This window comes from Maniola jurtina, chromosome 24 (assembly GCF_905333055.1).
Source record: "Maniola jurtina chromosome 24, ilManJurt1.1, whole genome shotgun sequence".
Taxonomy (NCBI): Eukaryota; Metazoa; Arthropoda; class Insecta; order Lepidoptera; family Nymphalidae; genus Maniola; species Maniola jurtina.
In genome coordinates, this window is record NC_060052.1 from 961,033 (window position 1) to 1,021,980 (window position 60,948).

Consider the following 60,948-nt stretch of genomic DNA (forward strand, 5'->3'; position numbering starts at 1 on the left):
GTAAAAACCCTTTCATATGATACCCCCCACCTGCCCGGCTAGCATGGGCAGTAGATAAAAATGATATCCCCGATTATATCCACTGATGTCATAGAAATCAGTGGATATAATCGGGGATATAATTTTTATCTACTGCCCATGCTAGCCGGGCTGGTATATGTAGTTATCTTACTTTGAAAATTGAAACACATTTTAATTTTTCTTATGTGATGTAACCACAAATTCACGGTTTTCGGATTATTTCTTTTACTTGTGCCATAAGACCTGCCTCCCTACCAAATTTCATGATTCTAGGTTTACGGGAAATACCCTTTAAGCTAAAGTATGGTCCTCCCTGCGTCCGTGTACCTACCAAGTACAACTTGAATACCGTTAGGGCAAGAGTGAATAGGCATCTTCTAGGCAAGTTCGCTCCAACCTAGTCTAGGTTCTCTCCATAGAAGTCTTCTCTCCATTGGTTTCTCTATTAGAATTTTTTTCATACCAAAATGCGCGAATAAGTCTGTCTGTCATACCTGTTTATTCAGTAGGTAGTACATCATATAATTTGTTCCAGAAAATCCCAGTGACGTGTGTAAAGACGGGCGTCAAGCATCTACATCACGCGGCGTTATCATACGATATTGGGGTGTACTTCGAAGCGAATGGACATGGTACAGTAGTATATAGCAATGAAGCTAAAAATACTATCAGGAAGATCGCTCAGGATGGGTAAGTGACAAGATAAAGTTGAAAACTAAAACCTGAATGCGATCGAGTAAAATTGTTTTTCTGTCGCTTGGTATATTTTAATGTTGTAGTATATTTATATTTATGAACTCAGAATTTTCTCCTCTTTCATTTGACATCCCACTCGATACAATAGCAAAAAAAAAAAAAATTTTGAGACCCCCACTTTTTTTATGTACTAACATCCGTTTGGTCAATTTTTTCGTATAAAATGTAGCCTATGTCACCCGGACCTTTACGGCGAATCGATTGACACCTCATTCATCAAAATCGGCCCAGTAGTTTAGGTGCTACGGTGGAACACACAGAATCTGTATACAAACATACATACATACATAGACTGCTAAAATCATAACCCTTCATTTTGGCTTTGCCACAGTCGGGTAAAAATATGACAAAAATGTTAATGTATTATTTTGTTTTCAGTGATGCAGAAGAGCGCAAAGCTGCAGACCTGTTACTCAACTTCATTGATATGACAAATGAAACTGTTGGAGATGCTATATCAGACCTATTCCTAGTTGAAACAGTTCTTTGCGCCCGAGGACACAATGCGCAGGAGTGGATGAGTGTTTATACTGACTTGCCGTGTCGACAACTGAAGGTCACTGTGGAGGTAGGTGCTTAGGCTTTTACCCAACCAAAAATCAAAAATTCACGGTTTTCGGATTTTTCCTTTAATTGTGCTATAAGACCTACCTACTTGCCAAATTTTATGATTCTAGGTAACGGAAAATACCCGGTTACACATAGGTTGCCTTGACAGACACACCAGACTAGACAGACGGACAGACAACAAAGTGATCATAAAACTGGCCAAGTGCGAGCCAGACTCGCGCACTGAGGGTTCCGTACTCGGGTATTTTTTCCAACATTTTGCACGATAAAAAATCTGTTTTAGGATGTACAGGTAAAGCCCTTTCATATGATACCCCACTTGATATAGTTATCTTACTTTGAAAATTGAAACACATTTTTTTTTTTAATGATATAACTAAAAATTCACGTTTTCCGATTTATTTCTTTACTTGTGCTATAAGACCTACCTACCTGCCAAATTTCATGATTCTAGGTCAACGGGAAATACCCTATAGGTTTTCTTATTTTTTTTTTTCTTTGAATCTGGCTTTACTCTGATTAGCCAATGTCAAGTTTGTGATATTTTCAAGTTATTGAATTTATACAAGTATGGACTCCGTCTGCGCCGGCGCCCGCCGACATACGCGCGGCGCCCCTTTAGAGCGCTTCCCAGTCAGTTCCACCACCAAAAAACACCAAGTAACACAAAAACCAGCCACTCTTAACAAAAAAAAAACACTCCAAACAAGCACAGCACGCGCGCCAGCAAACGCCATCACAGACGAAGTCCGGTTTTCTTATTAGACATGCCAGACTAGACAGACGGACAGTCAGACAACAAAGTGATTATAATATAAGGGTTCCGTTTTTCCTTTTGAGGTACAGACCCTCAAAAAAGAAACAATCTGCATAGATAGGTCACAATTTTCAAAGCCTTTCCTTATTAATGTATATATTTTCAGGACCGCAACGCGATATCGACCGCTGACGCCGAGCGTCAGTGCACATCCCCAGATGGGTTACAGGACAGAATAAACGAGCTGGTCTCTAAATATACCAGTGGGAGAGCGTTCGTCCGTCCGTCCGGTACCGAAGACGTTGTTAGAGTTTACGCCGAAGCCGCCACACAGCAAGTAAGTATCCCACTGGTGGGCATAACGCACTGCAAGTTAATGACGGACTGCGTCATTACGGGTTACGGGGTTACGGGTGTAACCAGAACGCTAGCAAAAACTTAGCGTCATTACTACACTACCGTAACACAATCCAATCCATTAAACATTTGCCTATCTTGTAGTTTTAGTGATTTAGTATTTTTCAAACCCGCATTGTGTAGTGTGCAAAACTCGGGTCAATGCCCCACCAACGACGCGGCATTGACTTCGAATGACCTATTTACGGAACGTTTGATCTCTAGCGTCAGTCAGATGTTTTATTTGCAATAGATTGTGATTTTAAAAAAATATAGGATTTAAAAAAATCGTAGTTTTTTTTTATGGTATCTTATCAGTGATCATCAGTAACTGTCTTCGTTTTTGTTAGCGTTCTGGTTACACCCTGTATGTGATTTAGTAAATTAATGTTTTCGTGAACACATTTTTTTGTGATGTAACCACAAAATCACGGATTTCGGATTTTTCTCTTTACTTGTGCCTTAAGGCTATCGTTGTCAACGATCCCCCGTCGATTTCCTACGTATGATATTATTGTTCTTATCTCTATCTGCCCTGGTTCGTGCATTCTCGGTTCCTAGATCGGTACATTTGTGATAACCAATTGAAATTGCTGTGATTGGCTGAATTTACCATGTTCTTGCTGCGACAGTGAGTTTGAGCCACTAGCGGAACAATGTTAGCCGGTCAGAAATGATTGCAATTAGTCAACCTGTTTGACGTCCGTGTTCTGTTTTCGATTACAAAAAAGAAAAAATTGTTGTTGCAATCATCAATTTTAGCAAATAGTGAAAGAGAGTCGGCCAATCAGAGGTCACAACTACCGTCACACTTTCTGTCACACTATGGCAGTAGGCATACCGAGTAATGAAAACAATTTTTAAATTCTGTCTAGGAAGTAGTAGGGTTGCCACCTGCCTCTTTTTGATTTACAGGCTACCACCATCAAAAATACGGGGTTTAGATTTGAAGAAATTTGAAAATTTGAAGTATTTAAAGAAATAGGCGGTGGTTCTCTCTGAAATGCATGGAAAGCCTATTTAGATATTTTAGTTTATTTGTAAGTTTTGTATTTTTTCTCCGTATGTTGCCGTGTCTTGATTGGTGAACTGTGTTTGCAATGTGGTTTTAAATAAAAGATTTATTTATTTAAATAGCTTTTAAAAACTCTTAAGTTTTGTAAAGCAAAATGTTATACATTTCATGCATACAATCTTTTCATTTTAACTTAAAATTACATTTAATTTGTAATTTCACCTTCACAGTATCAATACTATGGCCGTAGCCAGGAATCGATTGCGGGAGAGGTTTTATCAGGGCCGGAACTGAATCCTGTCATGAGGAAAAAAACATTCGCTCAACTTTATGGGCTAATTACCTGGTTAGTGGAATTTCGCCTTTCAATTTGTCAGTGAGATAAAATACAACAATAAAAAAGCGCGAGCGCAGTGAGCGTAAGTGTTTTTGGTTCAATACAGAAAAAATTAAAGTGAAAGGGAAACGAGTTTAGCCATAGCAAGATTATATTTTTAAAGCTTCCTATCCATACTAATATTACGAATACGACAGTATATCTATTTGCCTATCTACCCTTTCACGGCCCATCTTCTTTACCAAAATTTTGGTACTTACTATTCAGAGGTAACTTGCATCCCAGACATTTTTTTTTAGGCGGCTTTTTAGCCCGGAAAATCCCCCACGGAATTTTTTAAAATCTAAATTCATGCAAACGAAATTGCGGAGTTTACACCAAGTAATACAAATTCAAAGCGCGAGTGAAGTGAGCGCGAAATGTTTGATATATTTCCAAAAAAAATTGGTAAGCAAATGCAAGAAATAGTGTAAGTATTATTTTAGGCTTAGGTTTTTGACGGATTCCCAGGCGCAGTCGCCATTTCTAAATTTCTGGTCTGATGGGAGGCTTCGGTCATGGCTAGTTATATGGTTACTATGGCCCTAACGGCCAAGAAATTAGACTGCATCATCACTTACCACTAGAAAAGATTAAAGTCACGGGCTAACTTGCATAAAAAAAGGCTTACATCCTCAAACCAAGCCCCGCTGCCTTGGCTACGACCATGATCAATATCGAGTGGGTTTCGGCTACGCATTGCCGCAAAAGGAAAATATTCTTTCTACTGGACATAACGTCAGTGTTTGATTTCGCCAGCCAGGTTTCTGTATCCCGAAATACGGGGTAACCAGTAAAATACGGGGCCTCTGGCAACCCTATTCGGAAAACACTGTCACATTCAAGTTAATGTCAAATATTTTGTTTTCAATTACAGAAAGCTGCATCAATCATTATTACAATATTTTCTTTGTTGTGATTGGCTGAATTTTTGAGTTTGAGCCAATAAACAGACTGTTTGCCAATTAAACGTCATAACAATATAAATGCCAGAAAGTTTAACCAAATAAAACAAACTTAATGAGAACCTAGTGAGAATGCAAACGGCACACAATTTATAATACATATTATGTTAGTCGTATATAATAGATATTATAGTAGTCGTTCACTTTGGTAATAGTCAGATTGTCATCAGTAAAATTGATATTGGTTGATGTATCGTAAATTATTGTTTCGGTGACAAATATTTTTATTATCTATTTATCTTTGAACAGAATGGAATAGAATGAAATGGAATGGAATACAATGATAAATTTTTATTCCTGTAAACTTTTAGGTAAACTTCAAAGTGTTTTTGGATGGTCAGACAAATTTACCACTGGTTCGGAATGCCGTTCCTACGTTTTCTAAGGTTTCGTACCTCAAAATGAAAAACGGAACTCTTATAGGATCACTTTGTTGTCTATCTGTCTGTCTGTCGTGTGTGTCAAGAAAACCTCTAGGGTACCCGTTGACTCAAAACCATGAAATTTGGCAGGTAACCTAACTGCGTAATTTTGGGTAGTTTTTTTAATCGATAAAGAAAGTTTGCGACATTGTTCAATAAAAAATTTGGATTCCAACTCCTCAATCCTGATGTTGCAGGGGACCTGACTACTAAAGCTAATGGGATTTAAAAAGTGTCGATTATTAATTGATATTGAAGGTATAGGATGCTGTAAGAAATTGCATTCCTAAATCCTGGTGATCCCTCGGGATTTGAAAAGGATCATCCGTTTAAATATTCTTACGTGATACAGAAACAAGTTGCATCCCGGGGACGGGCTATTACGGAGAGGCAACTTTTGTTCTGGGAAATGAAAGGATCGGGATTTTTAAAAACCTAAATCCACGCGAGCGAAGCTGTGGGCATTAGCTAGTTGTAAATATATTTAAAAGCTACTATAAGATAATAGATAAGGTACTTATTTCCTTATATTTTTATTGTATGGCAGCGCGCGGTTTTAAATTATAAATTGCACGTCCTGTCCTTTTCTGTAATACATTTTTTTTTCAATATCTACCGCTTTATCTCATAGCAAGAGTCCGTAAGACATAATACAGTGAAAATAGGCAAAATATACAATTTTTGCAGTTTCCACGTCAGTACCTGTCGAATTTTTCTAACAGTGTAAGCAGCAGAGCTGAGTTTACCATCAAGTGTTGATATGTGGGTGTTCCATAGAAGCTTTGCATCTAACATTATACCGAGAAACACGGGGTTCTCCTTTATTTTCAACATATGATTATTTATCAATGAACTTATGTCATTTAAGGTCCTGGTATTGGGCAGTGTGAATTCAACACACTTAGATTTCTTTGCATTTGGAAGTAAATTGTTAGCAATAAATCAGAGAGTGACCTGTGATATGGCATTACATATAGTATACATTGTCAAAAATTATAATATTAAAGCTGTGCGTATTGCGTGAGGAATAGGTTGCAAGAGAGTTGCAACTTGCAGGGTTTGATGCATGCGCTATTGCCAGCAAACATGAGACATATTTTTATCTATAGGCAACGTCTACGCATAACGGTAGGTAACGCATACGTCTAACGCAAGTTGAAATGTACCAGTGTATTTAGTTAGACCTATCGACAAGTTTGGAGTTGGGTGCAGTCTAAATGTGGCCCGTGTGTTTAGACTGTCAGTTTCTGTCAGTTTCACGTGTCGTCCCCCGCACTTCACCACCCCGCTTGCACAAATCGAGACAGCACGAAATTTTCAAGATTTCTGGGTGTAATTTCTGGTTTTCGTAGTTCCCACACAATTATAACAATATAAAATATATAACGATAATTTTTTTACTACATAATATTCATTAAATTTTCTAGGTCTGTGGTTTTTCCAAATTTCATTAAATTGCTCCATTGTCTAGAAAAACGAGCACAAAGTTGGGCCTTTTTTTAAAGAAAAATACAAATCTTTGAGCCCCTGTAATTTTAAAACTACATATTATTAGAAAAATCTAAAACACCACAGACACAGATATTAGTTTCTAGACTATGTCTGCAAAATTTCATGGACTTTGGTTGCTTAATATTCAAATGAAATGGGAACTACGATTGTATGGAGTAAGTGACGGAGAGAGTCCTGTTAAGACCTACCTCCCTACTAAATATAGTTTTTCTTGACAGACAACGACAGACAGACAACAAAGTGATTTATTCCTGTAGTTGTGCTATATAACCTACCTACCTACCAAATTTCATGATTCTAGGTCTACGGGAAGTACCCTTTAAGTTTCTTGACAGACGCGACGGACGGACGCAAGGACGGACAGACAGACAACAAAGTGATCCTGTAAGGGTTCCTTTTTCCTTTTGAGGTACGGAACCTTAAAAATAAACAGTTTTTTTCTCTTTCCTTCTAATTTTAAAACTTTTTTTTCAGTCTGCAGACAAGTTAGCAGCGGAGGTGTCTCAAGCAGTTTTCGACCTGGCGGGAGGCGTTGGCGACAGACCGACATTACCAGAATAAATTATATATTAGTATCATAGTCACATTTATATAGGGAGGCCATATCTAAGGTTCAAAACCTTTACCAAAAATAAGTACGATTTCATTCGAAAAAACCGATTTGATACTTAGCTCGGTTTTTGACGACGGCCTTGGTGCAATGGTAAGCGCTGTGGTCTTATAAGTTGGAGGTCCCGGGTTCGATCCCCGGGAGGGGTAATTTGGGCACTTACGGCCGTATTCACAATCATTACTTAAGGTCTCACAGTGCGCTCGAACGCATAGTGTAGGTTCCACCAATCAGATCATTGTAAAATTACGTGATACAGTCGTCTGATTGGTGGAGCCTACACTATGCGTTCAAGCGCACTGTGAGACCTCATATAGTGCGTTTCATCGAATAGTACCTATGGCGTTATGTTGGCTCCCCTGTCTGTTGGGTGGTCATTGGCACCATATTGGCATGAAAAGACGCAGATTTTGTTTATTTTCATTTGATTTTCATTTCATTCATTCAGGAAAATCAAATGAAAATAAACGAAATCTGCGTCTTCTTATGCAAATATGGTGCCAATGACTTGGACAGACAGGGGAGCCAACATAACGCCATAGGTACTATTCGATGAAACGCACTATAGCGTTACTATACGTTATTTGTGAATACGGGTGTGAATTGTCTCTGGTCTGGTCTGGTGAGAGGCGTCGGTTGATAATATCGGTCGGGTTTTACGACCTCCTTTGGCGGAGTGGTAAGCTCTATGGTCTTATAAGTGAGAGTTCCAGGTTCGATTCTCGTTAGGGAAGGTTTGGGAATTTAAAAACTACCATTATCTGTTTAACTGTCACGATCTTCAGCAATGAGGAATTCGACGCAAAAAGAGCAACCATCTAATCTTACCACACTACCCATTTTATAAATTCGAAAGTGTGTTTGGTTTGTCTTTCAATCACGCCGCAACGGATCGACGTGATTTTTTGTGTTAGTGAGGCTACGTTTTATCCCGGAAAATCGGAGTTCCCTCGGGATTTATATACCCTAAATCCATACAGACGAAGTCGCGCGCTAGTGTGTTATTATGTTACCGTCCAAATTGAATCTATGTATCATAACATACATCTATTATGTAGAGAGCACTATCTAAATACAAAATATAGGTAAATAATAGAAATAATAGTAGTAGTAATTCACAAGAACTCTTAGTACAAGCTTTAGAGGGGAAAATAAAATGTTATACGCTATTTGCGGAAAGGGGTTATTATAGCGCTCTCTGTTACGTAATCCCATACAAATGACAGAGACAAATATATCAGATGTTAGCCTATAATATGGGTACCTTCAAGTCAAGAGTGAATAGGCAACTTCTAGGCAAGCGCGTTCCATCTTAGGCTGCATCATCACTTGCTAGCAGGTCTGATTGCAGCCAAGCGCTAGTCTATATAATTTAAAAAAAAACCATTTTTTTTTTTTTATTTATTTATTATTATTTACATTTAAAATATACAGAGAGTTTTTATTTCAGTCAGATTTTATTATTTTGAGACACCAATCAATCACAGACGAAACTATGTTTTCTGATTGGATTTCACATTTTTGTGATTGGTTGGTATCTCAAAATGGTTAACGCCCACTGAGATTTTTGTCTCTATCATTTGTATATGATTACGTAACAGAGAGAGCACTATACTAACTTCTTTCCGCGAATAAAGTACAGTAAGAGGTAACGCAGAAAACCGATTTTTTGAGGTCGATTTTATTTGAAACCGATTTTTATTTAACTATAAACGATTTTATGCTGACTCAACTTACACTATCGTCTGCATGTATGTTTTTATACGTATTTTTTGTCCTTATATCCGTCAATAGTTGAATCGAATCGGCGACAGTTAGTCATATTCCGATTTTAGTAGTAAAACGTTTGTCGGACCGATTATTCGGGTTTTCGAAAAAAAAAATCATTTTTTAATTGTTTTGTTTTTTAAATATAGAACGAATTATCACGCGAGCTTATTTCTGCACCCTGCTCTCATTTCGAAGATCTAAGGTTATATTTTGAGTTGTGTTAATTTTACTTTTATACTTATTATACTTATTAATAAATTATAACTAGTCTAAAGAGATTAAAACTGTACAACGCTTCGCTAGTCGATTAAATAACGTAATCTTTTATAATTTACTTAGCTCTCTACAAAATTTAGACAAAAACATGTTTTTTTTTCTAAAACTTAAAATTTAATCTAAATATTTTTCATAGCAAAAGGTCTTTATAGAATACTAACATTGTTATTAAAAAGTTATCGAATTTAAATATCTATTTAATGATTTATGTATTTAGTTTTAATAGTGTACCTACCTGTAATAGATTAATTTCCTAGATTTTTGAATTCGTGACTAAACAAAGTAACTTTTTTTATAATAAAAAAAAAGAATAACAAAATGTAGCTCAACCATAATAGTTAAATAATAATTTGTAAACGTTTATTTATGTAACAAAATTAATATAATTTAAAATGCATGTTTTAGGTATTTATAATTATAAGTTTTAAGATTTTAATTTGATCTAGCACTGCCTTAAAAATTACTTTTTATAATTACTTTTTTGAATTATGGACCAATAAATTTTATTCTGATTGAATTAATTTGTCTATGCCATTGTAACTTAATAACTTAAGGGGTTTTTAAGGTAACTTTTTAATGTGTGCAAAAAAAGTTACAAATGACACTACAATTGCATGCAGTAAGTGTACTATATCAGTAGTACACAAAAATTGGAACTGAACTGACGTAACTAAAAATATGGCGTTTTTTTGCAAAGGATAAAAAGATGGCAATATTTATAGTTATGTCGATTTCTCGTTTCAGTGTTGTGTTGTAAACAGCTGAATTAGCACATTATTTTTATGCATTTTAGTCTTTTGAATATTAATTATGTTTTGCAAAAGGAGTCAAAGAAAATGGGCAGCTTAAATCATAAAAAAATATAAATCGCTAATAATATTAGACTAATGTAGAAAGCAATTTTTAGAGATACTTACCCAGTTTTAATATTTTTTCTATAATACCAATTAAGTAGTTAATTTGAATCAAAATTCGTTAAAAATAACAGAAATATATGTAGTTATTTGTAAGAAAAGGATACAAAGTTACACAAAGTGTGATATAATAAGACATTTATCGAAAAGTATTTCCATACCGCACATTTCTAGTAAAAAAACGATTAAGACTAAAGAAAAGACAGAGTCCTTGAAAATAAGTATATTTATGGAAGTGAAGCCTGCTGGCTTGTCTACCACAAAAAGAAATTTCGAATATATGGTTTTTATTTTGTCTATAGTTAGGTCATGGTGTTTTAATTGATTTCTCTGGGGCATTTTTAGGCGCCTTTTTTTAACTTTTCCATTAGTCTATGGGAATGGTTGAATGTGATGATTACACGTGTTTCTCTGTGAAGGTTTCCGCCATTTGCTTATCTTTTAAGCAAACTGAGCAAAAATAAAAAAAATATTTTCTATTTGTGACCGAAATTAAAAATTCTGCCTTGGGTCACTTGTTTTGAAGTATGTACCTTATTCCAAGATCAAACGTTTTTATTAATAAATATTTATCTACTACATAATAATATGTAGGTTAGGTATATATGATACATAATGAATGATCGATTTGAATGTTATTTGATAAACGTATGAATCACACTATCACACTAATATTATAAAGGCGAAAGTTTGTGTGTATGTTTGTTACTACTTCACGCAAAAACTACTGGACGGATTTGCCTGAAATTTAGAATGGAGATAGATTATACCCTGGATTAGCACATAGGCTACTTTTTATCCCGGAAAATCATAGAGTTCCCACGGGATTTTCAAAAAATTTACATCCACGCGAACGAAGTCGCGGGCATGAGCTAGTATAATAATATCTATAATCTATCTGTTGTAGATGTGCTAAAAGTACTTTATCAAATTCGCGATACTTTTGCTATTTGATTGTATTTGACACTTTTATCACTTGTTTTGAATTAGGTGTGTCTAATCTCAAGAATGTAATGCGATAAACATAGTTTTTTCATAAAATAGGTTATTTGCTGTTTTTTTTTGTATCGTTTGTTCCACATAGGTCCCTATGCTATGCATGTCTTGTACTATGCATCTGCCGAAAAAGTAAAGCATAACAAGTGTAAATTAAAAATTTATAACACCCCCGACAAGTGAAGGTTACAGTAACTAGAAAAGAGCTGATAACTTTCAAACGGCTGAACCAATTTTCTTGAATTATAGCTAAGAGCACTCTCGACCAAGTCACCTTTCAAAAAAAAAAACTATATTAAAATCGGTTCATTAGTTTAGGAGCTACGATGCCACAGACAGATACACACATCAAACTTATAACACCCCTCTTTTTGAGTCGGGGGTTAAAAAACAAGACTAATCAATTGCCTATTTTTTCGTTACATATTCTATAGTTTTTGTATCAAAGAAAAATAAGAAAATATAGAATTTTCTGTAATAAAATTACTCTAATCATGCATTTTTAATACAAAAAAAATTGTACCTACGGATTATTTATTATAAGACTATAATATAAAATATCGAAAAATGTCACGCACAGGTGTAAAAGTTGATTTTTATGCCTAAAATATTTATGAAAATTAATATATTTTTGAAGTTATGTATATTTTTCATAATATTATTATAATCTTGTGCAATTGTTACAAATGTGTGTTCAAATCTTTATTTTAATGCTGTAATTATTCATAATTATTATAATTCAATAAATCATTAACATTTACATACAGGCTTTTTATTTAAATCACCCCTTTTTAGGGTTCCATTCTTCAAAAGGAAAAAAGGAACACTTCGTTGTCTGTCAAGAAACCCGTACCGTAACCTAGAATGTTGGGCAGATAATAGTATCTTATAGCTTGATTAAGAAATTAATAATGTAAAGGAGAAAATCCGAATAGGTACCATGAATTTGTGATTCCAGAAAAATAATTAAGATTTATATTTTCGAGAATAGTTTACTAATTCGAAACTCGGTGGTTACGCACTCGTCCGATCCGAATCGGTGAAATACGATAAGTTCCAAAGTAGTCATAGAACTATTTATATCTTAGCTTACGCACTAGTTCCAACTTCCGTCACCCATGAGAACATGATCTCGGATATGATGTGCCCACAGAAATCCAAAAGTATTTTATATCTATGGATGTGCCTCGGATTTCAAACGGACATATGTCCACTGAATAGCTTGGATTTGGTTCAGAGATCGGATTAGTGTGTAAACATATCTGTGTAAGCAATATCCGAATTCGGTACGTGATTTTTATATCCGTATTTTCACGGATTCGGATCGGATGAGTGCGTACCCGCTGTTATGCCAGCGATTTTGTAAAAAAAACCGCTGGGAAGCGCGTTAGGGTTTATTCTCAAAGGGATACACATAGTCCAAATAAAAATCGCATATAGTAACAAATCTTAGGAATTTATTAACAAAAAAACCATCAATACTATATTTTGTAAAACAAATCTTAATTCTACACAAAATATCTTAAGGTACATAATTACAGCATAAAATACTACACATTGGCGCATTTTCGGTTGTGTCTTAACATGGCATGTCATGTAGTGTTATCCTTTTCACACTGTCTTATGGAAAAGGATAGCAAAATAGATATGTTAGAAATGTAGCATGCTATCCTTTTCTACAGGGAATTTAGCGAAAAGGATAGCACTATTTAGTTTATGGGGTTAGAAATCATTATTAAAAAAAAAAAAAAACAATTTTTAACATAGAAATATTTGTTTTTATGGCTTGTGTGACGTCATTGATTGATCAACGTTTTTGAATGAAGTTAAAATTAATTACTTATGTTAAAAATAAATAAAAATCATGATTTTCATTTAATTATTCTCTTCTTGCTTGAATTCTAGCCTCATAAACTACTGCTATACAAAACATCACATAATTTTATTACTACAGTCCAAAATACCCCTATTAGAGGTCATAAAAGTTTTAAATTATATTTTATTGAAAAACTAAAAAATATTATATTTAATAATAATCGAATAGTTTTGCCAACTTTCTGTATTACTGTAAACAAGTGTAAATTAAAAATTTATAACACCCCCGACAAGTGAAGGTTACAGTCACTAGAAAAGAGTTGATAACTTTCAAACGGCTGAACCGATTTTCTTGGATTATAACTAAGAACACTCGCGATCAAGCCACCTTTCAAACAAAAAAAAACTAAATTAAAATCGGTTCATTAGTTTAGGAGCTACGACAGATACACAGATACACACGTCAAACTTATGCACCCCTCTTTTTGGGTTGGGGGTTAATTACCATTGAACATGGAGAAAAAAGGTACATTTCGTACTTTTCTAGCTGATTTCTAGATTAGTTAACTTATAATGTGTACAACCAAACAGCCAGCATTACTCATAATTAAAATACTATTTTAAAGTATCCAACATGACAGTTAACTTTTTATACAGAGATCAGGTTGTAAGTTAAAAAATTTAATTAATTTTTAATAATTAATATTAATTACAAAAATTACAAAATGGAATGTAATCCTAATGTGATGGGGAAATACAAGGTGATTTGTAGATCAATGCCTTACATTATTAAAGTATAGACCGCGACAGATCGAGATGGCAATAGGGGTAGGGACGCCCTGCACCCCCGCGCCAACCCGGTTCCCCTGCCTCATACCCCCCGATTGCAATCTCGACTTGTCGCGTACTATACATAACTTAATACAGTATCATACATTAGTGCAGTTCTTAGTAATAAAAAACCTCTCTACTCTGCCTAAGTGTAAGGACTTGTGCCCATTTAAAAATACACAAAAATTTTAGGTCTTTTATAAATATATAATACTAGCTGACGCCCGCGACTTCATCCGCGTGAATTTAGGTTTTTCGAAATCCCGGGAGAACTCTTTGGTTTTCCGGCATAAAAAGTAAAGCCTATGCGCTAATCCAGGATATTATCTATCTCCATTCCAAATTTCAGCCAAATCCGTCCAGTGGTTTTTGCGTGAAGGAGTAACAAACATACACACACACACACACACATACAAACTTTCGCCTTTATAAAATTAGTGTGAAGTGTGATAGTGTGATTTAGGTAAGACCTAAAACTGTTGTGTATTTTATAACAGATTTTTTTTATATTAGAAGGCTGCCAAATTGTATCTTCCTATATTATTGTTTTGCTTTGTATGTGTTATTTTTGTATTAATTTTGTGGTATACAATACAAGTATATTGATTGATTCATTCATTCAAAAATTGTATATAATTGAAATCTGCTCCTAAAGAAGCTGTGGACTTCGTCTGTTTTGGTGTTAGCTGGCGGGCGTGCTCTACCTTTTTGGAGTGTTTTTTGTTAAAACCATGATTAAAACTGACTGGAAAGCGCTCTAAGGGGGTGCCGTGCGTATGTCGGCGAGCGCCGGCACAGACGGGGTCCATACTTGTATAGTTTAACTAACTTGTTACAAATAACTACAAACTTGACATTGGCTAATCTTTGTAAAGCCAGACGATCTCTCGTCTCGAAAAAAAAAAAAAAAGAAGCTGTGTCAAACAAAGGTATTTACTTACCTACTTAATACTCATTTATTTATTTTATACCTGGCTAAGCACAAATATGTACAAACTACAAATCTTACTTTGTACTAATATTATAAGCTAGATGACGCCCGCTCTCCCTGTACTAAATTTCATTAAAATCGGTTCAGCGGAATTAGCCACAGTGTGTGGTCAGCCTTAGTATTTAATAAGTTTACAAAACTGATTACAATAGCCTTTGAATACTTGAAAAGAGCAACCGCCGAGTTTCTTGCTGGTTCTTCTCGGTAGGAACGGCATTCCGAACCAGTGGTAGATTATTTTGACGATTCAAAAGCACTTGTAAAAGTTTAATTGAATAAAAATATTTTGAGTCAGAAAACAAATATTTTATCTTGGTGCCTTTATCTTATCCTTGGATTAACATTTAAAAGGCACAAAATCATTTGCACTAAATGTTGTATATTTTGAAGAGCAGAGATCAATCTAGTACCTATCTTCCTGGTAACTCCTTACAAATTAATAGTACTTACAATATGTGACTTAAATAATCCATTATTGCACAGAATGACTTAACTAAACGCTGTGCTATAATAGGCTAGGCTGAGATCTATAAGACCATACTTTGTCTTTGCTCATACCTAAGTTTCAATTAGGTAAAACAAGACAGGTTTATGCCAGTGATATAACATTGTCTTGTTTTGACAATGTCGTAAGTTTCAGCAAAGTTAAAATGCACTATAAATGTCAACCTGAAATTTGCTCAAGTCACAAGTATCATAAGTATATTATTTTATAACTTGTGCGAATTATATAACACTTTTCCGTGACTTAAATAATCTATTTATATATGGAGCAAAAATGTTTTATTGCACAACTTAAGTCATGGACAAGCGTTACTTAAGCAAGGCTTATATCACACAATGCTATAATGACTTAAAAGCATACTACACATTGGCCCATCACACTCATGTTAAAATCTATAAAGTGCACTTTGACTTTGGTTAGACTTTCAGAACGAGACAGATTTATGCTAGCAGTATAACTCTGTCTCGTTTTAACAATGTCTTAAGTCTGAGCAAAATCTAAGTGCATTCTATAGATTTCGGCCTCAGTGTATTTACATTGGCAATTGACTATTGCCAGTTATGTTTTGTAGATTATCATACAAATGTCAAAGATCTGGGCGCAATTCCCAGAGTTTATACATCATCATCATCATCATCAGCCTGTGGACGTCCACTGTTGGACATAGGCCTTCCCCATAGAGCGCCACCACAGCCGGTCCTCAGCCATCTTCATCCAGCCACTTCCCGCCAGCCGCTTTTTATCGTCGCGTCGGTCCATCGTCGCTGGAGCGCGTCCCACACTATGCTTGCTTAAACGCGGTCTCCACTCAAGGACTTTCCGACTTAAGAGTTTATACACTAGCCGGCATTCACCAAAAGCAATGGGCCAATATGTACTGGAACCTAAGCAATTCTATGCATTTCAAATAAGTTTTATTAAGTATTAGTAAGTATTATTAAATTTGTTTCCTAATTTTTTTTAATATGTACAAAAAAAACACAGCTTAATCAACTACTTTTATAATTATTTTTACGACAAAACTATTATGAAATGAACTAGGAAAAAAATTAAACAGTAGAAAATCAACTTGGTTTTCTTTATTGAATCCATCTTTGATTGAATGCAATAAGATTTTAAGACACAAAATAGTATTGACTTTTTGGTGTAATATTTCTAAACACTGAATTATGCTGTGCTTCAGCAATAAGCTATATTTATTTTGACAGCAATCAACTTATTTGAAATACATACATTCTGATAAATATCCTAACTAATGCTATACAAGCATGGGCCCTAAGTAAGGTGCTTGATCACAGTAAAAGCAATCTGGTACATTAGTTTCTTGAAGCTCCACTACACTGGTGCTCACTTCATTAGCTACGTAATAATACCGACACCTTCTCGGCCCAATATCTTCTAACAATGTATCATAAGGTGGGGACAAGATATCGAAAAATGCTGCTGGGGAGCTTAAAGCTTCTATTTCATGGTAGTTTGAAATTGTCGGTGTGAGAACACAAGTCTGTGAACTAGCTGTACATACGTGGTCTTGACTAACTTGGGCGAAGAATCTTCGCCTTTTGTGGAAACCTTGGGCGATTCGAGCAGCCTCGTGCTTCGCGCGGGCGGCAAAGTCCATGGAACTCACAGCTTCCTTCAACGGGTACTCAGTGAAACTTCTTATCCTAACTTCACCTGAAATCACTTTTAAAAGTCCGTGCATATGTGGATGATCGTGTAAAGGCATCTTAAACCCAGGTTTCAGCACGAATATACTCATGTTGACTAAACTATTTTGAAAAACTTCAATGTACGTGCAAGGCGCTTTATTCGGTTTGTTCCAAGTCCCCGGGTCATTCAAGCTGTGGTCGAAACCCAGGTCGTCAGCTCTAAGGCGGTCCATCAAACTTTTTAGCTTGATCAAGTTGGTCGAAAATTCGTTTTTGAACTTCTGGTCGAAAGTGTGCAACGCCTGCCGGTACGTCGTAATGATGGGTGGGATGTTGACAATCTCCATGGTTGATTTAGCTTCATCCTTACTATCCATATGAAGTTTTCCTGCACTAGCACACAACAAATTTCTCCTCGTAAAAACTTTAGAAAATAATCGGCACGATAACAATGCGAAACTGTCGGAAAACGTCATTTTTCCATCCATTAATCACATTTAATCTTTTCTTTAGCTGTCAATGTCATTTCCATGTGTCATGCACATGTTCCACGTTCGGAAACTTTTTAAAACCATTTATTACTTTTGAAATACTAAAATTACTAATAACAACAATATTTTAAATCAAAAATTTTCAATATCATCAATGTTTTATTTAAAAAAAAAAATAACTTTTATATATAAAATAACATTTTTCTTTTTGCACCGCCATCTAGGTAACTAGAAACAAAGATGTAGTGTTCAAATGTAATCATAGATGTCAGTGTATGTCCATTCTATCGAGATTTTTTTTAAACTGAGGAATTTTCCCAATTTCCACGATTTCTCGTAAAATGGAGCCGTAGACCGCCCGCTGCCGCGACTTTATTTTTAACCGACTTCCAAAAAAGGAGGAGGTTCTCAATTCGTCGGGATCTTTTTTTTTTTTTTTTTTGTATGTTCCCCGATTACTCAAAGACCCCTGGACCGATTTGGAAAAATTTTTTTTTGTTTGAAAGGGTATACTGTGCAGGTGGTCCCATATAAATTTGGTGAAGATCTGATGAATATCTTTGGAGATGGAGAACAGAACTCCTCAATGGATAGGAGCAAATTGCTCGCGATCAGTGTAATAGCTTAGTAAACAGTAGGGTTTTAACTGGGCATAGCATATTATAGTACAGTGGGGCCACTAAAAATTGTGAAATAAAAATATTTCAAAAGAAAAATAAAACCGACTTCAAAACCACAAACACTAAAAAGTAAAAAATAACTTTTGTTTAGCTACACTTGTAATGTGCCTAGGTATGAAGTCGGGCGAGCTTCACTCTTGGATTTCTAATTTTGTTTCAATATGCTCGCTCGACTTTATACCTAGGCACATTACAAGTGTAGCTAAACAAAAGTTATTTTTTACTTATTAGTGTTTGTGGTTTTGAAGTCGGTTTTATTTTTCTTTTGAAATTTTTTATCCTAGTTTGATTGAGAGCAGAGATTAGTTTTCTGGCTCACATTGATTCTAGAAGAGTGCCTGGTATAGCTTATTCTGAGCTGGCTCAGATCTAGTCCAACTGATTGCGAATTCGATTCGCTTAGAAATCTTTTTTATTCTATGCTATTTAGCAAGGAATGTAGTCCTACTCCCACCTCTCCTAACTCCCTAAAGAAATCTTTTCTAAAATTATTATTGCCTAGTCAATGGCATCGATTTTTACGCGTTTTTACTTACCTATAGAGACAGACTGAAGTTCTAAAGACTATACACCGTAGTTGGTCAATTTTTTTTATCCCCGACCCAAAAAGAGGGGTGTTATAAGTTTGACGTGTGTATCTGTGTATCTCTCTGTGGCATCGTAACTCCGTTGTTTTGTTTGAAAGGTGGCTTGATCGAGAGTGTTCTTAGCTATAATCGAAGAAAATCGGTTCAGCAGCTCTTATCTAGTTTTCTTATAGAGGTTTTTGTCGGGGGTCTTTTTGAGTTATTATTAAATAATTTCAATTAGAAAAATATTCTCATGTAGTTACTATTTATTTTGCCATTAGTGTTTTTAGATTAAAACTCTCGGGTAACCTCTACGCATTGAACCTGTGTTTTTGCGTAGGTTTTGGGAGGACATTTCAATAATTTCGATAAAAATATTTAAAAAATACCTGCTTTTCTGAGTGACGTCAATATAGTAGGTACAAAACTGAGTCATGAATAAATAAATACCTACCTAATTCGAATGGGTACAATACAAGAGATTACTGAGTTTCAGTTAGATAATAGGCAACTCTAAACAATTACAGTTCACTGTTTACAGTGATTTGTGAAACGTTTAAACGTTTTCCGTGTAAAATAGTTCGCTTGTCGAGGTGTCCGTCCGTCCATCTTATTTACAGTGCCACTGATAAATTTATCTATGTTTAGGATTGCGTTAATCGTGTGTAACTATGTAGTTTATTGTGATACCAAGCGAATGAGCAAATGTCTGTGTTTTCGTTTGCGCAAAAAAAAATTATTAAGCTTCGTTTTCGAAGAAAATAAACGAAATAAACATTTAAAGAAAATGTGTACATTTTTAGAGTTCCGTACATCGTAAGGAAAAACGGAACCCTTATAGAATCACTTTGTTGTCTGTCTGTCTGTCCGTCCATCCGTCGTGTCTGTCAAGAAAACCTATAGGCTACTTCCCGTTGACCTAGAGTCATGAAATTTGGCAGGTAGGTAGGTTATAGCACAATTAAAGGAATAAATCCGAAAACCGTGATTTAGTGGTTACATCATTTAAAAAATTAAAATATGTTTCAATTTTCAAAGTAAGATAGCTATACCAAGTGGGGTATCATATGAAAGGGCTTTACCAGTAGTTACATTCTAAAACTGATTTTTATTTATTTTATGCATAATAGTTTTTGATTTATCGTGCAAAATGTCAGAAATAATACCCAAGCTCAGTACCCAAGTAGGTACGGAACCCTCGGTGCGCGAGTCTGACCCGCACTTGGCCAGTTTTTTATCAATAACAATTAACAGTCGGTACCTATAATAGTCGACGCATTTTAAACTGAGGCTTCGGGTCATAAATCTAGTATAGTAGTCTATTTTCCCAGCTATTCTGTGGTCTATGTAGCATGCTACGACCTACGGGTACCCTACGCCTACGAGATACGAGAACCTACCGGATAAAATAGGATCGGAGCACTGCTAAATGAAATTTGAACACACCACACTAGATTTTTAACCCCCGACCCAAAAAGAGGGGTGTTATAAGTTTGACGTGTGTATCTGAGTATCTGTGTATCTGTCTGTAGCATCGTAGCTCCTAAACCAATGAACCGATTTTAATTTAGTTTTGTTTTGTTTGAAAGGTGGCTTGATCGAGAGTGTTCTTAGCTATAATCCAAGAAAATCGGTTCAGCCGTTTGAAAGTTATCAGCTCTTTTCTAGTTACTGTAACCTTCACTTGTCGGGGGTGTTATAAATTTTTAATTTACACCTGTGCACTTTAATATCCTACAAAAGTGTTTTATTTTACTGTAATTTTTTAACGATTACGAAGAAAACGGAAAACTATTTAACTACTGGATTTGTCATTTGAAAAAATATAATTACTTGGCTACCAGCATGCAATATTTCAGCCCGATCCGTCCAGTAGTTTGAGATCGATTATTAGTTTTGGCCGCCAGTAAAATCCAATAAGGTAGAAGATAACTCCGTAAAATGAACTGATAGCAAAGACAATAAAAGCCAATTTAACCGTTTCACGGAGCGATCTTATTTATTTAAGTGGTTTACAGCCCGCCACCGGCGGTGTTCGTATTTTGATGAGCACACATAAAACCTGACCTCCAGAATATATTCAGTGCACGCTACTTAACACATTTATATTGATTTTATTGGCTTCTGTGGGTGTTTAATTGTTCGATTGGGGAGTAATGTAAACAGAATGTAAACAATTCTCAGTGAAGGAATTGTTTTTGTTACGGGCTTGAGTTTTATTCTAACGGATTTCAATAATACTAAATGTGCGAAGATAGCATAGACGGTGAAGGAAAACATCGTGAGGAAACTTGCAAGCCTCAGAGTTCTCTATCATGTTCTCAAGGGAGGTGTGATAAAGTCTGCCAATCCGCACTGGTCCAAAACTGGTCTTTCCATCTAAAAGTCCTTCGTACTTGAAGAGCAAAGTCTTCCAAGTGTGCTCCGTTGCGGCGTGATTGAAGGACCAACCACAAAACAAACACACTTTCGCATTTACAATCTGGGTAGTGATTAATTATACAATACAAATAATTATTTTTTATTGTAATATTTTCAATAAAAAAAAAGATTAAAAAAAAAAGGTATACACAAAAAAAAAAATTATATAAAAAATACAGCCTCGATAGCTCAAGGGTTAAGGAGCGGGCTGAGTTCCAAATTGGTGGTTCAATCAGTTGCAGTGGTAGATGTCACTTACTTTTACAAGTAAGTGACAAATCAACTTTTAAATCTTCAAATAAATCTACCACTGCAACTGGTCCGGAATGCGTTTCGTACTGAGGAGGAACAGCAAGAAACTCAGAGGTTGCTCTTTCCAAAGATTAAAAAGCATAAAAGTGATCCTCGTTCTTTTATCATTTACATACTCTTCTATTGCCTATAATATGCTTTTTAGGGTTTTGTATCTCTAGAGAAAAAAGAGTAACTAGCGCCGCGATTCTCTAATAAAAAATAAAAGATACACCCAAGTACGCTCAATGAGCTCTAAACAGTGATAACCCACATGCTAGGGTAAGAAAAAAAAAATTCGGCTCCTTTTTCATGTATAATATGGGGGCCCCCCTAAAAAATAATTTAATTGAATTTTTAATTCAATATTTGGTTTTGTGATCAACTTCTACACCAAATACCAGAATTTCAGGTTTGCAACTCAATTCGTCCACGAGCTAGAGACCTGTGACATACGGACAGACAGACAGACAGGCAGCAGGGCTAGGGCTCCGTTTTTACCCTTTGGATACGGAACCCTATAAAGATATGTAAGTAATGAAATAAAACGCAGTACCTTACCTATAGGTACGCTGTAAATCGCCGGCTATGTGATGAACGCCTAAACCACTTTTCTCAGAAGAGCGAGTTAAGTTAAGGGTGCGCACGCGCAGTAAGCGCTACCGTGTTCTGGCGTTCGTCTGTTTGTTTGTCAGGTGCGAGCGTGGGTGGCCTTCCCAGAACTGCCGGTAGAAGGCTTGCTTGGAAACTTGCGTTCACGCGATTTTAGGGTTCCGTACCCGAACGACAACGGGACTCTATTACTAAAACTGTGCTGTGATGTGCTCTTTAGAGCGCACTTTGACTTGCTCAGACTTGAGACACTGTTAAAACGAGACAGCGTTATACCGCTGGCATAAATCTGTCTCGTTTTAACTGACACTTGAGTCTAAGCAAAGTAAAGTGCGGTCTATAGATTTAAACCTCACACTCCACTGTCCGTCCGTCTGTCTGTCAGCAGGCTGTATCTCGTAAACCGTAATAGGTAGAGAGTTGATATTCACTGAACGTGTGTTCTATTACCGCTATAGCAACAAATACCTACTATAAATTTCAAAATGGCTGCCATGAAAATTAAAAAAAAAAGTGTTATTTCTTGTACGATGGTACGGAGCCCTTTGTGTGCGAGACCGTCTCGCACTTAGCGATTTTAATTTAATTACTAACTAACTTCGTCTGCATGGATTTCGATTTAATATTAATAAAATCAAAAATTCTGTAGCAATTCTTTGATTTTCCGGGATAAAAGAAGCTTATATCACTCTTCTTTAAGTCTTTAAGTACTCTTTAATAAATCTATACATGATCCATGTAAAAAATTACGTCTTTCCGTTACTCCATTGCAACAACTTAAATAATAATAACTAGCTGACGCCCGCGACTCCGTCCGCGTGGATTTAGGTTTTTCGAAATCCCGTGGGAACTCTTTGGTTTTCCGGGATAAAAAGTAGCCAATGTGCTAATCCAGGATATTATCTATCTCCATTCTGAATTTCAGCCAAATCCGTCCAGTAGTTTTTGCGTGAAGGAGTAACAAACATACACACACACACACACACACACACACACATACAAACTTTCGCCTTTATAATATTAGTGTGATTAATCTTGTAGTGTTTGTGTAGCCTGTATACTTGAACCCTACTAAAAAAGGATATCAGATTTTCCGTCGGAGTGTTAGTAATAATTAATTATTTAACTGAATAATTACGAAATACAAAATTTTCGCGTGGGCTAAGCACATTAGCAGAAAGCTATCACACTCATTAAATACCTACTCGTGGAAGCAATTCGTCAGAAAATATTTAAAATCGTTTATTTTCGTTTAGGCCGACATCTGCAATTAAACGAATTGGCTTTAGAGTCCGGTGTCAGGTTACGACTTACGGCGCTAGAGACTAGAGAGAACCAGGAGAATGATTTTTAGCCCCCGACCCAAAAAGAGGGGTGTTATAAATTTGACGTGTGTATCTGTGTACCTGTGTATCTGTGTATCTGTCTGTGTTATCTGTTATTATCTGTTAATTTACACTTGTATTTTTAACGTTTCGCATATAAGTATAAAGAAGTAGGAACATAATAGACTTCGTCTGTGTCGGTGTTACCTGGCGGGCGTGCTCCACCTTTTTGGAGTGTTTTTTTTTTTTTGTTAAAACTGACTGGAAAGCGCTCTAAGGGGGTGCCGTGCGTATGTCGGCGAGCGCCGGCACAGACGGGGTCCATACTTGTATAGTTTAACTAACTTGTTACAAATAACTACAAACTTGACATTGGCTAATCTTTGTAAAGCCAGACGAAAGAGAAAAAAAAAGGAACATTATAAAGACTTGCTGTAACTTCTGGCGCGTAATGACACTAGTTACTCCATGAAATAGGTAGGTACCTATAACGGCGCTGCGGAAACAGAAGTCCCAGTAGAATATACACAAATTAATAGGGCTGCCGCTTCTGAGTGAATTTTCTTTTGTATCTCTTTTTACTAGCGATGGGCATGTTTCCTGATTTTAAATCATTTTCATTTGGTGAAGTCTTTATTTCTCTTCACAGAGATTTAACAAGATTCGTTTGATTTCACTGGATTTTAACATCACTTTCAATCGTTTGCTATATACATTTTAAAGTAGTAATTATAATAATCAAGATCAGTAGCATTCATATTGAAAATTTGCTTTTCAGGAAACGTAGCAAACGATTGTTTGCTATGCTTAAAGTGCGGTTGTGTCCTTTTTCGTCGGAAAATGCGATCGTAAAAGTATTAAAAGCTTTTATGAAAACAGTCACAAATGCCATAGTTGCTGTATTCCACGGAGTTGTGCAATCACAAAACGATATAAAGAACAGAATAGAATAAAATAGATTTTTATTCAAGTAGACTTTTACAAGTGCTTTTGAATCGTCAAAATAATTTACCACTGGTTCGGAATGCCGTGCCGAAAGAATTCTTGCCCTATTGTGTCAGCCCTAGCTCCCGTAGAAAATAGCTATTCGCGAATCACTCGCCATCAAACACTAGCGGCTATTATGTCGACTACAAAGCCGAAATCACTCGAAAATTGTATATCAAAGCGCTAAATAAACACAATATCACAATCACAACTAGACTGCCGCTGTTTGTAGTTAACGCTTAAAAGTTGCTGTTTGAACTCAAAACGTGGGTGTATCGGGGAGCTATGTACTCATAATGTGTGATGACTTGAAAAGAGTAACCGCCGAGTTCTCTCGGTGCTGGTTCTTCTCGGTAGGAACGGCATTCCGAACCAGTGGTAGATTATTGTGACGATTCAAAAGCACTTGTAAAAGTTTAATTGAATAAAAATATTTTGAATTTGAATTTGAATTTGATCTAAGCCAGAGATATACTTACCTAAGTACAAACGCTGGTCTGTAAATTGTCCCGACTTCTAATGATGATGATGATGATAATAATAGCATTTTATTTCGTTAGTTTATTAGTGAGTATTCATCGTTACAAAGTAGACAAGACGTGTATTAAGTAGGTAAGTATAATTAAAAAACCGTCCAAGTGCGAGTCAGACTCGCGCACTGAGAGTTCCGTACCTACTCGGGTATCTTTCCAACATTTCCATAAATCAAAAACAAGTATTGTAAGGTTATTTTTAAAAATTGATTTGAGTTGTAAAAAATAATATAAAATTATTAATTCTCGCTCATTCGATGTCATACAATCTGTTACTAGGAGGCCGACAAGATTGAACTTGCATAAATACGGGTGTTTTGAAGGTTTTAGTTCAGTCTCCTTATGAGATTCGGAGCGATATCGCATATTTTCGGTATTTGGATTGTGAACTGAATAATTAGATGTTGTGATAGCAGTCACGCTCTAATTAAATTGCTTATTTTGGCATTAGTTTGTTTAGATTAAAACTCTCGGATAACCTTACACATTCAACTTGTGTTTTTTGTGTTGGTTTTGGAGAGGACATTCCAATAATTCGATAAAAATATTTAAATAATACCTGCTTTTCTGAGTGACGCCAATAGTATTATGCGTAAAAATAAATAAAAACCTGTTTTAGAATGTACAGGTAAAGCCCTTTCATAATATGATACCCCACTTGGTATAGTTATCTTACTTTGAAAATTGAAACACGTTTTAATTTTTTTCTAAATGATGTTAACCACGAATTCAGATTTATTCACGTTTTCAGATTTATTCCTGTACCTACTTGTGCTATAATGTGCTTGATTCTAGGTCAACCTGATAACTGCCAAACATGATTCTATGTCAACGGGAAGTACCTACCCTATAGGTTTCTTGACAGACAGACAGACAACGAAGTAATCCTATAAGAGTTCCGTTTTTCCTTTTGAGGTACGGGAACCCTAAAAACATTACTGTCCTGCCATAGTGTATTTTTTTCTAAAAATTTAAGCTAAATGTAACTCGGAATAATGTATTGGATTCTAATAATACACCATAGATTTAAATCTCTTCAGGCATTAAGAAGTTATGGTGGAATTAAGAAACTCCCATAGGCCCTGAAAAATAATATAGGTAATAGGTAGGATAGGTAAGGAAGTTTAACAATAACTAGAACAATACTAGTGGTAACTAGGTGTCTAACACACACACATACAGTAGTCAGTAGGGAGGTAGGTATACGGGGCGTTTCCGCCCCCGTGTTTACCTTACGACCATTTATACCGCTCCTTTACTGAGAAGTAAGAACACTACATACGCTTCTCATTGCGCAGAGTAGCCGCCTACAGAGCCTCCTTATAATTATCAAGTGTAAATTAAAAATTTATAACACCCCTGACAAAGTGAAGGTTACAGTAACTAGAAAAGAGCTGATAACTTTCAAACGGCTGAACCGATTTTCTTGGATTATAGCTAAGAACACTCTCGATCAAGCCACCTTTCAAACAAAAAACAGTAAATTAAAATCGGTTCATTAGCTTAGGAGCTACGATGCCACAGACAGATACACAGATACACACGTCAAACTTATAACACCCCTCTTTTTGGGTCGGGGGTTAAAAACATGCTTTGTTCAGTAGCGGAATTGTTAGGCAAGCCAGGGCGACTGGATCTATAGAGCGAACTTGGTAGGTATACTTCCCGTTGATCTAGAGTCATGAAATCTAGCGGGTAGGTAAAGGCAGGTAAGTAAAGGAAAAAATCCGAAATTTCAAGTAAGATAACTATACCAAGTGGAGTATCATATGAAAGCGCTTTACCTGTAAATTCTTAAACAGATTTTTATTTATTTTGATGCATAATACTTTTTGATTTATCGTGCAAAATGTCGGAAAAAATGCCCGAGTACGGAACTCTCGGTTCGCAAGTCTAACTCGCACTTGGTTGGTTTTTTAGATCACATAGTTATTTTGTAAATTCACGCACTCTGCTGGTTTTTTAGTTCACGCAGTTATTTTGTAGATTAACTACTTATTGCAATTCCATGCAGTTCAGCTGAGAAGATGCCGCCTTTGTTATACACGTACTACTACACTACCTATTAGAGCTACGTAATGGCGGTAGTTTTCTTTGTTGAAATGCATGGAAAGCCGTACTTTTATGGCTAAGCATTTGAGACCATTTTTTCCGTATGTTTTTGTTGTGTACTCTATGTTTGCGCTATGGCCCCAAATAAAACAATATTTATTCATTTTTTATTTTTATTTTTTTTAATGAACATGAATTACAATAAAACTTAAAGCTAGCCTTATCTAATTACTATACAAATTTTATTCATTTATTTATTATCAGAAGAACAATAGGCAAAGTGTCTGTGTTACGCTACTCTGCGTTCTTAAGAATCAAAGATCTGGCGAGATTCCAGGTCGAGCTGAAACAACTACATTTACCGATTATTAATTAAACTAATGTTCTTACTTATTTCAATTGTTTTCTAAATGGCTTAAATATATGCCTCATCATGCTCAAGTCTATTAATCTAATCTACTCGTGTACTCAGGGTCTAACCATGCATCGCCGTCCCACTACTGAGCACGGGTCTCCTCTCAGAATAAGAAGTGTTGAGGCTATGGTCTGTCACGCTGGCTTAGTGCGGATTGGCAGACTTCACCTACCTTTGAGAACATTATGGAGAACTCACAAGCAATGCAATCTTTCTCACGATGTTTTCCATCGCCGTTACAGCAAGTGACATTTAATTGCTTCACACATCATCATCAGCCAGTGGACGTCCACTGTTGGACATAGGCCATCCCTAAGGAGCGCCACCACACCCGGTCCTCAGCCTTCCACATCCAGCCACTTCCCGTCAGCCGCTTTATAGCATCCATCGTGCTGGAGGGCGTCCCACACTTCGCTTGCACTTCGTCTCCACTCAAGGATTTTCCGGCTCCAACGGCCATCGCCTCTACGACAGGCATGGCCTGCCCACTGCCACTTCAGCTTACCACATATAACTTTGTTTTTTTTTTTCTAATTTTTATTTATTATTTTTATTTTAGTACTATGATGTTATTCATATTAGATCACAGATCAAATATTTTCATTCATATTTTGCTTTAAAAAAAGCGGATAATTACCTACGTGCATAATTTAGAATCTGCTTTTTGGAAATCGGTTAAAAAGTCGGTGATAATAAAACCGCAACTCATGCGCAACGCTAACCTAGATTTAGACTCCAAAAATTCTCAAATGAACCACCATTCAAGAAACTAGGTCAGAAAACAAGCAGAAGGAAGAAATTACCTAAGTATAGCCCAAAGAAAATTCCCGGTAATTTTAAACTAACGACTCAATCGAGCTAATGGCAATTAGAAACACAATCGCGCATTACTCATACGCCGTTTAGAAATCAATTATACCACAAAGCGCTCAGCTGAGCTGGCTAACACGTGCACGGCGTAAAAATAAAACTGTCCATAGACAAGCCGACTCGCTTCTTGAAATGAGGATTGAGAGGAGCGTTTACAAGTCCAGTTTACTCTCTTAAATGTTAGAATTTATCTACTAAATTGGATAGTCAACGGTTGGATGTAAGCTCCATCCTTTTACTTCATTAGTAAGTTAGCTTAAAAGCTCATTGGCTTCTATCACCTGACAGAGAGCTTTTTTTAAGTAGCTGAATAACTAATTTCTATTAAGTAGTAGCTTAGCCTTGCATCCAGACGCAAGCTCGCGCACTGCATTGGCAGAATTCCAACGCTGCGGAAGATAAGCTTGAGATTCTCTTTTGGTTGTTTATGTTATAACTGCTAGACATCTAGGCACTCGAATGAAAGTTAAGTAGCTTATGAGTATAATATTTATAAATTGTAATGCAATATGTATAATACATACCTATTGTCAATGCGAAAATGTAATTGTTTGTCGAATTTCCCTTCAATTAAGGAGCAAAAAAGTAACGGATTGATATGATTTTTGCATGGACAGAATAGAATGGAATGAAATAGAATAGAACAGAATAAAACAGAACAGAACATGACAAAATAGAATAGAATAGAATTTTATTCAAATATACTTTTACAAGTGCTTTCGAATAGTCTTAATAATTTACCACTGGTTCGGAATGCCGTCCCTACCGAAAATGAATGTATAAGACATGCAAAGTGTCATAAGCTCATTTTTATCACACTAGTGCAATGACTTTCTAAGCATGGACACATCGTGGCATACAACACAAGAGCCCAAACATGGCACACGTTTCTAAATTCACCCTATTTAGCTTCAACTGCTCCATTTATACATTCCCGCTAACATTCAAGTCCTGTAAACTAACCTCAGTGATTATTAAGCCGCAATGTAAATCGATAAGCACTCGAAGCTGAATAAGGTGATTTTAGAAGCAAACTTGAACAAAAAATGGAATGGAGTAGTGTAGCACTATTGATTTTTGTTATTTCTTTGAGAGATTTTTCGTTTTTGTAAATATGAAACTATTATACTATATCTATACTATATAACTATTATACTATATCTGCTCGTGCTGATTCACTGACTGACTGACTGACTGACGGACTCATTTGATCACCTCTTCTGTAAAATTTTGTATGTTTTTTGTTTTTACCGATGGTTTCGTATACAGGACAAAAAATGATTCGGAGGAAAAATATGGATAGAGCTGATGATTGAGGATTTCGGTGAAGAGCACGGCCAGGGTATTGAAGATAGGTGAGGGGTGCTCGAACAAATGTCACTCAGAACTTTATCCAATTGACAGGGAGCTGAAAAATAAAACCAAAATGGCGGATTCAAGAATGCTTCTTTGGCGAAAGATGATCAGGACCCAAAAGTCTACTTGGTGAACAGAAAAAAATTCAAGATGGTGGTTTTTTTTTTTTTTTGATATAAAATATAAGGCGAATATTGAAGAGACTAAAAGTCGGAAACTATGCAAGACTTTGATACGGTTTCTTTTCAAAATTTGTTTTTATAGAATTCTCATTCTGACAAATGATGAGAGCTGATGATTGAGGATTCTGGAGACGGGTGAGAAGCACGGCCAGGGTATTGAAGATAGGTGGGGGGTGCTCGAACAAAAGTCAAAGAAAGTCATTGCACTAATATTATAAAGGCGAAAGTTTGTGTGTATGTGTGTGTGTGTGTGTGTGTGTGTATGTTTGTTACTCCTTCACGCAAAAACCACTGAACGGATTTGGCTGAAATTCGGAATGGAGATAGATAATATCCTGGATTAGCACATAGGCTACTTTTTATCCCGGAAAACCAAAGAGTTCCCACGGGATTTCGAAAAACCTAAATCCACGCGGACGAAGTCGCGGGCGTCAGCTAGTTATAGCTAAATAAAAGAGTTACCACGGGATTTTCAAAAACGTTATTCCTCGGAGACAAAGTCGGTGATATTATTACTTAATTTAAAAAAAATTGGAATATAGGACAGAAAGTTTATGAAAATAAAAGAAACGCAGATAAGTCAAGTGACTCGCCCAACCAAACGCAGCACGAGTACTTCCGACCGCGTAAACAGGTAAGGGAAGCACACACGGAACAGAAAAAACAGTGGAAGTGCTAAGTAGGCGTGGCACGCGTGCCACAATTAAGCATCGTTATGCTTAACGGATCCCAGTCGCGTTCTAACATCGCGTAGAGTTGGTAGTCTCGCGACAAATTCATATTGCCCTAGCAATGCCGTACTGTTCCGTTTTGGAGTGTAAAAATGATAGTAGGACAAAAAATCTTAAAAATGGAGGTATTTCGTATCATCGGTAAGTAGGATTTTCATTGTTTTCTAATAAATCTTAATTTATTTCAATTTACTAATATTTAATAGAACGGTTAGTCAAAATCAACCTTAAACCATTAAGATAAAGTTTATTTTGGATTGATTCTATTCAATAGCGCTCGTTCGCTACTCAAGTAGTGATGTGGCCAAGTCGAATATTGAATTTATCGATTATATCGGTACAAGGAAATAAATAGTAAAGTAATAATTATAATTTATTAATGAGTGAGACGTTGCATTGATCACTAAATAGACATCAGTAGTTCCTTTAACCTTCATTTTAAATATTTTTAGGTTTCCCAAAGATGCAAGCATCAAAGAGAAATGGATAGATGCAACGAGTAGAGTTAATTGGATATCAACCGAACTGTTCGTCAGCTGTTGAAAGGATAAACAGAAGTAGTATGTCTCAAGATATGTCACAATACGATCAAATTGAGGACGATTCAGAAATTGAAGAACTAGGAGGGCACTTTTCTGATTTCAGTAATAAAGCAATAGCCCATATTGCTGGTTACATTGCCCGAATGTTAATGAAAAAAATAAACTGTGATGTCTGTGTTGACGCATTAGTGACACATCATTTTCAACCAGAGATTTTCGAAAAGAAGTAGCGATAACTCAAATAATGCGAAAGTTCATAGGAACTCTTTTATTTAACGATATTGCCTCCCATCAAATTGGCGAATTTCTTGCGTCCAATCACGTTACCGATTTGATGAAGGCAATAGTCGAAAAATATATAAATGTTCGCATACATCATTTATTAAAATTAAAAATAAGACTTTCGAAACGCCAGTTTCTTAACAAATATGTTTTATTTCAAGGGCAATAAATAAAATTTTACTATTTTCATACGTTGCAGTATTTATAGTGCATACTTGTAAAAGGCATGCACACATACCAGCACTTTTTTACCTTTTTCTAATTTTATTTTAGCGAATGAACAAAATAACGCGTATCTATCGATATCGATAGATAATTCAATGAGCTACGTGGTGCGGCCTTGGCTGAGTAGCATTAGAAATCGACCGATCACGAAAATGTCAACCATATGTTCAACGCTATTAAGTTTATAATTGCTACCACTTAGAATACCGCCATCTATGGTCAAGTAGGGGAATTAACTGGACAATCGAATCTAGTGTGACTATAGCTCGTAAGTACGTTCTTCCGCTAAAGCAAAATAAATCTTATTTCTAGAATGTCAGGGTTTGTTTCCAAATCTGTGACGTAGGCTAGTTTTGACTAAACTTAAAACGACAAATCAAACGGATTGTTTCTTTGTAGTGCAATATATTATGTTTATCGGTATATTTGTATGAGTTTGGCGACAGCGGTTCCTATAGTAATTTTGGTGCATTGCACTTCCACTGTTTTTTTTGTTCCGTGGAAGCACATGAGTTTACGCTACTGAAATGTAAATGCGCCCTAACCGTGAATGGATCCACGTTTAAAATAAATATTAGGAGTAGGTATGTATAATTACTTATAAGTAAACAGAATTTATTTGTTTATTTTTAAAAAAAAAGAATATTAGCCATTTTAATCATGACTAACATTCCCCTTTCCCCTCCAACTAAGCGTAAAGCTTGTGCTAGGAGTGGGTACGACAATAATGCAACGGCTGGGGTTTGAACCGCCGACCTTTCGGAATTCAGTCCACTCCTATAACCGTTGAGCTATTGAGGTATAACAATATAATAGGGTATAGCTAAGAAGTTATGACGTAGGTACAGTCAGCAACAAAGCTAGTTTTGCACCCACTGCCTGTACCGTACCGTACCTGTACCGTAGGCTGCCAACAAATTCGAATTCAAATTATTTTTATTCAATTAAACTTTTACAAGTGCTTTTGAATCGTCAAAATAATCTACCACTGGTTCGGAATGCTGTTCCTACCGAGAAGAACCAGCAAGAAACTCGGCGGTTGCTCTTTTCAAATGTACAATTTACAATAATATGCCATACTGTATACAAGCAATTGCAGCGCCGTGTATTGCTGAAGAGAATCAAATCCAAGCTTTTTTGTCATTTACATAATCTTCGATTGTATAATAAGCTTTTTTCAGGAGCATACTTTTAATAGATTTTTTAAACTTGTGTAAAGGCAAGTCTAAAATTGATTGTGGAATTTTATTTTGATTTTCCAACTTTCCTGAGGCGGAGCGTAGGATATGCGAGCCTATTACGGTTTCTAGTTGGCCGGTCGTGGAAATCACCGATTTTTTTGTAACTATGAATGTTTTGTCGTACAAAACAGGGCCCTAGGACCAATTATTCGTTGTCCGTCCGAAGGCTCTAGGCTACTTATTATCGCGGAAAATCGGAGATTTCCCACGGAAAACTAAATCTCCACTTGAACATATTGGAGGACTTCATTTTAAGCATGAATAAGCATATATTATGTACTTATATGTAACTTGAAAAGAAAAAAAAACATTTTTTTTTCAATTATATGTATAGACTAGCGCTTGGCTGCAATCAGACTCGTTAGTAAGTGATAATGCAGCCTAAGATGGAGCGCGCTTGCCTAGAAGTTGCCTATTCACTCTTGACTTGAAGGTACCCATATTATGGGTGGAAGGGAAAACTGATGCCGGAAGGGAGTTCCACAACCTGGCGGTTCGGATTAGAAAAGAGGAAGCAAATCGCTTCGTACGTGTTCGAGGAATTTCGACTACGTATATGGATACAACATACTACAATGTTAATACTACGACATTTCGGACAAAAAAAGGCAGTCTAATAACAAACAGATTACAGTGGAAAAAAACAGATGCCTACCTAGGTACTTAACGATCCTCATTCCACCCCTTCAGCAGAAAACCATGTTCACCAAACTGTAAACACACAGACGTACCTAACCCCGCGTTATATTACATTTTATTAGTTTATTAGTTTACATCACATAATTAACTAGTTTCCGAGAACGCAGTGACGCGCGCTATTAATTTTATTTTAAAACTTTTTTGTCGTTTCGGCTAAGACAATGTTTATATTACGCGCATATTACACGAGTGATGTGGACTCCGAACGCTGTATAATAGGGGCACGAAAATTCTAAGAGAGACAGAAATATTTACTTATTATGTTGCAAAGTTGTTATTTGGCCCGAGTGTTTGTATTGAATTCTGAGTAGGTAAGTGAAGGATTCTAAGGTTAGACAACTAAGGTGAAATTTCTACCCAAGATGATGCCCACGACTTTACCGTGAGGATTAAGGTGTTCTCTCTTCCTTTTTTAGTTTCGGATTGAGTATGCTGCGTAGGCCCTCTTGGCCACTATACAGCATCACCGGGTTTCACCTGTGGGAGCGAGTTCTAGGGTTTGAAGAAATAATTGGAAAGGTCGGGAGTAACATCCAAACGAACCGAACCATGGTTTTAGTCAGTCGATGAGCAAATTCAATATTGACTCATTGACACTTTCATCACAAACACAGCCAGGACCGTCTTTACACTTAAACCTGTGCAGGTACTCCGAGAACCCGCCATGTCCACTGAAAACCATGGCTTAGCATGACGTTGGGATGGAAGGAATGGCTGGACTTTATTAGTCCGTACGCTCCCGAGGGCGTGGCGTGAGTCCACGTCTGGGTGACGTTAGAAATCTGGAACCTTGTCTTCGCCGGCAAACACGCTGTAAAGAGGATAAATTTCTGTGTTATTCAAGAAAATTTGGTACATTGTCGGTAAAGGGCACCCTCCCATAACCGTGAGGTTGGTGGGGCCATGGGAGGTGGTGGGTTGATCTGTATCGCGCAATCCATGTTATATTATGGTTTGGTATAGTTTAATAGGTGTCTGGTTTTGAAAGAGGCGGGTTCGTATAATAGGTGTTTAAGATTTTCGACGCTCCGGTCGGCTGGGTAATTTTCGACACTAATAAAAACTTATGAAAAACATGAATTTCATATTTTTAACTTTACATTATAATTACTTAATACTTTTGGGATAATAATTCATTTTGTAATCTGAAAAACAGAATATTTGGATATGTATTCACACTTCGACAGAGATATCCCACACCCAATTTAATTGCGACACCCAAAACTGGGTATCCATAATAATACTACCTTGTATAATCATAGTGTTTACTCAAAATGTTATATTTAAGGAATGTATTTATGGAATTGCAATAAGTTGATTGAAATTGAAATTGATATACTTCGTTCCGGAAAGTAGGTATAGTTATTAGTTAGTAGGACGGACGGACAACTAAGTCTCAGTAATAAGTAAAATAGTCTTCATTCTATCGTAGCGCACACAGGCGAAGATATAGATTAGTACTTTACTGAAAAAACGTAGGTACTTATATTATGTATTTTTAGATGTATTTTTACTCAAAATAATAAATATTGGTGTGAGGTTTACAGGAGACTACAAATAGAATAACTATTATGTCTTAATTTTCAAAAGTGTAGGGGTCGTGCGGTTATAGTTAACGATCGTTGTAATGAACAAGTTCCAGTTAGGTCCAGTTGCATGACATGCAGTTAAAGTTACGGTAGGATTACGGTTAAAGTCCACCAATAAAAATTATAGTTTAATACTACGTAGACAGATGAATTTTTCACAGAGTGTGTATGCTAACAACAAATAATAACAAAATGGTCACCATGCAAAATAATTAAAAACTACTTATACGATACTACGGAACTATTCGTGTGTGAGTTTGACTCATACTTGACCTGTGTTTTATCTGAACAGCTAATAACCTACTCGATATACTCCGAAACGACTCCAAAACATTTCTAATGGACTAAGAGCCAGCGCGTGCCAGACTTTCGTTATTTTATAAAAGCTGAAAGTTTCTCTGCGTATTGTCCCCAAACACAGGAAGGACCGCTCAGCGACTACGAAGTTTAGATAACAGGTAATAAAGGTTTAAGAAATTTCACGTCAAATTAGGTATAAAGTCTAGTTATTTTTTTAACCCCAGACCCAAAAAGAGGTGTGTTATAAGTTTGACGTCTGTGTCTGTGTATCGGTCTGTGGCATCGTAGCTCCTAAACTAATGAACCGATTTTAATTTAGTTTTTTTTTGTTTGAAAGGTTGCTTGATCGAGAGTGTTCTTAGCTATAATCCAAGAAAATCGGTTCAGACGTTTGAAAGTTATCAGCTCTTTTCTAGTTACTGTAACCTTCACTTGTCGGGGGTGTTATATATTTTTAATTTACACTTGTTTAATATTTTCTTCGGAAATCACGTCATGCATTGCCAGACACATAGTACCGTGGAAACCTTCTGCCAGACACCCTTAAACTTTTAAACTTCAAGGGCCTGTACCTGTTATCTCCCAAGTCTCAAAGCCACCATGATCCAAACTTCATAGTCGCTGATCCCTGTGCTGGGGACAATACGCTGAGAAATTTTCAGCTTTTATAAAATAACGAGGGTCTGGCACGCACTGGCTCTCTCTATAACGTTGTTTACAGTAGAGGCGAGATTTGAAAGTGAAATATTATTTGTTTTGTTTTTCATCCGTTTTATTCCATCCGTCGCTACCACATTGTTCCACCTTGTAATACCAAGCTATTAAATATCACTGCACAGACTATCATGTAAACTTTCAGACATTGATATGCAGATGTTTGCTTTGGACAATTAAAAATTCGGAATTAGGATTTGGGACGCGTTTTGTGATGTTGGTGGTGAGAATAATTTATTGTGCTGTTAATTACTTTGATTTCGGTTAGGGCGATTACGCAGTTCATCCGATCCGAATCCATCAAAATACGTTCCGAAGTCCTAGAACTATTTGTATGGTAGCTTACGCACTAGCTCCGACTTCCGTCATCCGAGTTCTCTCCGTCATCTGTGAGAATATCTCGGATGTGCCTCGGATAAATCGGATGTATGACGCAGATAAATGTCGAAAATGTCCACTGAATAGGTTGGATTTGGATCAGATATCGGATTAGTGCGTAAGCAATATATGAGTTCGATCCGAATTTTTAAATCCGCATTTTCACGGACTCAGATTGGATGAGTGTGTAAAGTGCTCTTACTGTGTCTATAGTTATAATCGGTATTTTGTCAAATAAATATAAATCTGTTTATGGTTTTGGAATGTACAGGTAAAGCCCTTTCATATTATGATACTTCACTTGGTATAGTTATCTTACTCTGGAATTTCAAACACCTGATTTTCCTCTCTTTTTTAATTAAACTTAAGATAATTTTCGGTTTTTTTTTCCAATGATGTTGGGCTACTATTACATACAACTATTCCAAATTTCATGTCAATAGGTTAATACTTAGTTATTGAAATAATCGACTGTGATAGATAGACGGACAGACAGAGAAAGTCGCACTATAAGGGTCAATTTTTTACCATTGTGGTACGGAACCCTGAAATGTGCATAATCTCAAGAACAGATTATGTACACAAAGTTTTTAATTATGAGCAATTATGATCGGCCACAGCGAGTGAACTAAAAGAACGGAGTGAACGAGTTTACGCCGTTGTAAAACAATAAAACTGTTTAGTGACACACACACATCGCCGAATAAATAAACAGCACACACATGTGGACGAAAGAAAAAATAAATTATGTTCTCGATGGTCTTCAGGTTACTATTTTAGCCTGTAAAAGATAACAAATCATGTTTTACAGGCATTTATGACTTTTTAAATGTTGGGAGGTGTAGATAATACGTTATTAATTACGTTTAATTCTGCCCCTGCAATTCGCTCCTGCAATGCATTTCAAGGACTTCAATTGCTTTTATACATGGCATAATATTATTGTACATCAAATCTTTGAAAAGAGCAACCGCCGAGTTTCTTGCTGGTTCTTCTCGGTAGGAAAGGCATTCCGAACCAGTGGTAGATGCTTTTGACGATTCAAAAGAACTTGTAAAAGTCTAATTGAATAAAAATATTTTGAATTTGAATTTTATCAACAAACACTTAATGAACATAATATTTCTATGCCAGAAATGGTCGAATACTTTGGACTCATTACTCTTTGTACCACCTTTTGTACCTGTACTGCAAATAAAGGATATGATTACGATTATTGTGAAAGTTTATTGATTATTCCAAAGCTCAAAGGGCAGAGTGCATAACTCAAGATGGTACTGAATAGATGATCAATTTTTTTTTAAAATAAAAATAGGGAACAAACAATGACCTTCTAAAGACCCTGTTTTAGAAAGTCATTGGGAACAAACGATGTAATTTTCAGGAAACAGGTTCTATGAACATTTGCAGTACCAGAGAAATCGCCAATGAAATGCCGGCCTTTCATTAATTTGTTGGCTTATGTCCCTTGAATAACCCCATGTTAGATTTAGGTTTTACCTTTACTAACGATTCCGGTTATTAACTGAAAAGAAGTGTAGGTAATGGTAAATCAAAAATTTATAACACCTCCGACAATTAGTGAAGGTTACAGTAACTAGAAAAGAACTTTCAAACGGCTGAACCGATTTTCTTGGATTATAGCTAAGAACACTCTCGATCAAACCACCTTTCAAACAAAAAAAAACTAAATTAAAATCGGTTCATTACTTTAGGAGCTACGATGCCACAGACAGATACACAGATACACACGTCAAACTTATAACACCCCTCTTTTTGGGTCGGGGGTTAATGATATCAATCGTGAGTTCTAACTCTATCATATTATATTGGCGCGAGGTTTACACCTTTTGACATCTACAAGCGAGCTTCAAAAAATGGTGGCCCGTTACCAAGGCTAGAAGTTAGTTATAAACAATGATTACTGATTGGCCATCATTTTCATGGGCCAATATTTATGTAATAATTGTGTTTATTTTAACAGCTGCCATATTGTGTGGTCTTATTGATTGACTGATTGATTGATAGGAACACCAGAATCATGATAGCTGTGTAAATAAACAATATCAGGTCGATTTTACTTGAAATTCTTTGATAGAAGTTGTGATTGTTACAAAAAGATTCAGCTTTTTCAAGGAAAATAACCCGTACCTATCAATATTGATGTAACTATACTTCATTTCACGTGATGATGACACTGTACCTGCGCAGTAGGTGATTTATCGATCTATTTGGTGGTTTCAAGTGAGGCGCTATGCAAGCCTCACTTATAGGTTTTATTGACAGATACGACAGACGGACAGACATACTGACAGACAGACGGACAGAGTACAGACGGACACACGGACAGACAGACAGACGGACAGACGGACTGACTAAGAAACGGACAGACAGACAAACAGATAGACGGACAACAAAGTAATCCCATAAGGGTTGCTTTTTTCCTTTTGAGTTACGGAACCCTAAAAAGGAAATATCAACTCAACTTCCAAAAAACATGTTCGTTGTATAATAGAATAAACAGAATAGAAAAACATAGTAAATTATCTGTAAAATAACTTGTAATACACAAGAATGAGGCTAAAAAATCCTAACGTCCCAACTTCCAAAAAGAAATGTCTTTCATAAAGAAGCTCGTGTCTCGTGAAAATGCCTTTGATAAAGCACCTCGGACGTGCCAGAGTGAACCAATTTAGAGTCAAACGGAAAGATGGCTAATCAAAAGAGATTCAATAGGCGGAAACCTCGCGGAATTAGGGGGAGGGGCGGCGGCGGAAAAAAGTGGAAATAATTCCTTAATCCCGTAATTGGAGCGCGCTACCGAACCGGAAAACAAATTTCCTATTATTGGAAGATAGGGCTGTGCCACGTCCATTGTTTACATTATTTGTTTTGTAATTTCTTCTTAACTAAAACTTTAATTCTTTGTAATGATAAAATCACTGTTTTATTGATTATACAGGGTGTAACTGGAACGCTAGCATAAACGAAGACAGGTGACAGTACTGAAAATTACCTAATGATTAGATACCATAAAAAACCACGCACTAAAAAATTTAAAAATCCCGTATTTTGTAAAAGTTCACAATATATGGCAAATAAAACATGTGACTGACGCTAAATGTTAACGAACATTCCGTAAATATGTCACTTGAAATCAATGCCTCGTCGTAGGTGGGGCATTGGCCCGAGTTTTGCACCCTATACGGGTTTGAAAAATACTAAATCACTAAAACTACAAAATAAGGCAAACGTTTATTGAAAGTGATAAGGTAGTATAATAATAACGCTTAGTTTTTGATATCGTTCTGATTACACCCTTAATTTGTTTGTCATTGTTTTGTAATCGACTTCCAAAAACGTGGAAGAAGAATGCAAACAAAGAATCACATCAATTCGTTGCTCCGTTGCGGTGTGATTGAAGGACAGACCAACAAAGACATTTCACATTGATAATAAATAACAATTAATAATCTATACTAATATTATAAAGAGGAAACCTTTGTATTTTTGTATGTTTGTATTGAATAGGCTCAAAAACTACTGGACCAATTTCAAAATTTCTTTTACCATTACTTAGAGGGATTCTTCCGAATCCGTATAGGCTATATTTTATCCCGGAAAATAGAAAAAATAAATGTCCACCCGTGCGAAGCCGGGGCGGGTCGCTAGTAATAAATAATATGGTTAGTGGTTTTAATGTAATTTAAAATTTAGGCGGACCACAGCCCTAGTGTGAGAATCGCTTGCGAACAGAAAGTGTAGGTAGATAATTATGATTAGAGCGGAGTCATTAGAGGTCGATTGTCCCTCCCTGCCCTCCGCCGCGCCCTCACACCTGACCGGACGGTTTATTATTGCCTATTGGAGACCCTGCCTCCCAAGTTCCATGTACAGCCGGATTGTACTTTATATTTAGCTATTTATTAATTGCGACATATTTAGCAACCTAAGATAAAGGCTGAAATCTATTGAACGTTGACTTTGCTCGAGGACTTGAAACTAGTTTAAAAAAAGCGTTAGGTACATAACTGACAAAATAGCTCTTGTTTTATTAACCCCCGACCCAAAAAGAGAGGTGTTATAAGTTTGACGCGTGTATCTGTCTGTGGCATCGTAGCTCCTAAACTAATGAACCGATTTTAATTTAGTTTTTTTTTTTGTTTGAAAGGTGGCTTGGTCGAGAGAGTTCTTAGCTATAATCCAAGAAAATCGGTTCAGCCGTTTGAAAGTTATCAGCTCTTTTCTAGTTGTTACTGTAACCTCCACTTGTCGGGGTTTTATTTTTTAATTTACACTTGTTTGAAACTTAAGTCTGAGCAAAGAGTAGCAAAGGTATGCCACCAGAGAGGGGTGATTCGCTCACTCAGTAATCATAACTGAATGAAAGTCATCAAGCTTATTTGAAATTTATTTTAAATTCATTTCAATTTCAGTTTTTAAATCCATCACTTTTCACACACGTCCATGCTCAGTGAATAGCTTGATGGCTTTCATTTAGTGGTGATCACTAAGAAGGTGAAATACCTCGCTGATATAAATTATTATTAGTTTTATACATTAATTATTATTAGTATTAAATCAAACTTTTTAAAAAGTATCACAAATTCGGATCACCCTGTATAGTGGCGGGCGGTGGGAATCTCCGGAACGTTTCTAGCTCAGCTTTTTATTTGACGGTGCTCCGAGCTTTGCACGCTCTTCGACGTGACCGCAAGACTAACTTCAATACCTACTTCTATACTACACCTACCTACTACTGTCTATCTATGTTTAAGTGGAATTTACATTACGAAATTAGTTTCACGACATTAATTTCATTACCAATTGGACGTGTAAACGTTTAACAGGGCTCTCTCCGTCACTCGTTTCATACAATCGTAGTTCCAATTTCATTTGAATATTAAGCAACCAAAGTCCATGAAATCTGGAAAACCACAGACATAGATATTAGTTTCTAGAATATGTCTGCAAAATTTCATGAACTTTGGTTGCTTAATATTCAAATAAAATTGGAACTACGATTGTATGAAACGAGTGACGGAGAGAGCCCTCTTAAAAATGTTCGCCGTGATTCTTAAAATTGACATAACTTTTTTATTTATGAACCGATTGACATGAAACAAACACTAAATGTTAACAGGACTCTCTCCATCACTTACTCCATACAATCGTAGTTCCCATTTCATTTGAATATTAAGCAACCAAAGTCCATGAAATTTTGCAGACATAGTCTAGAAACTAATATCTGTGTCTGTGGTGTTTTAGATTTTTCTAATAATATGTAGTTTTAAAATTACAGGGGCTCAAAGATTTGTATTTTTCTTTAAAAAAAGGCCCAACTTTGTGCTCGTTTTTCTAGACAATGGAGCAATTTAATGAAATTTGGAAAAACCACAGACCTAGAAAATTTAATGAATATTATGTAGTAAAAAAATTATCGTTATATATTTTATATTGTTATAATTGTGTGGGAACTACGAAAACCAGAAATTACACCCAGAAATCTTGAAAATTTCGTGCTGTCTCGATTTGTGCAAGCGGGGTGGTGAAGTGCGGGGGACGACACGTGAAACTGACAGAAACTGACAGTCTAAACACACGGGCCACATTTAGACTGCACCCAACTCCAAACTTGTCGATAGGTCTAACTAAATACACTGGTACATTTCAACTTGCGTTAGACGTATGCGTTACCTACCGTTATGCGTAGACGTTGCCTATAGATAAAAATATGTCTCATGTTTGCTGGCAATAGCGCATGCATCAAACCCTGCAAGTTGCAACTCTCTTGCAACCTATTCCTCACGCAATACGCACAGCTTTAATATTATAATTTTTGACAATGTATACTATATGTAATGCCATATCACAGGTCACTCTCTGATTTATTGCTAACAATTTACTTCCAAATGCAAAGAAATCTAAGTGTGTTGAATTCACACTGCCCAATACCAGGACCTTAAATGGCATAATTTCATTGATAAATAATCATATGTTGAAAATAAAGGAGAACCCCGTGTTTCTCGGTATAATGTTAGATGCAAAGCTTCTATGGAACACCCACATATCAACACTTGATGGTAAACTCAGCTCTGCTGCTTACACTGTTAGAAAAATTCGACAGGTACTGACGTGGAAACTGCAAAAATTGTATATTTTGCCTATTTTCACTGTATTAGGTATGTCTTACGGACTCTTGCTATGAGATAAAGCGGTAGATATTGAAAAAAAAATGTATTACAGAAAAGGACAGGACGTGCAATTTATAATTTAAAACCGCGCGCTGCCATACAATAAAAATATAAGGAAATAAGTACCTTATCTATTATCTTATAGTAGCTTTTAAATATATTTACAACTAGCTAATGCCCACAGCTTCGCTCGCGTGGATTTAGGTTTTTAAAAATCCCGATCCTTTCATTTCCCAGAACAAAAGTTGCCTCTCCGTAATAGCCCGTCCCCGGGATGCAACTTATTTCTGTATCACGTAAGAATATTTAAACGGATGATCCTTTTCAAATCCCGAGGGATCACCAGGATTTAGGAATGCAATTTCTTACAGCATCCTATACCTTCAATATCAATTAATAATCGACACTTTTTAAATCCCATTAGCTTTAGTAGTCAGGTCCCCTGCAACATCAGGATTGAGGAGTTGGAATCCAAATTTTTTATTGAACAATGTCGCAAACTTTCTTTATCGATTAAAAAAACTACCCAAAATTACGCAGTTAGGTTACCTGCCAAATTTCATGGTTTTGAGTCAACGGGTACCCTAGAGGTTTTCTTGACACACACGACAGACAGACAGATAGACAACAAAGTGATCCTATAAGAGTTCCGTTTTTCATTTTGAGGTACGAAACCCTAGAAAACGTAGGAACGGCATTCCGAACCAGTGGTAAATTTGTCTGACCATCCAAAAACACTTTGAAGTTTACCTAAAAGTTTACAGGAATAAAAATTTATCATTGTATTCCATTCCATTTCATTCTATTCCATTCTGTTCAAAGATAAATAGATAATAAAAATATTTGTCACCGAAACAATAATTTACGATACATCAACCAATATCAATTTTACTGATGACAATCTGACTATTACCAAAGTGAACGACTACTATAATATCTATTATATACGACTAACATAATATGTATTATAAATTGTGTGCCGTTTGCATTCTCACTAGGTTCTCATTAAGTTTGTTTTATTTGGTTAAACTTTCTGGCATTTATATTGTTATGACGTTTAATTGGCAAACAGTCTGTTTATTGGCTCAAACTCAAAAATTCAGCCAATCACAACAAAGAAAATATTGTAATAATGATTGATGCAGCTTTCTGTAATTGAAAACAAAATATTTGACATTAACTTGAATGTGACAGTGTTTTCCGAATAGGGTTGCCAGAGGCCCCGTATTTTACTGGTTACCCCGTATTTCGGGATACAGAAACCTGGCTGGCGAAATCAAACACTGACGTTATGTCCAGTAGAAAGAATATTTTCCTTTTGCGGCAATGCGTAGCCGAAACCCACTCGATATTGATCATGGTCGTAGCCAAGGCAGCGGGGCTTGGTTTGAGGATGTAAGCCTTTTTTTATACAAGTTAGCCCGTGACTTTAATCTTTTCTAGTGGTAAGTGATGATGCAGTCTAATTTCTTGGCCGTTAGGGCCATAGTAACCATATAACTAGCCATGACCGAAGCCTCCCATCAGACCAGAAATTTAGAAATGGCGACTGCGCCTGGGAATCCGTCAAAAACCTAAGCCTAAAATAATACTTACACTATTTCTTGCATTTGCTTACCAATTTTTTTTGGAAATATATCAAACATTTCGCGCTCACTTCACTCGCGCTTTGAATTTGTATTACTTGGTGTAAACTCCGCAATTTCGTTTGCATGAATTTAGATTTTAAAAAATTCCGTGGGGGATTTTCCGGGCTAAAAAGCCGCCTAAAAAAAAATGTCTGGGATGCAAGTTACCTCTGAATAGTAAGTACCAAAATTTTGGTAAAGAAGATGGGCCGTGAAAGGGTAGATAGGCAAATAGATATACTGTCGTATTCGTAATATTAGTATGGACAGGAAGCTTTAAAAATATAATCTTGCTATGGCTAAACTCGTTTCCCTTTCACTTTAATTTTTTCTGTATTGAACCAAAAACACTTACGCTCACTGCGCTCGCGCTTTTTTATTGTTGTATTTTATCTCACTGACAAATTGAAAGGTGAAATTTCACTAACCAGGTAATTAGCCCATAAAGTTGAGCGAATGTTTTTTTCCTCATGACAGGATTCAGTTCCGGCCCTGATAAAACCTCTCCCGCAATCGATTCCTGGCTACGGCCATAGTATTTATACTGTGAAGGTGGAATTACAAATTAAATGTAATTTTAAGTTAAAATGAAAAGATTGTATGCATGAAATGTATAACATTTTGCTTTACAAAACTTAAGAGTTTTTAAAAGCTATTTAAATAAATAAATCTTTTATTTAAAACCACATTGCAAACACAGTTCACTAATCAAGACACGGCAACATACGGAGAAAAAATACAAAACTTACAAATAAACTAAAATATCTAAATAGGCTTTCCATGCATTTCAGAGAGAACCACCGCCTATTTCTTTAAATACTTCAAATTTTCAAATTTCTTCAAATCTAAACCCCGTATTTTTGATGGTGGTAGCCTGTAAATCAAAAAGAGGCAGGTGGCAACCCTACTACTTCCTAGACAGAATTTAAAAATTGTTTTCATTACTCGGTATGCCTACTGCCATAGTGTGACAGAAAGTGTGACGGTAGTTGTGACCTCTGATTGGCCGACTCTCTTTCACTATTTGCTAAAATTGATGATTGCAACAACAATTTTTTCTTTTTTGTAATCGAAAACAGAACACGGACGTCAAACAGGTTGACTAATTGCAATCATTTCTGACCGGCTAACATTGTTCCGCTAGTGGCTAAAACTCACTGTCGCAGCAAGAACATGGTAAATTCAGCCAATCACAGCAATTTCAATTGGTTATCACAAATGTACCGATCTAGGAACCGAGAATGCACGAACCAGGGCAGATAGAGATAAGAACAATAATATCATACGTAGGAAATCGACGGGGGATCGTTGACAACGATAGCCTTAAGTGTAGCTTACTACAATATATTAGTGAAGCCCGTATCTAAATCGAATAAGCCGTTTCTGATATTAGCGTGCACAAACACACAGACAAACAGACAAAAAAAAAATTAATTACAATTTCGGGTTCGGCATCGATATAATAACAACCCCTGCTACTTTTTTTTTATATATTTCCATTGTACAGACACCACTTTTCTACAATTTTATTATATGTATAGATTGGACGTGTAAACGTTTAATTTCGTAATGCATTACGAAATTAGACGTTACGAATTTAGACGTTTACAGTTTTAGACGTTCAATTGATAATGAAAATTAATGTCGTGAAACGCAGACGAAATAAGAAGCGAGTGTGTGTGTAGTAGGGATAATTTTGTCGCTGGGCTATTTAGTAAGCGAGTGTGCGAGCGTGACAGGCGAGCATTGAGGAATATAATCACAATTCACAATCCATGCGCAAAACATCAAGAGAGCGTCGCTGAGTGAGTTTTTTTAGAGTTCCATACCTAAAGCACAGACTGTGGCACACAGCCCGAAGGGTGCTAACGGCACCCTATTACTAAGCCTCCGCTGTCCGTCCATCCGTCTGTCTGCTGTATCTCGTGAACCGTAATAGGCAAAAAGTTGTCACAGAATGTGTATTTCTGATGCCGCTATAACAACAAATAATAAAAAAATCAAAATGGCCGCCATGAAAATTAATAAAAAAAAATGTTATTTCTCGTACGATGGTACGGAACCCTACGTGTGCGAGTCCGACTCACACCTGACCGATTTTTCTCCAATAGCTCTTGTCGCTGCAATGCAACAAACTAATAGACATGAAAGGGTTCTTGCCGGCATGCAGTGCGGACAGTCAAATTTAATTATATTTTCTATCGATAAGGAGTCGACCCCGGACGTCTATTATACGTTTCTTGTTCTGCTATTATGTAAGTAGGTATAATATGATATAATATATGATAACTTTTATGGTACCTACCAAAATAATTGAAAAGAAAAGCTCTTCAATTCAACAAACAATGTAGTCAGTTTAGATGTAAGTGTGTTCAACCATTAACCCGAATGCAGACTCTAAATATGCCTCTAAAAGACCACTTGAGTTTCGCTTGCCCAATTCAGTGGTACTTCTCTTTTGTACAGGCGGGCGCAAAAGGTCCTATACCTATTTATGTTCTTTTTTAGGCTTCCGTACCTCAAAAGGAAAAACGGAACCCATATAAGATCACTTTGTTGTCTGTCTGTCCATCTCTCCGTCGTGTCTGTCAAGAAAACCTATAGGGTACTTCCCGTTGACCTAGAATCATGAAATTTGGCAAGTAGGTAGGTCTTATAACACAAGTAAAGGAATATATCTGAAAATCGTGAATTTGTGTTTACAAGTAAGTGGTAAGTGGTAAGATAACTATACCAAGTGGGGTATCATATGAAAGGGCTTTACCTGTACATTCTAAAATATATTTTTATTTATTTTTATGCGTGATAGTATTTGATTTAACGTGTAAAATGTCGGAAAAAATACCTGAGTACGGAACCCTCGGTGCGCGAGTCTGACTCGCACTTGGCCGGTTTTTTCTTATTATATGGCTTTTCAGTGCCACGTCAGCACATTCGCCAGTCCCAAGTAGCTTGAAGGAGACACAAAAGAGATGGTAGGTATACACTATAGTCTGATTTTTAATTCCGTGGAATTCTGACGTTTCTTAATGTTACTAGAGATAAGACAGTTTCCACAAATGAAGGTAACAAAATCAAATAAAATGTAAGATGGCTATGGATACTAAGAATTAAATTTTTATAGGCGTAATTTACTATTTTTATTTCAAGAGATACACTTTATCAAATATCAGTGTCGAAACAATAAGTATGGGAGAAAAAAATCATCAGGCCAGACCAAGGTAGAATGCACTTTTAGATAAATCCCTTATACCTATTAGATACGGCTGGCTTTTTTGTAAATGTGTTTTCATAAATCATGCGTGTATCATCTTTACAGCACATTCAGTCTTGTTTCAGTGAAGGAAAACATTATGCATGCCTGAGAGTTCTCCATAATGTTGATGAAAGGCGTGTGAAGACTGCTAATCTTTTATCTAGTTAAAACCTTCTCATTCTGGAGATCTGTGTTCAGTAGTGGGCCGGCGATGGGTTATGATGAAATGTTAATTTAGGAGACATCAAACATTATTATGATATTCAAGCAGTAAACAGCTAGGTTATGTTAGGCTAACCATGGTTTTTTTTTAATTTTTAGCGCTTTTCCAGGTGAGGCTACACTGGCGATTCTTTTGGCAAGGCAGCGATGGTGCTCGAGTTTTTCCGCCGCACTCACGGTGTCGTTATCATAAATCATGCGCGTACCATCGTTACGTTACATTCAGTCTTGGGTCAGTGAAAGAAAACATCATGCATGCCTCAGAGTTCTCCATAATATTGATGAAAGGCGTGTGAAGACTGCTAATCTTCTATTGGCTATTTAAAACCGTCTCATTCTGGAGATCTGTATTCAGTAGTGGGCCGGCGCGGCGATGGGTTATGATGAAATGTTAATTAGGAGACATCAAACATCATGTTCAAACAGTAAACAGCTAGGTTATGTTAGGCTACCTATCGCAATTTTTGACGTGCCAACGTCTTATAATTCGATAGAGCCGGCTGCACGCACGAAAAAACATGACTCATGCGGCGTTACCTCGCTCTGAGGCGTTCCATGTAAGGCTTGAAGTGCAAGCGAGAGCGCGGAACGAGCGACAAAAAAGCACAATCGGCCTTAGTTGTCACGTTCAACTATCGTCAGTAAACCGACTTTACAGACAACCAATTTTTTTTTTTAAATTTTATAGCGCTTTTCGAGGTGAGGCTACACTGGCGATTCTTTTGGCAAGGCAGCGATGGTGCTCGTGAGTTTTTCCGCCGCACTCACGGCGTCGTTATCGTAAATCATGCGCCGCGCGCCATCGTTACGGCACATTCGGTCTTGTTTCCAGCAATAAAACCTAAAGAGCTGCAGTTCAATAATACTCATGTAATCTTCAATTGAATGTTTAACTCGTGTATGTTTAACAATGTTGAAGGATGAGAAACAAAAATGAGGAAAGTCGGTACAATTTATTAAGACTTGATCGAAGTCCAACTCAAAAATGCTAACATGTTAACCCATATTATCCATAATCCATACTAATATTATAAATGCGAAAGTGTGTCTGTCTGTCTGTTAGCTTTTCACGGTTCAACAGTTTAACCGTTTTTGATCTTTAGTTCAGAGTTAGCTTACATCCCGGGGAAGGGCTACTTTTTATCTTGGAGAATTCAAAAAGTTCCCACGGGATCCTTAAAGGCCCATCTGTTTGATCGATTTATATGAAACTTGGTACAATTTTTAAATATTTTAAAAGCCTCGATAGCTCAACGGTTGAGGAGCGGACTGAATTCCGAAAGGTTGCTGGTTCAAACCCCACCCGCTGCACTATTGTCTTACCCACTCCTAGCACAAGCTTTACGCTTAGTTGGAGGGAAAAGGGGAGTAGTCATGATTAGCATGGCTAATATTCTTTAAAAAAAATCTCTGGTCTGGTCTGGTGGGAGGCTAGGAGGTGGGAGGTGAGTTTACGTAATTAATTATTATAAGCACAAAATCATCTTACAAATCTAACAATTCTGACTATCAGAAGGTGTACAATAGGTTCTTTGAATAAAATATGATTTTGAGTTTCAAGAGTTGATGATGTATGCAGGTAGGTACCTACTTGACCTATACGAAAGCTTGTTTTCCTGTAAAGTAGGTAGGTAGGTACGTCTTGTAAGCTCTTAAGATGTAAACAGACGTGAACAAGCGGTTACAGATAACCGGCAATGGGTTACACACGCCACTTACGGGTTGCGGTTTACTATTATAGAGATGGCCATTGCGTAGTGTCGATATTATCATTCCTGATACGTTGGTATTGTACGTAAGTGTTGATTATTGTTCTGTTCCTTTGTTACTGTCGCAAGTATATTATTGTATTACAATCTCACTAGTGATATTATAATTAAACGGTAGATTATCAATTGACTTCATTTCTTACAATTTATCGGCGTGGTTTTAGATCAAATAATGTATGTAACTACCTAAGTTTGGGTTTCCAAGATAGTTTAAGAAATAAAGATGAATACAACATAAAAGTGGTTTACATTAATACCCTCGATTCGATTATTATTCTATTAATTTTTTAATAATTTTAAGTCATCGAGAGGAGTAGGTATGTAAAATATTTCGTTGACAGTTGCGTCTTTAAGGAGTGTAGGATGTTTTGTGCTAGAGGCATATTTAGTTAATATAGTGCGATTTACCAATGTTTGAAGGTTTTTTAGGGTTTCGTACCTGAAAAGGAAAAACGAAACCCTTTAGTGTTATACTCGAGTATCGATATGCGATGCAGGCACATCATTAGGGCCTGTCAAACGGTAGACGCTCTTCAGGCATAAGTTGTGTGAAGAGCACTCCACCTGTTATTTATGTTCCGCCGTATCTGTGACGATGCGCAGGCTGCGGTGGCGAAATAGATGCTCCGGTTATCGATAATGGACCACTTGGGCCTACTTGCACGTCACTCGTTTGTTTATGACAGATTCATGTGAAACTTTTTTGACATGTCATCAGGGATTTTGTTTAGGTAACTGTAGTTCGCGACAGGTCGACATGGCGATCGGGGTGCCATACATGCGGGCGCGCGGGTACGGATTCACGGCGCGGCGCAAGACCGTTTCAAAATGTCGTTCTATAATAATTGCAATAAAAATGCAATACCTAACACGTAACCCAATCTTTTACGAAAAACCGGCCAAGTGCAAGTCAGACTCGCGCACTGAGGGTTCCGTACTCGGGTATTTTTTCCAACAGTTTGCACGATAAATCAAAAACTAAAATTCGCGGTTTTCAGATTTATTCCTGTACTTGTGCTATAAGACCTACCTACCTACCAAATTTCACGATTCTAGGTCAACGGGAAGTACCCTATAGGTTTCTTGACAGACACGACGGACAGGCAGACAAACAGACAACAAAGTGATCCTATAAGGGTTCCGTTTTTCCTTTTGAGGTACGGAACCCTAAAAACCAATATAAGTAACCTGTATAATCAAATACAAATAGTCTCCAAAATGTGTCAAAAATAGCTAAATACATATGAAAATTCTCACTGTCGCGGACGTCCTACTCATTTACATAGTATAATAACTTTTTTTGTTTAAAATGTCAAATATCACACGTTTAAACTTTACAAATGACAGATTTTTATGACAGTCTGGAAGTTTCATCATCATCATCATCAGCCTGTGGACGTCCACTGGTGGACATAGGCCTTCATTAAAGAGCGCCACCACACCCGGTCCTCAGCCTTCCTCATCCAGCCTCTTCCCGCCAGCCGCTGGAAGATTAGTCAGAGTTATTTTGTTAAAATATAAATAAATACCGTCAATTAACCGAATGCCCACTGTCTATCGATAATAACATACGAGTAGAATCGATTTTGTCGATCGAGCACAAGTGTTCGGGATCCGATCATTGCTATTAGAGAGCCAGATTTTATAGCTCTTACCTATTTGCGTAACTCCGGTGATGCCAAAACGCACAATTGTACTTGAGAAGGCTTGAGTGTTTCTAATCTTATGGCTTTCACACGAACTTGAAAACCGCTGCGGAAATCGCTGGCAATTAAATTTCGATGTTAATTATTTTCGAGAAATACCTATTTGCATATTACTACTTTACTACAGCACTAAATATCTACTTTACTACAGCACTAAATATGTGCGTGTATTTCCATCCCTCGCAGAGTTTGATTCCTGGCTAGGTCACAAATTACATACCCTAAACGATTTAATAGGTTGGGATTTGTTATTATTAGACGACAATTTCGCACTGAACTGCGATTTCACCTGGTAGTAAGTGGCAATGCAGTCTAAAAAACGTGCGGTTAGCCTAACAGCGTACTTAACCTTCGCAACTTTAGTTTAATTACTTTCGTTGGAAGTGAAAAAGTAACACCTCTACTAGTCCTAAGAGACAAAGCAATTTAGGATGGCAGTGGATTAAGCAAAGGCTACTGTCAGGTAAAAATATGCTTGGCTAGAACCGCTGCGACACGCAACCGTGTGTGAAGACACCCTAATTCTAGACTCAAATCGTTAGTGATAGGGAATGGAAAATTGGCTGAACGCTCTCGTTAATGGATGCAAATTAGAGATGAACAATAAGAGGCTAGTGGTTTGTATGTCTGTATGTTATCATACTATGCGTTTCAATGGTGAAGACTAAGCGTTACAAATATGAAGACCACTGATAACGTACAGTCAAAGGCCGTAAGTCGTTTAGCACCTTAATGAACATATTCGCGTGGCACGGTTAAGCATATGCGTTAGGTGTGTGTGGCGTGTTTATAGAAAAAGGTCATATTAAGTGCTACAGGTTTTTGATGCAATATTTTCGCGGAATTGCTACTCGAATTCTGAGGCCGACCGTCCTGGAACTGTTATCAAAAAGGCATTTGCAATTATTTTTGTTCGCTTGGTTTGTTTTACCATATTTAAGAGTAAGTACTTTTAAAGGCAATCTCCGAAAATACAACTGCCCCTCTTCAAATACTTTCCCAATAATTAGGTCTGTAAAATATTTTTTACTCAATATTATTGTGATATTTCAAAAAACAATAAACAAATTCTCAATTAAAAGTTTGACATTTCAATCATGGCGGATGGTCTTCTCATTAGAAACGCATAGAACGTGTCTTGTTACGCTAAAACGACGTAACTGGGTTATAATTTATCGCATTGAACTAATTTATCAAAAGATTGCAGACAATTCTGCTATTTTAGTGGAAGGTATCGGAGCTATACGAAATAGCGGGGCTATTCTGTAAACGCACAGGTCTTGCTGTAAAGTTATTGTCGTAGTTCGAAAGTTACAGTCAGTGTGACGCTCGCAATGTCATCTTATTGGTTAAAAACCGACCAAGTGCGAGTCAGACCTCGTTCTTTTAGGGTTCAGTACATAATAATTATGAAATTATACATAAAATTTTGATGTGAAATATTTCTTTTCCGAGCCTAAAACATGGCAATAATAAACCGTGAAAGAAACCCCCAAATTTTTTTCTTTTGTTTTGATCACAGCTTATAAACTATTTAATAAATCGTCGAAAAATAATTAAATTGAATTTCTATTTCAATATTTGGTTTCGGGTCAACATTCCACACCAAATACCGAAATTTCAAGACTGAAACTCATTTCGTCTACGAGCTAGAGATCTGTAGACACGCGGACAGACATACAGACAGCAGAGTGATATTATTAGAGCCCCGTTTTTACATTTCACACACCTTCTCAAAGTCCGCTTCATTGAGCAGAAATCGCATGAACGTTTTCCAGGTTTCCTCACGATTTTTTCATCACAGTTAAATAAAGTGATACCTACTTATCTATGCCTAACTTTTTTTTTATCTCGGTCGTAATTACTGTGTCCCTAATGGATGTTGACCACTTCAACTTTTATTTTAATATGTTATAATATCCCAATTAACTTTGATAGACATTCGGAAGAAAAGAGGGCTATTCATACGTGTTCTTGTTCTTAAGAGGCAAGATGTGATTAGATGGCACTTATCGCCACTAGACATGATCATCGTGTCTAATATCGTGGGAGCCTCGCATCAAAGCATCTTTGTTCGCCACTTGTAGAATAACCGCCTTGCCTAATTCTTATAGGTACGAAGTAACAACATATTATTAGAGTAGGGATATAAACTAACTCTGTACCAAACATCGGAATCGGTTAAACTGTTGGGCCGTGAAAAGGTAGCAGACGGACAGACACATTTTCGCATTTATTTTTTTATTTGATTTTCCGGAATAAAAAGTAACTTATGTCCGTCCCGGAATATAAGCTAACCCTGTACCAAATTTCGTCAGAATCAGTTAAACTATCTATTATATATCAGTTTGGGCCGTGAAAAGTTAGCAGACAGACAGACAGGCAGACACACTTTCGCATTTATAATATTAGTATGAATATGGATAAGTAAAATAAGTAAATAAGTAATAAGGAAATAAGTATGGATATAAGTAGAATTATAGTGCACACTAAGTTTTATGTGAATTTGATCTGTAACTGATAGGTTAGGCAAAATTTCACGATTCATAGCCCCGGCCCTTAATAGCTGAAGCGAGTCAAGTGATTGTTTGTGGGAAGGCAAATCTGTGTGCACACTGATCCATCACGGGGTTGCTGTAGGCTAAGAGCTCACATCTAAAAGTCTTAGGTGATTTATCTTTTCAAAAATCAACGTTATAATATTTACCTACAGGGTGTAACCAGAACGCTAGCAAAAACTTAGCGATATTATTATACTACCTTAACACAATCCAACGCCAATAACCATTTGGCTTATCTTGTAGTTCTAGTGATTTAGTATTTTTCAAACCCGCATTGTAAAGCGTACAAATCTCGGGTCAATGCCCTACCTATGACGCGGAATTGTTGAACCTCTACCTATGAACGTTCGTTGACTTCTAGCTCCAATCAAATGTTTTATTTGAAATATACTGTGAACTTTTCAAAAATATAGGATTTTTTAAATTTTTGTTTTTCGTAATTTTTTCTATGGTATCTTATCAGTACCTACTATCACCTGTCTTCGTTTTTGCTAGCGTTCTACTTACACCTGTATATCTCCAAACACCCTGTTGGAGGACAAATAAAAGCGGGCACATAGTTAAAAAAATCTCATAACCGCTATTAAATTAAGGATATTTCTTTCTTTCCTTCTTCAAAGGCGTTTATTTGATACTTTGATTATGATTTTTTTTTGTCAGAATTGGCAGATTTCACACACCTTCAAGAAATGATTAAAAATATGGCGATAACAATTAATTAGTCTCAAAGGTTTAACATTGACTATCTTGTGCCTGGGATAAAAAATACATAGGTATCTGTACTATAAAACTAACAAATAATATTTAATTTATAAAAGCATCATAGTTATGTATCTTTCAAAATAGAAAGAAATTACAATAATTTGTGAATTTTTAAATACTTAAAATACAAAGAAATAGTAATATAATATTGATAGATGTAACTTGCTAAAAAAGAAAATCATAGTAAAAATTGCTAATTTTCTTACTGTGCTTTGTCACAATCTTTCGGACTATATTTCTATCAAGTTTGTTGATTTGGGCCCCACTTTATTTTGCAATACAACACTTTAATGTGCTTACTCTCCGTTTTATCTGTTTTAAATGCTGGTTTGATTTGCTGTCCTGGTCCTCATTGAAAACTCTGGACTATGATTTATGAGGGCTGATTTTCCAATTATTAAATTAACTTTAGATAACTAACGAATACTAACCAAAAACGAAAAAAAGCGGCAATATACGGGATTTGATTGACGCTTTAATCAAACCAGAGAAATGAAAATCAGCGCTGTATGCCCGTGTGTATTCAAGGCATACCTTGAAAACACAAGAAAGGAAAAAAACCTTTCATGCTTATGTTTTTTTCTTTCATTCATTATGCTGAGCCCTATTTATGTCACTCTGCTATCTATCTGTCCGTCTGTCTGTCCGCCGGTCACAGGTATCTAGTTCGTAAACGAAATGATGAGTTACAAAGCTGAAACTTTGGTTTTTGGTGTTCACCAGCAACCAAAAATTAAAAGATAAAAAGTTGCCTATGTCAATTACAGGGACGCAAGCTAACTCGGTACCAAAGTCAGCCGTGAAAAGGTAGCAGACAGACAGATGACGCCCCGCACACACGTGCTATTGTGCGAGGCGTCCCCCTGCCTCATATCCCGATTGCCATCTCGACCTACCGCGCACTATAGGTAGGTATACCTACATTACATAACAAGTGTAAATTAAAAATTTATAACACCCCCGACAAGTGAAGGTTACAGTAACTAGAAAAGAGCTGATAACTTTCAAACGGCTGAACCGATTTTCTTGGATATTGCTAAGAACACTCTCGATCAAGCCAGCTTACAAACAAAAAAAAACTAAATTAAAATCGGTTCATTAGTTTAGGAGCTACAATGCCACAGACAGATACACAGATACACACGTCAAACTTATAACACCCCTCTTTTTTGGTCGGGGGTTAAAAATCATTTACTTTAGCTCAGTATAAAAGAAAGCTGGCTAATGGGTGGCGATATTATAAACTAAGTATAAACTCTTTCAAAACCCGCTCACGTGCCGCGGCTGTTTGTTTAAACTCAATTTTAGTGTCGTGTTACAGGGCTGAAGAAAAAATCCGCGCGACACACACGCCAGCGGTTCTCAAACTGAAGGGAGAGTTTGAAAAAATAAAACATATAGACCGCCAAATTGTACTACTATTTATACCCGACTGCGGCAAAGCCAAAAGGAAGGGTTATGATTTTAGCAGTCTATGTAGGATGGTATATGTATGTTTGTATCAAGATTCTGTGTGTTCCAACGTAGTGCCTAAACTTCTGGGCCAATTTTGATGAATGAGGTGTCAATTGATTCGGCTATAGGTAGGTTACATCAAAAAAGTGGAGGTCTCCAAATTTTTTTTTTTGCTATTGTATCGAGTGGGATGTCCTGAAAGAGGAGAAAATTCTGAGCTCATGAATATAAATATACCAAGTAAAATATACCAAGTGACAGAAAAACACTTTTACTCTATTATTTCAGTGTTTATTAAGACGATCGCAGTCGGGTTTTACTTAGTTTTCAACTTTATTATTGTAGAATGTTTTACTTTTGTCCTTCTTATTATGGTGGTGTACGATCTAGCATACTTCATTTCATTTTCTACATATCTTTATTGGCTATCGCTTACTATAAGCCTCATTAGAAAGCTCAAATTCACTCGGCGGGCGATGGAATGAGCTATGTTTGGGCTTTCTCTACGTGATAAAGTCAACCCAGGATCTCCATAGTAATTAATGCCGGGATATTTTCCACGAGACCGAAGCCAACTACTGTGTTTCCTTATACTGTGAAACGGCTATCATCCAGTTTCACACTAATATTATAAAGGGGAAAGTTTGTATGTGTGTGTGTATGTTTGTTACTCCTTCACGCAAAAACTACTGAACGGATTTGGCTGAAATTTAGGATAGAGATAGATTATACCCTGGATTAGCACATAGGATACCTTTTATCCTGGAAAATTAAAGAGTTCCCACGGGATTTTTAAAAACCTACATCCACAACGAAGTCGCGGGCATCAGCTAGTAGAAAATAAATGCAAAGTTTTGGGAGTACTGTCGCAACTAATGCGCGCGGTGCGACGAGCTATTAAGTAATAGTTGTGCGCCGGATGCGTCCTGTAAATATTGCTGTGCTTCACTAGCACACAGAAACCTGTGGAGAAGGCCTGTGGCGTAAAAAGTTTCTGTACGCGATCAAAACAGATACGAGAAGATCCGTATCCCTACGGATCTTCTCCAGAGCAATCCACAAAGCTCAGCGGGTTACGAAACCGAAGTGGCAATGGAAAAGGCACATAAAAAACCCGGCCAAGTGCGAGTCAGACTCGCGCACCAAGGGTTCCGTACTCGTGTATCTTTTACGACATTTTACACGATAAATCAAAAACTATTATGCATAAAATGAAATAAAAATCTTTTTTAGAATATACAGAGTAAAGCCCTTTTATACGCTACCCAACTTGGTTCAGTTGGGTGGCGTATGAAAGGGCTTTACTCTGTATAATATTCTCTTTTACTCTTTACTTTCAACACCTCTCTTTTTGGGTCGGGGGTTAAAAATAGGTATTATTGCACACCCTTTGTTTGTCCGATTTGTTAAATTTGGAAGACGATATAGTGGTGACAATTTATGCCTCTTTCACTCCGACACCGGAGTATCTTCTGGCTCCATAATCATAATCATTTATTTGCTCAAATGTATTTTAATTGCTCCTTTTGCTGATCTACAATACACAACAGCAACATTTAAAAAAAAAAACTAATATAATGCGTCTCTATGACTTTCCACTTCCGCTTCACAAGCGCCAATAAATTAATTAGAACCGCGTTAAAGACGTCAATCGCTTGTCTATAAATCGTATCCATCATACAGCTTCCTCGTCATAACGTGCAGCTTGTCACGCCATTATGGACTTTAATGCTCACTGAAATGGTTATAGGATTAGAAAATTCGGCACACCGTTTATGCGGCTCACTAAAAATTAAAGTAAACAAAAAGTGTTATTTTCGTAGATTTTTGGCTTTTAAAATATAAATGGATCCTCATTGAGGACGGTGCGTTCAATGAAATTGAGTAAAAAGTGTTAAAAATAGTGTTAATGAGCGTACGGAACCATTTTATGGGGTATTAGACTGAGGAAGTGCCTTCACAACCTTTTTATCTGGAGTTTTTATGGCGAAAGAGGTTTTATATCTATAATTACGTGTTTTTCCCTCTCGAGCGGTACGTAGGACCGTAGGAAGTTTTGTTTATTATCTTTTTTTTTAATTTTCGATATATTTGTTTTAAATCGATGATTAATTACTTATAACAGCAATCTTGAAAGGAAATACCTACCTATATATAATACTTACCTACTGAGTTGTCTTTTTTCCGTTAACATTTCATACCTATTGAACATTAAATTAAAAATTAAACATTATTTTGGCATTAAAAAAACCTAAAGCGTTTAATTTCGTAAGACTTTTATAGCTAGCAGATTAAATAACAGACAAGTGTAAATCAACACCCTCGACAAGTGAAGGTTACAGTAACTAGAAAAGAGCTGATAACTTTCAAACGGCTGAACTGATTGTCTTCGATTATAGCTAAGAACACTCTCGATCAAGCCACATTTCAAACAAAAAAAAAAACTAAATTAAAATCGGTTCATTCGTTTAGGAGCTACGATGACACAGACAGATACGCAGATACACACGTCAAACTTATAACACCCCTCTTTTTGGGTCGGGGGTTAAAAAGTTGGGTAAAATAAAATAAATACTTACTGCGAGAAAGTGAGAGCACCACCATAACAATGTTTTAACTTTTAATATTCATAAAGGAGGACAGACAATTACTATGTACTTGTTGCATATAAAGTGAACGTGTGTAAAGAAAATTGTAAAATGTAGTTGTTTACTGGGTTTAAACGGTTTTACAGCCTTATGGTTTGCGGAATATCGTCTGTTCTACAGGATTATTCATTAAACTTCACAACACGGTTATGAGCTTTTATAACAAGCTTTCTAAAAGTCACACGTTCATAGTACTTAGTACTAACATTACTAACACTAGTAATGTTAGTACTAAGTACTAGTAATGTTAGTAGCTTATTAATAAGGAACTCACTAACTTAGGCGAATATACTTACTAATAAATAAAATTGCAGTGTCGTGTCTGTTTGAACGGGCTAATCTTCGGAATGGGTAAACTTATTTTGACGGGACTTTCACTGACAAGTAGAGGATTAAGCAAGGAGTAACATAGGCTAATTTTTAACCAACTTTGAAAAATGGAGTTGTGTTTTTCTACTTATGTACACTGATATCTCCGAGATTTCTGAACCGATTTGCGAGCGACGGTACCTACTGGCTGTGGTTGTTTCAGTGGTAAGCGCTGTGATCTTATTAGTGGGAGGTCCCAGGTTCTATTTTATAATTTCTGAACATCTGGTCTGGTTTTGTGGGAGGCTTCGGCCGTGGCTAGTTACCACCTTACTGGCAAAGCCGTGCTGCCAAGCGATTTAGCGTTCCGGTACGATGCCGTGTAAAAACCAAAGGGGTATGGGTTTAATAAAAACTGGCATACCCTTTCCAGGTTAGCCCGCTAACATCTTAGATTGCATCATCACTTACCACCAGGTGGGGTTGCAGTCAAGGGCTAACTTACCTATATTTGAATAAAAGTAAAAAGGTAACATTGGACGCTTGCCAGTGACGTCGAAGAGACAGTGCAATTAAATGCTAAGTAACTTGTATCTGAATAAAAAAAAGCTAAATTGCAATATCTGTTTACACTGTTACGAAGTAATTAACCAGTGATGCATTTGATGGATGAGAACCACACTGAAGATTCGCACCAAATGTGCGATTGTAAACACGTCGTCGATGGGAAGACAGTCATTACGCGATGGTAATCAACGCCTGTCATTATGATTCATGCGCGTGATTACTATCATGTGTAGATTATATCCTCACTCAGGAGATTCTATGGTAAGGAACTAACCAAAACAAACTTTAAACTATACTTATGATTAAAGGAAAAACACTAAAATGGGAGAACTCCACGGTTTGTGGGAGTGACTCCGGATTGTAAGCTTCAATGCGGGGCTCATAATATTATAGAGAAAGAATCTGGTTACAAACATACATATACACACACATATCTACATATTACATATATACAAACATACATACATAGACTGCTAAAATCATAACCCTTGCTTTCGGCTTTGCCGTAGTCGGGTAAAAAAACTCAGCTCAGCTGCTTTCGTTGTCAGGAAAATAAGTCAATTTTTTAAAAATTCAGATAACTACAAGTAAGTAGTCGTCGTCGTTGACAAGCGATAGACGCCCACGGCTGGACAATGGACATAGGTCTCTTGTATGGACTTCCACTCGCTATGCTACTGCATTTTGCACAATTGACTGCAATTCCACCTGGTGGTAAGTGATGATGCAGTCTAAGATGTAAGGTAAGTAGACTAACCTTCCAGATTAGTCTATTTACGGGTATTTTTTGCCGTGTAGAAACCAAAGGAGTAGGTATGGGTTTAAAAAAACTGCCATATGACAGCAGCAGAGTACGGAACACTCGGCCCGCGAGTCTGACTCGCACTTGGCCGGTTTTTTATTGCGTGAAAGCCTTGCGCTTGACCGACTAATAACCGACTGGACCGAATAAACTATCTAATATTCAAAGCAAGGCAAAGTTCGGTTACCCAAACAACAATGAATCGAACTTACTCGCAAAACTTTTGAGCTTTTACCCCTTTGAACAAAAAAAGGTCGCCAGAAAAAGCGAATTAGTCGAGAATTTGCCACGCCACTTAACTAATAGGCAAAACAGCTTGAAAGGAGTCGCGACGGTGAAAAAATATCGCCATATTTACGCAAGTACGAATGGCCCCTACTAGTGATTCAGTAAAAATCAATAAAGCAACCAAAACATTTTCGCATTTATAACGT

At 36.6% G+C, this 60,948-nt stretch overlaps 2 protein-coding genes and 1 long non-coding RNA gene across 3 annotated transcripts in view; 1 reads left to right on the forward strand and 2 right to left on the reverse strand.

Annotated features, from left to right (window-relative positions):
- Window positions 1–7,704, forward strand: part of LOC123877489 (phosphoacetylglucosamine mutase) — a 17,102-nt gene extending 9,398 nt beyond the window's left edge. The window contains exons 9-12 of the mRNA XM_045924285.1: window positions 557–711; window positions 1,156–1,345; window positions 2,271–2,441; window positions 7,265–7,704. Coding sequence (XP_045780241.1) covers window positions 557–711; window positions 1,156–1,345; window positions 2,271–2,441; window positions 7,265–7,351 — 603 coding nt within the window. The 3' untranslated portion in view covers window positions 7,352–7,704. The remainder of the gene's footprint in view (window positions 1–556; window positions 712–1,155; window positions 1,346–2,270; window positions 2,442–7,264) is intronic.
- A 7,273-nt stretch (window positions 7,705–14,977) lies between these two features.
- Window positions 14,978–17,658, reverse strand: LOC123877490 (2-aminoethanethiol dioxygenase). The gene has a single exon (XM_045924287.1). It carries the CDS (start codon window positions 17,636–17,638, stop codon window positions 16,757–16,759), a length of 882 nt encoding a protein of 293 aa, XP_045780243.1. The 5' UTR covers window positions 17,639–17,658; the 3' UTR covers window positions 14,978–16,756.
- Window positions 17,659–30,438: 12,780 nt separating this feature from the next.
- Window positions 30,439–47,569, reverse strand: LOC123877491. The gene is made up of 3 exons (XR_006798605.1): window positions 47,443–47,569; window positions 41,368–41,378; window positions 30,439–30,449 (listed from the first exon to the last, which is right to left on the reverse strand). It is a non-coding gene; the product is annotated as an uncharacterized LOC123877491 (long non-coding RNA).
- Window positions 47,570–60,948: the final 13,379 nt, after the last annotated feature.

What these genes read in the sequence shown, in the direction of transcription:
- LOC123877490 (XM_045924287.1), bottom strand. Translation starts at nt 17,638, where the DNA reads ATGGATGGAAAAATGACGTTTTCCGACAGTTTCGCATTGTTATCGTGC.